The 69223-nt window shown below is 58.2% G+C and overlaps 2 protein-coding genes across 5 annotated transcripts in view; one reads left to right on the top strand and one right to left on the bottom strand.

The window, feature by feature from the left end:
- Positions 1-3375: 3375 nt before the first annotated feature.
- NEK7 (NIMA related kinase 7) lies at positions 3376-55757 on the top strand. 4 transcript variants are annotated; one of them, XM_079763673.1, is made up of 11 exons: positions 3376-3520; positions 6166-6339; positions 25625-25709; positions 30797-30937; positions 31553-31615; positions 33262-33372; positions 39656-39764; positions 41018-41125; positions 45366-45460; positions 49707-49820; positions 52956-55757. In XM_079763673.1, the coding sequence occupies exons 2-11, from the start codon at positions 6296-6298 to the stop codon at positions 53064-53066; spliced, it is 981 nt and encodes a 326-aa protein (XP_079619799.1). In that variant the 5' UTR covers positions 3376-3520; positions 6166-6295; the 3' UTR covers positions 53067-55757. The 4 variants fall into 4 exon arrangements, with proteins under 4 accessions (XP_079619799.1, XP_079619800.1, XP_079619801.1 ...); XM_079763674.1 differs by having other exon boundaries at positions 3385-3520; positions 6258-6339; XM_079763675.1 differs by lacking the exons at positions 3376-3520; positions 6166-6339 and adding an exon at positions 10642-10923.
- Positions 55758-68651: 12894 nt separating this feature from the next.
- ATP6V1G3 (ATPase H+ transporting V1 subunit G3) overlaps positions 68652-69223 on the bottom strand; it is a 12813-nt gene continuing 12241 nt past the window's right edge. Inside the window, exon 3 of the mRNA XM_079763826.1 lies at positions 68652-69223. This exon is cut by the window's right edge and continues 846 nt beyond it. The gene's annotated coding sequence lies outside the window, so the exon portion shown is untranslated.

The raw sequence follows: 69223 nt of genomic DNA on the forward strand, positions 1-69223 counted from the left end.
TTTTTAGAGAGGGAGAGAGAGGGAGGGAAACATTGATGTGAGAGATAGAGAGATTGAGAGAGAGAGAGAGAGAGAGAGAGAGAGAGAGAGAGAGACAGAGAGAAAGGGAAACAGAGAGACAGAGAGAGAGGGAGTGAGAGATCGATGTGAGAGCAATATACCCCCCTGTACCGGGGATCCAGCCTGCAACCCCGGGCATGTGCCCTGACCAGGATTCGAACCAGCGACCTATCGATGTATGGGATGATGCCCGACCCGCTGACCCGCACCCTCCAGGGCTGAACATCCCTTTAAGCGAGGCACCGGGCAAGCCAGTAGAAGTTACTAGAACAGGCGAGGATAACGTTTCAGGGACGGAGTCGACACTGTACACCCTGTTCTTGCAAACTTCCCGTTTTGAGGAAGCTCCCTGAGCTATTTCCAAGAAAGTCCATGGCAACATTTAGTAGCTTTAAACCGGCGACTAATGCGTCACCGTTAATTCTTTCTGCAGTTTCCGGTGGAGCGTGGCCATCCAAGATTCTGCTCAGATGGCTCCGTGTGGGTTTTTATTTTTATTTTTTAATTTTTAAAATGTTTTTATTGATTTCAGAGAGGAAGGAAGAGGGAGAGATAGGAACATCGAGGAAGAAAGAGAATCATTGATTGGCTGCCTCCTGCACACCCCCTACTGGGGATGTGCCCGCAACCACAGTACATGCCCTTGACCGGAATTGAACTTGGGACCCTTGAGTCTGCAGGCCGATGCCCTATCCACTGAGCCAAACCAGACAGGGCTCCGCCTGGGTTTTTAAAAACAAGAGTCACTCATCGGAGTGGCCAACAGGACAAAAAAAACACCCTTTTCCAGTACCATTTTGCTAAAATGATGACAATGATGGCGGATGGGTAGCCACACTTCTTAGCCCATCAAGAGGACACGTCATATTCAAATTCAGGGCCAACGACGGGGACTTCGTACGTGAATATCAAGTTTGTCTATTTACAAACGAGGGCCACATCCCTGTGATATTCCCCCAAGTATCTTTACTCCCAATTACGATGACTCACTCTAACCAGCTCACTTACATGACTGCCCGTCTTCCATCCTAAGACATACCATTTTTAAAAAATGTATTTTATTGATTTTTTACAGAGAGGAAGGGAGAGGGATAGAGAGTTAGAATCATCGATGAGAGAGAAACATCGATCAGCTGCCTCCTGCACACTCCCTACTGGGGATGTGCCCGCAACCAAGGTACATGCCCTTGACCGGAATCGAACCCGGGACCCTTCAGTCCGCAGGCCGACGCTCTATCCACTGAGCCACACCGGCGAGGGCTCTGAATGCTTTTATAGGAAATGGGAATGTGTCAATAAGAAGACTTTCCCCATTCATGTGTACCCTGAGTATCAGCTAGCCGTTCTATATTTCATAACATTATCTCCTATAGACCGTTAATACTGGCTTTCTCGCCCTAACCGGTGTGGCTCAGTGGATAGAGCGTCGGCCTGAGGACTCAAGGGTCCCGGGTTCAATTCCGGTCAAGGGCATGTACCTTGGTGGCGGGCACATCCCCAGTAGGGAGTGTGCAGGAGGCAGCGGATCGATGTTTCTCTCTCTCATCGATGTTTCTAATTGTCTATCTCTCTCCCTTCCTCCCTGTAAAGAATCAATAAAATATATTTTAAATAAAAAAACTGTCTTTCTCGCTCTGTCCCCCAAACGCTGTCTTCACGTCCACCGTGTCCTTCAAGGGCCGGTGGCACGGAATAAAAGAATGCAGGACGTTGAGTGTCTCCATCGAGGAGGAGCTATTGCGCTAAGACGACACGGAACTCTCCCGGCCATAAATCACGGCCGCGCTCTCAGCAGCCCTGAGTGAAAGAATGTTCGTGAATCTTTAGCGAGAGGCCTGCGTGCAGAAGGCTCAGTCGGGCTCAGCTTTAAATGCCAGGGACTTTAGCTGCTGGCACCTCCCCAGAAGCCGCCACAGGCCCCGGGACATGGGTGCTCACCCTTCAATGTCAATGTCAGACTCCTTCCCCGGGGCAAAGCGCCGAATGGGCCGGCGCCGGGGCCCTGTGGGGTTCTGTGGGCCGAACTGGGGGTGCATGGCAAGAAATGAGGGATGAAACGGGGACCGTCGTAAACTCCTTGTCACGCCGTTTTCTTGGCTCGGTCTCCCGCCGCCGGGTAGACGGGCTAATTTGCTGAGCTAGTGAAAGCTGGTAGCCCCGAGGTTTATGGTAGATTATAAATCGGATGGAATGTGGAGAATTAAAACTCACCTCCCCATTGGTGACTCGAGGACTCCTTTAACCACTTTAAAACAGAAAAAAATAAAAAATAAAAAAATAAAAAGTGACGGGAACGCCAACCCGGACAGAGTCTGCTGGCGGAGGACCATGGAGCGTCTCGCATTTCAACACATAAAAAAAAAAAACACACGTTGATTATGTAATATTTTCGTTATGGATTTTAAGCCTCTTTTAATAATAACAGTCAGCCCGGGGTCAGGTACGTTTCTGGTAATTAGTTACCCGCTGGGTGAGGAGTCCAGGTCTCATAAAATATTGCTAAGATGATTTTATGTTTTTTATAACTTAGGGAGGCCGGCGTGGCTCAGGGGTTGAGCGTCGACCTAGGAACCAGGAGGTCACGGTTCGATTCCCGGTCAGGGCACAGGCCCGGGTTGCAGGCTCCATCCCTAGTGTGGGACGTGCAGGAGGCAGCTGATCCCTGATTCTCTCTCATCATGGATGTTTCTCTCTCTCTCTCTCTCTCTCTCTCTCTCCCTTCCTCTCTGAAAATCAATAAAAACGTATTTTTAAAAATTTAAAAATTAAATGGAAGGACGGGGGGCGCCCAGCACCCCATCTTACAACCCCGGGGAATGGGGTGATGACACCTCCAGTTGCTGGCATTCCTTCGTATGGGAGCCATGGGAGGTGACTGGGACTTTCCTGAGCGTTCAAACTCCCTCTGAGTCTAAAAATAAGACTTCTCTTTGGAAGGGCGTGAAAAAAAAAAAAAAAGGCTCAAGGTCATCTGAGGGAGTCATAGCCAAAGCATGTCGCGGAACGGGTCTGATGACAAGGCCTTGGTGCTGTCCGCCCATCACTCCCCGGATCCGCCTCTGGGGCCCCCACCGAGCACAGACTGTGCCGGGGGGCACTCGGTCACAGGACCCCGGAGCCCACCACTGCTCTCGGGACACACCCACAGATGCCCCCGGGGAAGCCTGTCTCTTACCCCTGTTGGGCAAGGTCAAGGGGAAGATGTGAGCACCGCTTGACCTATGAGCTGGACCTGGGTCACCGAGGCTCCGCCCCCTGCCCTGTGCTGGGGAATGAGCCCTCCCCTCGTCTTCCCGGCTCCCAGTCCGAGGACACAGCCCTGGGACTGGGTGCGGGCCCGGCCCAGTTCAGGCGCCCCGGGTACGTGACGGGACCCGCCTGAGGACTCTCTAGAAACTCCCAGGATTCTGCCCGGCGGGCGTGGAGACCTACTCATCCTGCGGCCACCCACGACAAGCCCGTGAGTCCCCTTCCTTATTAGAACTGCCCCTACTCATCCGTCACTCCCCTGCCTTTCTCTTGGGTCCCTCCCCGCCCAGCGCCTGTGGGGCCGAAGCCACCTGTGCACCAAAGATTGGGCTTGGACAGGGAGAGCGGTCGCCAAGGTCAGAGGTCAGCGGGGTTGGCTGGGTCCCCACAACGCCCTTCCTCTGGGGTCCCTCTTGGTGGGTCCCAATTTCCTCTTAAAGGGACCTCCGTCAGGATGGACTAGTCGCCTCCCTGAAGGCCCTATCTCCAAACGCTCCGAGGTGCCGGAGGTTTGGGGGACGGCGTTTACAGTGAAATCTTCACCCCTCGGTCTTCCCGGGATGCTGTGTCCTGGGATGAAACTACCGGCCGGGATTCCTTCGATCACAGCGATCGAAACTCGATTTACGAGGGCGAACCAAAGTCGGACACCGGGGTATCGAGGCGTGTCACCGAGCAGCGCCCCGGAGGCCGGCTTCAGGCACGGCTGCATCCAGGGGCCGGCGTCTCAGCTCTGCCTGCCTGTGCCCTGGCTTCATGTTCTACGGCCGAGAAGGGGATGATGTTCTACCCCTAAGGATCCCAGCAAAAGCCATAGTGAGGCCGACGCTCCTAGAGCGAGCTGGAGTCACGATTATTTGTGACGCACACCTGTCCTGGCACTTACGATTCTTTCTCAATCTCTATGTTGGAAACATGGATGTGGTAGCCAGTCCCAGTCCCTCGTACTTGGCCATCACTTAGATTTATCGTTTTTCCCCCCCACAATGTGCTCTTCCCTGCAATTTAGCCATCGAGCCACGAGGGGGCGATAGGTGCTTTACTTATAACAGCCCATGGTGACCAGGGCTTTTTGCAGGTCTGGTCCAAATTATTTTCCCGTTAACTGTTTTCCCATCACGTATTAAAACACTGTGCCACGTCTACCAGCTTCCTCTGCGAAACAGGAAAACACGCCAAACGACTTAGGTAGAGGTTGCGGGAGGAGGCAGACTTGAGGAAGCCACTCATTTTGCTGAACGTAGAACCCGAAGAAGTAATATTTTTATTCCTCCCTTGTCTTCGGAGAACCATGATAATTATCTCCGAGCGAGCCCATGGCAGATAAAAACAAGACAGGGGTTAAACAGCTGCACATGATGCCGAAACCGGTGTGGCTCAGTGGATAGAGCGTCGGCCTGCGGCCTGAAGGGTCCCAGGTTCGATTCCGGTCAAGGGCATGTACCTTGGTTGCGGGCACATCCCCAGTAGGGGGTGTGCAGGAGGCAGCTGATCGATGTTTCTAGCTCTCTCTCCCTCTCCCTTCCTCTCTAAAAAAATCAATAAAATGTATATACTTTTTAAAAAAGCAAATTTAAATAAATAAATAAATGAACAAACAGCTGCATACGCTGCTTGGCCAAAGGACACGTGATGTGTGTGTATGCGTAGCCTTCGAAAGAATTGATGAACATCATTGACATGTGGATACTTTTAAAAGTAATTTCGACCTCGAAGATAAATGTTTAATAATGAGAAGCTACGTGAGATAATTCTATAGTGTATATACATGATTTAAACATTCTCCAGATTCAATAAGCCGCTCAGTTGCAGAGCGATGCGTCCCAGGGATGGGCAAAAGCGACCATATTTGCCCCGTCGGGACCGCCCGCCGTTGCCACGGTGACAGCCTGCTGTTTGCTCTCTCCCATTCTTCCCAAGGACGGGGTAGCCCCTCCGCCTGTAGTTTAAATATCGACCTGCCTCCTCCAGCTCTCCGATGGCTTAGGGACTCACAGGTTCCCGCCCGGACTCTCAAGGGCGGCCGCTTCCCCCGGCCTTTACACACATCGCTGACCTTTGGCCCCCGAGCCCCCGCTTGAGACGCGACCCTGTCTGTTCCTGCCGAGGGCTGTTCCGGCTGCTCCTCGCCCACAGGACTCTCTCTACCTTTGGCTGGAGAAGTGGGCAGGACAGAGGGAGCAGAGACGCAGGAGGGCCCCGGCCGGTGCGGCTCAGTGGATAGAGCCTCGGCCTGCAGACCGGGGTTCGATTCCCATCAAGGGCACCTGCCTTGGTGGCAGGCTCCTCCCCGGCCCAGGCCCTGGTAGGGGCTCGTGCAGGAGGCAACCCATCGATGTGTTCCTCTCACATCGATGTTTCTCTGTCTTTCCCTCTCTCCTCCACGCTCTCCCTAAAAATCAACGGGAAGATATCCGCGGGGGAGGACTAACAGACAAGAAAAAAAAGAAACAGGGAAACAGGTGGTCTCCGTCATGTGACTTTTAGCCCCAGGGTGAATCGGGTGGCAGAGCAGTGGGGGGCGTGGAGTACCCCAGGGTGAATCAGGCATGGGGTACCCCGGGGTACATGGGGTGGCAGAGCAGTGGAGGGATGGGGTACCCCAGGGTGAATCGGGCATGGGGTACCCCAGGGTGAATCAGGTGGCAGAGCAGTGGGGGGCGTGGGGTACCCCAGGGTGGATCGGGCATGGGGTACCCCAGGGTGAATCGAGTGGCAGAGCAGTGGGGGGCGTGGGGGGCCACTGGGCGGACGTGGCTCGCTGCCCTCCGGCCAGAGCCTGCTCTGGGTCCGTCTCTGGTTTGGGGTGGCGAGACCCTGAGTCTGGTTTCACTCACATCCCGTCCTTCCAGACAGGCTGAACGTTGACGGTGCCGCTGACCTGCTGAGGAAATAACACTGAACGCACTCAGAAATCCTCCTGATCTCCCCCTTTCCTTCCTCGCCAGGAATCGGACAACCGCCTGGGCCGGCCGCCCCGACGGGAATGGCGTTCCCGCATCCCGGGCGGGACGTGAGGAGCCCGCCGAGGTACAGGGGGGCGGGCGTGCGGGAGGCCTCTGCCAGGGGGTCCCGTCCGGCTGTGGGAAGTCACAGGGTGTGGGGGGCACCCCCTTTTCAGGGGAGGTGCGCGCACAGAGAGTGCTCCAGGCGGATCCCAAGGGGGCTCAGTGGTTTGGATGACCTCGTGTCCGGGGGCATGACCCCCGGTTTGGCTCGGCGTCAGGGATGGGGTGCGGGCGTGTGAGAAGGGAAATAGTTTCTGGGTATATTTCCTCCCTTGGTTGGACTTACTGCCCCTTGTCTCGGCTTTCCTGCCGAGAGACAGAAAGCATGAGTTCAGTTGGGTTCTCTGGACCCAAGACAATCGGGACATAAACCTACTCGGCTGGTGGGACGTTCCTTCCTATACCCGTGCAACCGGTATAAAATATTACCTTCCCTACATTTAAAAAATATACGTAGAGCCCTGACCGGTGTGGCTCAGTGGATAGAGCGTCGGTCTGCGGACTGAAGGGTCCCAGGTTCGATTCCGGTCAAGGGCATGGACCTTGGTTGCGGGCACATCCCCAGTGGGGGGCGTGCAGGAGGCAGCTGATCGGTGTTTCTCTCTCATCAATGTTTCTGACTCTCTATCTCTCTCCCTTCCTCTCTGTAAAAAAAAAAAATCAATAAAATATATTTTAAAAAATATATACATAGAATGCATTGAAAACTCCTAAGTTTTCTAACTACTAGAAAAATTGCCAGAAACAGCCACCATTGGGTTGCTACTATATATATATAGTAATTTAAAATATATATTCTTATTGATTTCAGAGAGGAAGGGAGAGGGAGAGAGAGATAGAAACATCAGTGATGAGCCCTAGCCAGTGTGGCTCAGTGGATAGAGCGTCGGCCTGCGGACTAAAGGGTCCCAGGTTCCATTCCAGTCAGGGGCATGTACCTCCGTTGCAGGCTCCTCCCCAGCCCGGGCCAAGTGCAGGAGGCAACCCATCGATGTGTTTCTCTCACATTGATATTTCTCTCTGTCTCTCCCTCTCTCTTCCATTCTCTCTAAAAATCAATGGAAAAATATCCTCGGGTGAGGATTAAAAAAAAAAGAAGAAGAAGAAGAAGAAAGAAGCATCAGTGATGAGAGAGAATCATTGACCGGCTGCCTCCTGTATGCCCCACACTGGGGATCAAGCCCACAACCCGGGCCTGTGCCCTGACCTAGAACAGAACTGTGACCTCCTGGTTCATAGGTTGACGCTCAACCACTGAGCCACACCGGCTAGGAGGGTTGCTATTTTTAAAAATATATATATATTTTATTGATTTCAGAGAGGAAGGGAGAGGGAGAGAGATAGAAACATCAATGATGTGAGAGAATCACTGATTGGCTGCCTCTTGCACGCCCCCTACTGGGGATCGAGCCCACAACCCAGGCATGTGCCCTTGGCCAGAATCGAACCTGGGACCTTTCAGTCCGCAGGCTGACACTCTATCCACTGAGCCAAACCAGCTAGGGCAGGTTGCTACTATTTTTATCCGTAACTAGACGATGCTCAGACCACGGCCAGATCATCGGGACGCGGCTTCGTTGTCTTTCTGGGATTTGGGTTCTGGCGGTTGGACGTGAGGGCCCAGTCCCGGCTGATTTGTTGTCATCGGAAGCGTGTCTGCGGGTGACCCGTTCGCAGTGACCTCTGGCTCCCTAATGCCTTTCCCGGGGGTTCTCGAAGCGGGAGGAAAAGATTTATTTCCTGACGCCGCACGGTGACCACAGCCGGGGCCAGACAGCGGTGACCTCTCCTGGGCCGCTGGCCGTCCCAGATCGGACTTCCCCCTCTTGGCCGGGGCTCCTGCAGACATTTCGACAGCTTGACTAAGCCTCGTCGCCCGCTCGCTGCCAAGCCTGGCGGCTGCCAGCCAGCAGCGCACCAGTAGCTTCTCAAGGGCCCGCGGTGCCAGCACCGTGATGGAGTCTGCTCTCACCCTCCGTGGGGGCGAGGCCCGTTTTCAAAGGGGAAGGATTTTGAATATTACCTCACCGTCCTTCATCGGGAAAAAATGTTCCCAGCGAGCCTCTCTCCTTACAGAGGAGTCGCATTTATACTGAACCAGGGCTGGGTGAGCCGATGGACTTAAAAAAAAAAATGGTTTGGAAAAATCAACACTAACCTCTAATTTTTTTAAAAAAAATTTATTTTTTTAAGATATATTTGTATTGATTTCAGAGAGGAAGAGAGAGAGAGAGAGAGAGAGAGAGAGAGAGAGAGAGAGAGAGAGAGAAATATCCATGATGAGAGAGAATCATGGATCGACTGCCTCCTGCACGCCCCACACTGGGAATGGAGCCCGCAACCCGGACATGTGCCCCGGGAATCGAACCGTGAACTCCTGGTTCATAGGCCATCGCTCAACCACTGAGCCACACCAGCCGGGCTGCAGGCTTATTATTATTCGCATGATTGCCCTTTTTACTACAATGTGAACCCCAGGAGAGCGGGGACTTTGTATCAGTGGTACCCTCGTTCTTTAGAACCGCGTCTAGCACATTGATGGAGCCTGCTTTTTTTTAATTAATTAATTTTTTTATTGTCTAAATACCTATGTCTCCTTTTCCCCCAACTGACTCCCACTACCCCAGCCCTACCATTTGTCTCTGGATCTATTCTTGTTCATCAAATTACGCTGATCATTGTATCCCACCTATGAGTGCGATCCTGTGATGTTTATCTTTCTCCGACTGGCTTATTTCGCTTAGCACCGTGGTCGGCAAACTGCGGCTCTCGAGCCCCATGTGGCTTGTTGGCCCCTTGCGTGTGGCTCTTCCACAAAATACCACGGCCTGGGCGAGACTATGTTGAAGAAGTGGCGTTAGGAGAAGTTTAAGTTTAAAAAGTGTGGCTCTCCAAAGAAATGTCAATCGTTGTGCTGTTGATGTCTGGCTCTGCGGACTGATGAGTTTGCCGACCACTGGCTTAGCATCATGCTCTCCAGTTCCTCGATGGACAGACACTTCTTGAGCCGCTGGGAGCCACATCTCCTCCGGAGACCTTGAATTCTTTTTTCTTTCCGAAAATAAACTTGCTAAATCTTAATCCCGGGCGTAGCCTTCGCATTTGAAATAGGTGAGCTGTCTTCGACTCACGCCTGCCTGGAATCCCCAGGGGTGAGGGAGGTCACACCAGTGACAAGACCCTGAAGGAAGGGGGCCATACCTGTGGAATGAGGACTTCTTATCTCCTCTCATTCTCCCCGCAGGCCTAGCGATAGGTGTCTCTGACTGCCTGCTCTCCTTCTACAAAGGGGCTGGCTCCTCCTTGCCAGAGGGGACCCCACACCTGGCCCCCAGGTCACGGTATTCCTGATCCCTGGGCTGAGATTAGAAATCAGGGTGCGGTGCACTCCACACCGCCTCCTAGCGGTCACCTCCGCCAATGCGCGCCCCCGTATTGAGGCGGGAAGGGGCTGGCGTGGGCCTTCCCAGCGTGGCCTCTGTGCTAGGCTCCTGGGGTGTGTGTGTGCGTGTCATTATATTATAACATACGCATAACCGCCGCCTTCATTGAGATTGCCGTGCAAACCCGATTGTCCACTTTCCCGACCCGTCCCCAGAGCCACTGCCGTCCAGGCTGGGACGCGCCCCGCGCACGGGCTGGGCTCCCCACGATGTGACCCAGAAGGAAGGGACGTCACGCACTCGGCTCACCCCTTGCTGGTGGGGCGCGTTTAAAAATAAGTGAACAGCCGAAACCGGTGTGGCTCAGTGGATAGAGCGTCCGCCTGCGGACTGAAGGGTCCCAGGTTCGATCCCGGTCAAGGGCATGTACCTGGGTTGCGGGCACATCCCCAGTGGGGGGCGTGCAGGAGGCAGCTGATCGATGTTTCTCTCTCACCGATGTTTCTAACTCTTTATCCCTCTCCCTTCCTCCCTGTAAAAAATCAATAAAATATATTTTTAAAAAAAAAGTGAACAAAAAACACACAAGTTGTGTAGCTGGGAGGGAAGTTGCCCCGCACAGCCAGGCCGGGCAGCAGCAGCGATGTGCCGGGAGGGGGGTCCCCCAGGGCGGCCTCGGCCCCGGAGTGAGGCTGCGGGGGTCCCTCCCCTGCACAGGGCGCCCCAGGTGGCCCGCGGGGACCACCGGGGAGTCTGCGCACTGGATGCGCTGCGTGGGGCTCCGGGGAGGAGTGGGCGTGACCAGCGGCGCGGGGGGCGTGGCCACACGCGCGAGGGAGGTCCTGGCCAGCGCTGGGGGCGTGGCCAGGAGCACGGGGGCGTGGCCTCGTCGCCCCGCCCTCTCCTCGGGGATGCCGGGATGTTTACACTCCTGACAGCGGCGTCCGCGGGAGGAGGAGCGGGAGCCGCGGGAGGATGGGCCGCCGCTAGGCTCGCTCTCGGGACGCGCGGGGCCGTGCGAGGCGGGGTGGCCGCGCCTGCAGCGTCCGCGGGGGCGGCGGCGGCGCGGCGCGAGGTGGCGTTCGGCTCCGGGCCCCGCAGTCACAGCCCCCGGCCCAGCGGGCCTTCCCGCGGCGCCGCCTGGCCGGGCCGCCCGCCCGCGCGCCCGCCCGCCCGCCCGGGGCCCCTCGCGGGCAGGAGGACGGACGCCTCCCAACTTCCTGGTGAGTCGCTTGCGGGGCCGCGGGCGCGGGGCCCGGCTGGAATGGCGAGTCGGGGCAGTTCGGGCGGGCCTTGGGCCCCGCGGCCGGCCGGGAGGCGGGGCGGGGCGCGCGGCGCTGCAGCCGGGGGTGGGGTGGGGTCCCGCTCGTGGGCAGTGGCCGAGGCTCCGCGCCCAACGCCGGCTCCGACGGCCGAGGCCGCGGTAACCAAGAACCTGCGCGGCCACGGCGGCGGCGGCGGCGGCGGCGGCGGCGGCGGCAACAGGTCTTGGGTTTCAGGACCCGAGGAACTTGGGCGAAGTCCCGCCTCCTGCCGCCCGGCGCGTGCTGATTGGCCGCGCCGCTTATTTATCCGTCGCTGATTGGCGGGGCCCAGCTGTCAGGATTCGGCCGCGGCCAGGCTCGGCCGAGCGAAGTTCCGCGGCGGAGCGGGGGTGGGGGGTGGGAGTCCCCGGTGGCTGGGGAAGCGCGGGGCGGACCGCCGGCCGGTTGGACGGTGAGCCTTCGTGGGGCGCCGTTAGGGCGAAGAGCGGCCGAGAGGGAGGGATGGCAGGGCCCCAGCGGGCACTGGGGGGCGGGGGGAGGGGGACGGTGTCAGTGGGAAAGAAAGACATTGAACTTCGAGGCCGAAGCCGGGGAGACGAAGGGGAGCCCAAAGGGAAAAGGAGGAAGGTGTGGGGGAACCACGTTGCCCCGGGACAGGGTGTCGGGAAGCGAGCGCAGCCCCGAGGATGCTCCGGGCGGTCGCCCCTGTGCCCCGCAGGCCTCGGGCCAGGACGTGGCCAACCCCGGGACCCGCCATCGCGCGGCTGCAGCCCTTGACCGGGGTACAGAGTGAGGACCCCCTTATCCTACTGTCAGATCTGCCCCCGCCCAACAGCGTTGCACGAACGAAGGGATGTTCTTGCTCCTTGGAGACGAGTGAGTGATCGATCCTAAGGATGCGATCGGAGGAATCGGACGCCCTCGTCCTTAGGGCGCCGTGCACCCGTCACTGTTACAGCCACGGGTGGTGGTTTCGCGTCCCCCCGCCGCCGAGGGATTGTGAGTTTCGGGAAAGTGGGCGCCCTCCCTGCGGGCGACAGCAGGGTCGCCCCGGGGGGGCATTAGGGAACCTCGGACGGAATGTGTGCCGATGGGTCTGTGCTGGGGCGGGGGGGGGGGGGCAGGAGAGCGCCTGAAGGACTTGCACCCCAGGACTCGACCCCGACCAGCACTGACCCCGGTGCGTCCCCCCCAACCAGAGGTGCAGCTTAGCCAACTGCGATGCTTCGTGGCAACTCCCGCCGGATGGGCGCTCGGTGTTCTGGGCCGCATTCCCCATTTGAGTGAGTGTTTATGGGTTTGAGGGGCAGTTATCCTTGGCCGCTGGGGCAGAAAAGACCACAGAGGCTGGTGTGTGTGTGTGTGTGTGTGTGTGTGTGTGTGTGTGTGTGAGAGAGAGAGATATGTTGGACAGCAGGAAATGGGAGTTGCAAAAATATACTTAAATACTGAGTGCGAAATGGCAAAATTAAAATTTCCTTTTCAGCATGCTCGTAATTATTATTTCTTTTCAAAGGCCCGTGCGCGTGAGACGGTTCACATAAAACTTTATAGTCGTTTCGTTTCCCGGGGGAGGAATCCGCCCGCAGCTGGTTCGCTGCGCAAACCGCAGCATCCTCCGCCGGGTCCCGGCCTGGGAGCTGGGCTGGGGGGGCGGTGAGGCTGGAAAACCTCGCTTCCGGGAGGAGCCCAAGGGCAGGAACCACGTGGGACAGCAGTGGAGACGGGCTGTCGAAAGAAAAGGGCGAAGGACCCCCCGGTGGAGGCCGGCGGCGGAGAAACTCTGGCTCGGGGAGCCCGGGCGCCCGGGGGTGCGGGCCTGAGATTCCGCCCCGCCGCGCGAGGCCCCGCCCCCGGGGCATTGACGGCCCCCGCAGCCAATGAGCGGCGAGGACAGCGTGGTTCCCGCTCGGGGGCGGGACTTCCGGTCGCGGGCGGGGCGGGCGGGGGCCGGAGCTCAGCGCAGGGAAGTGCCGGGCGCTGGGACGCGGGGCGCACGTGGAGGGGAGGGCTTGGCGCTCCGCTGCCCTCTCGCCCCTCGTCCGCGTCCGGCCCCGCCGTCCCCGCTGCGACGGGAGCCTCAGGGCCGGCGGGAGACCGAGCTGGTCGGCAAACCCAACTTGGTCGCCGCGACGGGTGGGGTTTTGCCCTGAAGTTTCCCCCAATGTCAGAACCCACGTCCTTAGCGTTTCCCACCGCGGGGACCGCCTCTCCTGCCTTCAGAGGGGTCTCCGGCAGGAGGGGGGGGGGGGCAGATTGTTTTGTGCTTTTAAAACAGGCTTTTATAAAAGACCCTCCCCCATTCAACCAACAAAAAAGACTACTGTGCGGGGTGCGTGCGTGTGTGTTCGTCTGTCCGTCCCTCCGTCCTGCACGCGGGGCGCACACCACCCCCCTCTCCCCTGACCGCCGCCCAGAAGCTGATAAGCCCGGTGCCGGCTCCTGCGCGGTGACCTTGTGGAGTCACTCCGTTTGCTGGGCCCTGGTTTCCCAGCTCGGGGAGTCTGCTCTGAGGAGCAATGAGCATCTTTGTAAAAGGGGGCCCCGAGGTGCGTGTCCGTCCCCCCTGGTTCTCTCTTCCGAGGACCCTCAGCTGTGGGGACCCCCCTGCCGCCCCTGCTCCCTCTGCTCTGTGATTTCCGTATTCATGATGTCCTGGATTCCCCATGTGAATGAGTGTTTATGGGTTTGAGGGGCAGTTATCCTTGGCTGCTGGGGCAGAAAAGACCACAGAGGCTGGTGTGTGTGTGTGTGTGTGTGTGTGTGTGTGAGATATGTTGGACAGCAGGAAATGGGAGTTGCAAAATATCTTTAAATACTGAGTGCAGAATTAAAATTTCCTTTTCAGTATGCTCGTAATTATTTTTTTCAATTGTTAAAATACTTTCCTCATTCTCATATTTACTTGAAAAATTGCTCTAATTTTTGTCGTGGTTGTAACGATATTACTTTATGATTAGGAACATCAAATAGATATGCTTCTGAAAAGTGGTTAAACTTCTACCACGCGAGGCATTGCAAAGCTTCCATTGTCTCCTGTCTGCCTGCGGACGGGTAGTCAAATAATGCATAATGCGGTGTGTTTGCATGCTGTCACCAGACAGGGGGTGGGGGTGGGGTGGGGAGGGAGAGCAGGTCCTTTATCTCAGCAGAGGGCATGCCCTTATTCCGAACAGTTTATTTCTAGGCATAGTTTGTTATTCAACACGTAGAGGTAAATGAAAAGATATTCATTAGACACGAAGAGTGCTCACTGATGGGTTAATTTTGTGGGAAAGAATTCATGTTTTATTCTCAGTTTCTAATAGCAACGTGCAAGTTCACTGCTTTTGTGTTCTCTATAGTCTTCTGTGTTAAAATGGTGTGGTGGCCAGTGTTACCCTTCAGGGTAGAGCGTGGGCAGGTGGGATATTCAGTGAGAACTGGCTTTTACATTTACCTGACATTAACATTTTCCGTGTAGACCTAAAACAACGTTTTGATAAAGTTTACACATTCAGTGAGTATTTTGATCGTTGATGGCATGTTGTTTTAGCTTCACTTTGTCACTCGATGACCTAGAGCAGTGGTCGGCAAACTCATCAGTCAACAGAGCCAGAGATCAACAGTACAACGACTGAAATTTCTTTTGAGAGCCAAATTTTTTAAACTTAAACTTCTTCTAACGCCACTTCTTCAACATAGACTCGCCCAGGCCGTGGTATTTTGTGGAAGAGCCACACTCCAGGGGCCAAAGAGCCGCATGTGGCTCGCGAGCCGCAGTTTGCCGACCACGGACCTAGGGAGTCTGAACCCCACTGATGATGAGTTGTGCCCTATTAGCAGTCCCCCCCTGCTCCTGGGATCCTCCTCTCTTTGGAGCAGGAAGTTGGTGACATGCTGTTTGATGGTTGGCAGGGAGTTGGAGCTGTGCGTTCTGTGATCCGGGAGCCACCAGCCGGGACGCGCAGCCAGGCCCTGGACACAGCCCCCGCAGGGAAGGGGCAGCTATTTTGGGGGCCCCAGACCCGAACCTTGACTGCCGTGGCCCAGGAAGTGGGTGCTGTGGGCCCGGCTCTGAACACCCAGAGAGCTCTCAGATCGGGGTTTGACAGGTGGATGTGTTGGAAACATGCTCAGTGGTTTTATGTGCAGGCCCGGGAGCGACCGGTCTGTGGTGGGACCCGCCTTTACCGTAAGTGGCACAGGTGGTTGTGCTGCAGGCGCTGCCCGGGCCACATGGGGGGATGCCCCTCGGCCTTTTAAAGGAAGACACTAGTATCTCATTGGAAAGCGATTGATTGATTGATTGATTGGTCTGTAGAGTCCATCCTGCTGCTCCCATGATGTCTGGCCAGGAGAGCGCTCGCAGCTTCGTGTGGTTCAGGCCTGAGCGCCCGCCTCTTCCGGCCGTAGCCAGCGCCTCAGCTCAGATGCCTCAGCTCAGATGCCATGCTGCTGGGCACTTGCTCTTTAAATCGCGGCTGTCACGCAGTCAGAACCAGTTGGATGCAGGAGTACAGCTGTTTCATCAGTAACACTGAGGAACAGCAGACGGGGAATCCCACTCCACACAGTGGGAGAAGCAGTGAACCTGAGTGTGCATTTCTGTCCATCCCAGCCCGGGGTGTCCACGCAGTGGGCGCTGCTCTCTCCTTTGGGGCGTCCCTGCAGTGTCTCTCAGCTGGGGGTGCAGGCTCCCCACTTCCCGTGCCCCCGGGCGGTGCAGTCCCACCCCCAGGTCTGCCGGCAGCTCTGGCTCGGGGCCGGCTGCACCCAGCTTTCCGTCCTGCCTCTCGGGCGTGTGGACGGGTTCAGGAACGTCACGATGAGTAACAGGCTCCTTTTTCCATGACCGCCTTCTTTCCGCTGATAACGGCGCGGCCCTCGGCCCCTCCAGCCGCCCTCCTGTCAGGGACCAGACAGGCCTTCGCATGCCAGCCGGCGCCCGGTGCCAGGGAGCTGCCGGCCGCTTCCGATGGCAGTGCTCACTCGCTCGCCTCTCTCATTGACGGGGCGTTTGTTGATGCCCTTCCGAGGCCCACCTTAAATTAAAACAGGGTGGTGAAGAAGAGGCACTAGGGAAAGAAGGTCTCCGCGTCCTGGGTGAAGTCCAGGCTCCCCTTGATGTCTTTTCCACGCCAACCCCAGGTCTGAGTCTCAGGGAGCTGGGCTGGTCCCGGGACTGGGTCCGAGAGGCGAGCGTCTGGCCTGGGAGGGCGTGGCCAGCGGGGAGAGCGCAGCCCGGCGGCAGTGGCCACGGTGTTGGTGGGGAAGGCTGGGACCCCGGCCTCCCACGGGTGGCCCCTGATGCAGCTGTTTTGTTCGTGCGTTGGGTGCTCATCGCCCCACTGAGCCACGGAGGCCTGTTTTCTTCCGTGAGAGCCAGCTGGCGGCACAGTGTCGGGGTTCAGGCTAGTTTCACGTCAAGGTCAGCTTTCTGTGAACTCGGGAGGCAGGCGAGCCTGGACGTTTGGTGGCAGGAGGCTTCCCGCAGCCGTGAGGTTCCTCCCTCTGTGTTCCTCTGTGGCCACCTGGTCCTGTGTGCTCCCCACTTTCCCCGTCCCCCAGGTCACAGGTTGAAGGAGGAAACCTGGGGTTGGTAGGTAGTAAACAGTCTGTGCGAAAATCTCGCTTTGTGCTTCCAGCAATAGTTTGGTGTTTATGAATTGCAGGACGTGGGAGGCGCCAGGCGCACCATGCTGCCTGCCTACCCGGGGCCTGACCCTGACCCTGACCCTGACCCTGACCCTGACCGCCTTTCCAGGCCATTCCCTTGTGCTGCCCTCTGCTTACTCACAGCTGACCCCTCTCCATTTCTTGATCACCGTCCCCTTTCTGCTCCCCCGGCTCACCTTTATGCGCTTTGACGCCTGTTTTCTGTCCTTCGGCCCTTCCCTCGATGACGATCGTCTGCGTCCTCGAAGGCGCGGCTCGGTTGCGCGGGGTGCACCGACGGCCGGCTTTGGCCTCTGCAGCCTCCAGCTCCATAGCCTCGGCCCAGTTGTACTGTCTCCGCGTCCTTCCCGGAACCTGACTCTGGAAGGTGTGAGTCACGCCCTGAGCATCGCTGTGTTTCCTCGCGGCCCTTCTTGTCCGAATTGGCTCCCCGGGTGGCCGTGGCCGTGCCTGCAGCCCAGTGAGACGTGGCAGAAGGTCTGCGTTGGGGGGAAGTGTGTGTGGTCACTGAGGCCGGAGGAGGGGTTCTTAGGGTCCGTGAGGAGCAAGGCTGAGAGGAGGCCGTCTCCTCGGGAAGGGTTTCAGCAGGAGCGTCTCCGTCAGGTTTCCATGTTAGCTAGGTGGCTATGGGGAGAGCATAGGGTAGGAACTAAATGACCAGAGTCAGGAAGAGCAGCTGACAGTTCGAATCACGAGGGCCTGGGTAAGCAGAGAGAGGACTGGGAGGTAGACTAACAGTTGGGGACTTTGTGGAGGTGAGGGTGTGACCTGGGAACCCTCCGGGTGACTGGTGGCAATGCCATGCCCTGGGAAAGGGGTGCAGAGGGGCTCTGAGGTGTGGACCTCGTGGAAGGAGTGGTGGGTGGTCCTGGAGCCCCTGGTTCATAAAGCCCCAGCGTCAGGAGGCAGGCGTGTGCAGGAGGCGGGTGTGTGCAGGAGGCAGGTGTGTGTGTGCAGGAGGCAGGTGTGTGCAGGAGGCAGGTGTGTGCAGGAGGCAGGTGTGTGTGCGCAGGAGGCAGGTGTGTGTGTGCAGGAGGCAGGTGTGTGTGTGCAGGAGGCAGATGTGTGCAGGAGGCAGGTGTGTGCAGGAGGCGGGTGTGTGTGTGCAGGAGGCGGGTGTGTGTGCGCAGGAGGCGGGTGTGTGTGTGCAGGAGGCAGGCGTGCGCAGGAGGCGGGTGTGTGTGTGCAGGAGGCAGGCGTGCGCAGGAGGCGGGCGTGCGCAGGAGGCGGGCGTGCGCAGGAGGCGGGTGTGTGCAGGAGGCGGGTGTGCGCAGGAGGCGGGTGTGTGTGCGCAGGAGGCGGGTGTGTGTGCGCAGGAGGCGGGTGTGTGCAGGAGGCGGGTGTGTGTGCGCAGGAGGCAGGTGTGCGTGCGCAGGAGGCAGGTGTGTTTGTGCAGGAGGCGGGTGCGCGCAGGAGGCAGGTGCGTGCAGGAGGCAGGTGTGCGCAGGAGGCAGGGACTGGCCATTGAACGGAACTCGAGCACGCGAGTCAGCAGAAAGCTCACTGATCGTGGAGCACAAGCTGTTTTGTGTGGCGAGGAAAGCAGGTGAAGCGTCTCCTCTGAGACGGGCTCTTTCTAGCGGGCTCCCGGCTCGCTCAGCTCATCTCACGTCGGCGCTGGGTTAGGAGTGGCAGCTGCACGCAGCCCTTCACCAGGCGTCGGCAAAGCGAGTCGCTGGGAGGTCCTTCGCCCAGGGCAGCGGGGCTCTGTGCCTCTCGGTGCCACAGAATCCCGGGGGCGGGGCTCAGTGACTCGGGGCCCGCAGAGGACAGACAGGCCGTGCACCACACGGCACGCACGGCCAAAGGACCGCTCACGTGTGATGAGCGTGGAACGTGTTTGCAGGTTAAGGGTCAGGGACACGCATCCCACGGGCGCCCTTTAGAAGCCCTGGGAGAGGTGCGGTGGCGAAGGCGGGGCTGGGAGAGGGCCGTGGAGGCCGTTCCTGTCATCCAGCTGCCGCTCTGCCCGAGACTGACGCCGGAGGGGTCAGCTGTTCCTGAACGAAGCGGGGACAGGCTCCCGGCCGGAGGCGTACCCTGGGGAGGACGAAGGGCTCCTGCACGCCGTCGGGTTTGAGGCTGCCCTGCCCTCCGCAGGATGTGGGCAGCTCCGAGCTGCACACACGTCCGGGGTCTGAGGACGCCTCACGGCCCACGCCACCAGCGCCTGGCCTGCGGCCTCCCGGCGGGAGGGAGCCCGTCGGTGCACACGCAGGCCTCTGCATTTCCTAGAATCATCCCATCCCGTTCCAGGAATCGCCCGTTTCCTGGAAGGGGTGCAGTCACGCAGGGCTTGGCATGTATGTGCATGTGTGTGCACACATACCAATAGGCTGGACCTAATACTGATCTACGGACTTCCGAAACCCGAGCTCTCGGATCGTCTCCTTGTGCAAACGTGCCTCTTACGTCCCTCATCTGTGATCCGGAGTGACTCCCACTCCCCGCCGGGTGTGCTGAGGAGACCGGACAGACGTGAGACGTGTGTGGAGCCGGTCGCTGGCATTTGCTGGAAGAGTTCATGGAAACATGGGACTTGGAAACCCTGGAAGTCATGGCCACTGGGAAACCTGCAGCCCCCCCCCCCCCTTTCCGTTCGGGCCTGTAGTTTAACATTGAGCGTGCAGTTTGCAGTTTTAACTGATACTTAAAAGCCTCGGGACGCTGCTCACATGCTGTTCACTGAGGTGATGGGTCCGGATGCCCCTGCAGCTCCCGGGGGACCGCGGAGGGAGCGGACTGAGGGGGGCGCTCTCGTTGGCCCTTCGCTGGAGGAGGGCAGGCTGCCCTCGCTCGCCAGAAGGAGTGACGGGGTCGGGGCCAGGATTCATTGGTCTTGTTACTTAACACTCTGCCCCTTTGGAACCCCGCCCCCCCCCCCCCCCCCCCCCGATAATTCGGACCCTGAAATGACTTCTGATCATCATCATCCTTTAGGAAGGCGTCACGTGGCGTGTGGCTCTGCTCATTGAACTGGAGCCACGGCGAGAGCCCCGATGGAGTTGTTTCCGTAGGGGACGTTATTTTTTTCTTTGAGAGAGCACACCTTCAGGTTTCTTAACCAAGGTGACGTCCACGGAGTCATTGACTAAAAATAGAAGTGTGAATACGTAATGGGCTTGCCACTCACAGGGTTTCCGTGGGGCGTGCAGAGGGGAGAGGAGGTGCGAAAGGCCTGGGGAAAGGGGGCCCCACCGCCACCGGGTGATGCGTTTCTCGCGGGGGGAGAGGCCTGTGGGCACGGTGACGGGAGGCACGTGAGGACATGGAGCGTGTCCCTGTGTCGCCCAGTCCCCCGTTAACTTTAAACGCGGTGGTCCCGTGCTGCGCGGATGGGAATCAGGGCATCGCAGCATCCTTATCGCGTTCGGGACACAGCACCCCAAGCGCCAGCTTTGCTTCTGTGCGGTCAGCGCAGACGCGGGGTCGCTCCGAGCAGACCCAGCCTGGTGCTCCTGGGTGTGGGTCCCCCGTAACCGGTCCTGGGCTGCTTGCAGGGGGTGCTCCTTCCCGGGTGTCCAGGGGTCCGGGAGGGCTTGGTCCTGGTTAGCGCTGGGCTCGCGCTGGGTCGTCACTATGGCAACGGCGCGGGAGCACCCCCTCCCAGCTGGAGCCGCTCCGGGAGCCGGCATGCCAGCGAACCCTGAATTTATGCAGCCGACTTCCCCGCGGACTCATTTCCGAGGAAACGGGAGCGAGTGGGCTTCTGGGCCTGAAGGACTTTGGGGACCGTGCAGCCGGTGCCTGCGTTTGCTGGGTGAGGGCCCGGGGCTCGGCACTGTCGGTCGTTAGGAGGAGATTCTGGGTAAAAGCGGGTTAAGACTCGTGTCCTCTGCTCGTGTTCCACTACTTCCCCCTCAATCAGTGGTCGGCAAACTCATCAGTCAGCAGAGCCAAATGTCAACAGTACGACGATTGAAATTTCTTTTGAGAGCCCATTTTTTAAACGTAAACTATATAGGTAGGTACATTGTTATTAACTTAATTAGGGCACTCCTAAGCTGGCCTTGGCTAAACACTCCAGGGGCCAGAGAGCCACAAGTGGCTCGCGAGCCGCAGTTTGCCCACCACTGCCCTAAATGATTTGTCCGTGGGAATCTCCTCCGCGACATCGATGAGATTACCCACGAAGCAAACAAAGTTCTGACCCGGTGGGGCTGGATCCAGACGCCCCGCTTTCACAGAAGAAATGGCTGCTGGGAAAGTGCACGTAGAAATGGCTGCTGGGAAAGTGCACGCAGAGGGTGGACTAGCCCACCTTTTAACACTGAGCCGCACAAGGCAAACCAGCCCGCCCTGTACAGTGGCCCGAGAGGGTCAGTGCCTGAACCGAAGCAGAGGCCTGGTTAAACCTCCTCAAATGATGAAAAGCAGTTGTTAGGACATTGAGTTTTGTTCTAATACAAAAAAACCGGTAAAAGTGTAATTTTGAAATGCCTTTATGTGCTTGACATTCGCAAACTAAGTGTGGGTAGGTGTTGCTCAGGTTCTCCTGTTGGATGGGAATGAGAGAGCGAAGTAATGAGCAGCTCGGCAGCGGGGAAAGGCTAGGAGCGGCAGACACGGCTCTGAGCAGCTGGCCGCGATGAACTGTTTGACGGACACTAAATCCCAGGGCGTTAGAGCCGGGCGTGGTCTGACGGTCAGCTGTCGGCAAGAGGGGCTCTCGGATGTTTCTCTTGTTGAAGGTTAATCATATATTAAATACGTAGTCTCTCTAGCCCCTGCTGCTCAGTGGACAGGGTGTGTGTGTGTGTGTGTGTGTGTGTGTGTGTGGAGAGAGAGAGAGAGAGAGAGAGAGGGAGAGAGGGAGAGAGGGAGAGAGGGAGAGGGGAAGAGGGGGAGGGGGGGAGGTTGGTTTGAGAGTATGCCTGCTCTCTCATTACTGCCCAAGGTTATGGTCATGAATTAAGACTTGAGGTTAGTGTTCTGGTTGGTGTTCTTGCTGCCCGGCCGCCGGGGACTTTAAAGCTCCGTGAGATGAAGCCCAGCTGATAACCAGGTCCCTCCTGGTGCCTGTGAGGCAGAGCGGAGGCCTTGCTGATGGGCCGGGCGGTCGGACTCTGCAGCCTCTGTCCTCAGGGCCGGGGGGGGGGGGGGGGGGGGCGGGCTGTGGTGCATTGCAGCCCAGGAAGGCCTGGGGCCCCCGCGCATGGTGCGGGCTGCGGGGGCACAGGAGGGCACGCCCGGGGCAGGGGATCTGTGCCGGCCAGGGAAGCACTGGGCCGGGGGAACTGGGCTGTCTAACGCTCAGAAATGGGCCGGTTTGGCAGAAAGAGGCGGCCATGAGGCTGTGAGTCACTCCTGTCCTGCCCCGTGGTCTGTGAATGCGGCTCCGGCCGGAGCAGCCGCTGCAGCGCGGGGACCGGCCTGAAACTCGAGCCGCTCCTGGCTGGCCGTGGCCGCTCCTGGCTGGCTGTGGCCGCTCCTGGCTGGCCGTGGCCGCTCCTGGCTGGCTGTGGCCGCTCCTGGCTGGCCGTGGCCGCTCCTGGCTGGCCGTGGCCGCTCCTGGCTGGCTGTGGCCGCTCCTGGCTGGCCGTGGCCGCTCCTGGCTGTCTGTGGCCGCTCCTGGCTGGCCGTGGCCGCTCCTGGCTGGCCGTGGCCGCTCCTGGCCGTGGCTCCGGACACTCCCCACGCGCCGGTGAGCGCTCCGATGCCAGGCCCTTCGCTGTTCCTCCCTGCCTCCCGGGCTGCCCTCTTCCTGGAAGGAATCCGTGCATTTCTGTGGCGTGAATTCCAGGCCCGGGAATTCGGACTTGATCCTGACCAGAGCACTGAAGGTCACCTTCAGGGTCAGTTCCCAGCGGAGCCCTGACCAGTCCGGTGGGTTGGAGACATAAACTGTGGCTCAAAGCCCCGGAATCGGGGAGCCCTTTGTCGGCAAAGGCTGTAATAGACGGGGGTCCGGGGCGCACCGAGCTGGCGTTTCCTGTGCGGACCGGTCAGTGCAGCCGTTCACGCCGGGCCCGCCGCCGACGCCGTTTGGCTGGACCTGCAGTCAGAGGTGCGCGGCCAGGCCGTCTCCGAACCAGAAATAACTCCGCGGCCTCAGCCCCCGAGCCCACGTTCGCTCCGGCCCGGGCGTCCGTCCTCATCGCAGCCAGGCTGGCTGCTGGGGGGCGTCAGGAGGAGGGAGACGTGCGGCTGTGCGCGCAGGGAGGATGGACAGGGCCGCTGATCCCTGCCCGGGACCTGTCAGTCACAGACCAGCTCGCCCGCCCACACCACCCCGTGTGGGCGCTCACTGCGGGGAGGGGTGATTTGGGGGCTGTGTGCACAGCCAGCAGGCGCTCGGGGCTCCCTGGTCTTCCCCCCCATTCCCACGAGGCTCTCAGCGGGGCTGCTGGGCCTGCTGAACCCCCGGGCCAGGAGGGCGCGGCCAGGCCGGGAGATGGGAAGAGAAGCAAGCACTGCCGGGCCCTGCCGCGGCCGGTTGGTACGGTCCCCTCACCGGAAGGCCGCCGGGGAGATGCTCAGTCAGGGCATAGGCCTGGTCACAGGTTCCATTCCTGGTAAGGGGCTGGCAGGAGGCAGCGGGTCAATCTCTCTCTCCCCTCCTCTCCCTTATAGTGGGCTTCATTTTCCAGTGACAGTATGGCATTCACATTCTTCCCACGTGCAGTGAGCTATTTGTTCTAGACCGTTCTTGTTCACTGAATGGTCAGGGGAAGGTGATGTCTGCTTTCCTACAAACGGGAAGGTTCATTACCTTCCTCAGTTTCTCGTGATGTCACTGGAAATGCCAGCTTTCCCTTCCCCCTCCTCCCGCGATGACTTGGCAGAAATACAAGTCCAGGAGCAGAAGTGACATGCAGTCTTTTGGGGTAACCTCGGCCGAGCAGTGAGAGTGAGAGAGAGTGAGGAGATCGTGAGAGGCCTCAGGGGAGGGTGGGGGTCCGGGACGATCCGAGCTACTTCCATCCTATTTCTTGTCGGGCCAAGTAAGGACCTGCTTTCCACGCGTCCTTCACGGTGGAATCGAGTTCTTCCGCAGCCCATTGCTCGCCATCTGCTCAGGGGAGGCCAGGACTTGTGTCCGTGTTTACAGGGGCTTTGTCTGTCATTGCCCAAACGAGCCATGGCAGTGAACTGCAGGTGGAGGGTGGGCGACAGGCAGGGGCGTCCATACAGCTAGTTCATCCGTGTCTCCTCGTGTGCACCAGGCTTTGCGAGTTCGGCAGGAACAGCCTCGTGTTTGTGTCCAGGTGCATCCTGTTTAGAGGCCCCTGGCGTCTCTTTCACTTGATCTTGTGGCTCGGAGGGCTGCCAAGTTCTCGCTTTAAGATCACCGTCTCCCTTCGGAATTGGTTAAGAATGTGTGTGGGGGGGAGATGCTTTGGGACGCCGTAAACAATGTTCTCCACTAGTTTACCCTCCACGGTGATTCTTGCCTGAATCAATCATTTCCTTGAAGACTGGCAAATAGTGATTTTTTTAAAACCCACGCTCCTTTCTTTATAAGGTGACATTATCTTGTAAGAACAGCCCCCCGCGTCCGCTGTGAACTGGTGCGTGTCTGTCTGCCTCCGGGTGCTGTGGGAGTTGGTGGGTTCAGTGTTCCTCTAGAATTGTCCGAGGTGGCCTTTCAGCAGGCCCTGGACACACCCTTGGGTGTCGGGGGTTCCGGCTCGGTGCCCTCCCAGCCCCGGCCCGCTCGGCAGTCACTTCCCATGGAGCCCGGCTCCTGGGGGGGAGAAGGCACTTGGAAACGCTGGGCGCTCGATGAGCTTCCTGGTTTTCACTGGCAGCGCCGCCTCCCAACATCAATCACCACTTCACGGAGCGATGGTTATCTCAGCCGCGGGCCTGACTCATAGCGACTCGGAAACGTGTGAATGAACTATTGATGCCCGGCCTCTGCTCAGCCGCCTTTGTCTTGTTCGATGATGGGAACGCTGGGTGACTCAGTGGAACAGAGACCCGGTGAGGTCAGAAGGAGTCCTGCCCAGGGGGGAGCTTGGGCCAAGAAAAGCACTTAGCTCTGGATTTGAGGGTGTAGACGCTGCCAAGTCCCATCGCCCTGAAATCGCCACGGCGCCCTCTTCAGTGTCGAGGTGTCGGACGCACATGGAGGTAAAAGCCGGGACTTCCTTTTGGGCGAGAACGGTGGTGCCGTGTTACCGCGGCCCATGCTCTGCCCTGCTGTTCGTCAGTTGTGGCTGTTCTGATCAGTGAAATGGAACTTGTCAGCACTTCCTCACGGGCTCTGTGGATGCTACTTATAGCTCGAGATCCTGATGCAAGGGCACCTTAATTTAACGAAAAGGAAACGGCTCCCCAACGTGGAGCTCAGCGAGTATGCGTCCGCTCTTCAGGGTTCTAAAACATCAAGAGAGGAAAACTTCGCCAACGGTTCATCCCAAATCTCTCTTCAGACCGGTCTGTGCATAGTGTCATGTTTAAGGTCGCACATCGTGTCGAGAATCGGCTATAGAGAAACTGGACAGCAGCATGGAATCATCAATGTGTGCGTGAGAGCAGGAAGTGCTTTGAAACGAATAGAATGTATACATGCCCTTTGTTAGCCAAATCGCATTTACTCTAAGCTTAGTTAGAAGTCAAATTTAAAAGATTGTAAGCTTTATCACTAATTTTTGTTGTGATGGGACGGTGACGCTCCGTGTGGGGTAGACAGAACTTGTGCTGGGCAACTGGCTGATGCGAGAGGGTGGCTTCTTAATGGTTTTTTAAAAAAAATATATATTTTTTATTGATTTCAGAGAGGAAGGGAGAGGGAGAAAGAGATAGAAACACCAATGATGAGAGAGAATCACGGATCGGCTGCCTCCTGCACGCCCCACACTGGGGACTGAGCCCACAACCCGGGCCTGTGCCCTGACCGGGAATCGAACCCTGACCTCCTGGTTCACAGGTGGACGCTCCAGCCCTGAGCCTGCGGCCGGGCCTCCTGGCCCCTCGGACGCGTTGGGCCGCCCGGTGGTTGGTGCTGAGCGTGGTGCGTGGCGACGCCCCCTGACATCTCGTCTTTGCCTTGCAGAGCCCTGACGGTCCTCTTCCTGCGGACGATGGAGGAGCAGTCCCAAGGCCTGCAGGGGCCCCCTGCCCCCCAGTTCCAGCCTCAGGTAAGGCGGCTCCGGTGGCTCACCCCCTGCACCTCAGACGGCGCTGGCAGCTCCTCGGGGACGGAGGCCGCCCGCCGCTGACGGGAACGGCCGGTGTGGGCACACTGTGTGTGTTTTCATGTCCAGTACGTCGTTCTCATGGACAGACGTGGACAAAGGCCGCGGCGTTGGTTTTTAACGGTCTCCCAGCCTCGGCGGCTTGGGTCCCGGTGCGCCTCCATCCTCTTGGGCTCCTGAGACCTGCCCGGCCTCAGAGCGCATCGAACCCGCGTCTGCCCCGGGGAGAGCCCCCACTTTCCACGGTCACCTCTCTTCTCGGAAGCTGACGGCACTTTCTCCGTGTCCCTCCTGGGTTTCCGCGCCTGCGTGTCGTGTCCTGTGGGCGTGTTCCTGATCTTTCCCGCGGAGGCCCCGGCCTCGCGTGGACAGGGGCCGCGTGGACAGGGGCCGTGTGGACGGGCTGCGTGGACAGGGGCTGTGTGGACAGGGGCTCCCAATCTAAAATACCAACTCCCTACCTGAAATAACCCATTCCCAATCTACAATACCAACCCCCAATCTACAATACCAACCCCAATCTACAGTACCAACCCCAATCTACAGTACCAACCCCAATCTACAGTACCAACCCCCAATCTACAGTACCAACCCCCAATCTACAGTACCAAACCCCAATCTACAGTACCAACCCCCAATCTACAGTGCCAACCCCAATCTACAGTGCCAACCCCAATCTACAGTACCAACCCCCAATCTACAGTACCAACCCCAATCTACAGTACCAGCCCCAGTCTACAGTACCAACCCCAATCTACAGTACCAACCCCAGTCTACAGTACCAACCCCCAATCTACAGTACCAACCCCAATCTACAGTACCAACCCCAACCTACAATACCAACTCCCAGTCTACAATACCAACCCCAATCTACAGTACCAACCCCAATCTACAATACCAACCCCAATCTACAGTACCAACCCCCAATCTACAGTGCCAACCCCAATCTACAGTACCAACCCCAATCTACAGTACCAACCCCCAATCTACAGTACCAACCCCAATCTACAGTACCAACCTCAATCTACAGTACCAACCCCAGTCTACAGTACCAACCCCAGTCTACAGTACCAACCCCCAATCTACAGTACCAACCCCCAATCTACAGTACCAACCCCAATCTACAGTACCAACCCCAGTCTACAGTACCAACCCCCAACCTACAGTACCAACCCCAATCTACAGTACCAACCCCCAATCTACAGTACCAACCCCAATCTACAGTACCAACCCCAATCTACAGTACCAACCCCCAATCTACAGTACCAACCCCCAATCTACAATACCAACTCCAATCTACAGTACCAACCCCCAACCTGAAATCAATACCCAGCTGAAATGCACTCTCCCCCGCAGAGCTCTGAGTCTGCGGAGGAGCGGTGGATACTCTGTATGGGACCGTTGTCCCTCTCCTGTTTTCGCACATGTCTGTGTGTGTTGAACCCCTCCCCCGTTAGCATTTTGGAATAAAGGGATCCATCTTAGAAAACCTGTCCCTCTCACCCCCCGTCCCGTCTCTGTCTCTGTGCGTCTCGGAGAGGCGCTGTCTCGCCAGGGGTAATGTTACCGGGTCCCCGAGCCCGTGGTGCTCGTGGGAGCCCCGAGTCCGTCAGCGGGGCCGGGCGGTCAGTGTTACTGGCTCCGTGAGGGACGGAGGGGAAGGCGGCCTCGCTGCGGGGGGGGCGGGGGGCGCTGATGATGACGCAGGGACACGGCCCCCAGCGGCCTCGGAGTGTAACGAGGTAATTGCTGGGTCCGGTCCCTCGTTTCTCTTCGGCGGCAGATTGCCTCTGTTTGATAGAAGCCAGTTGTGATGATCGGTGCTGCGTGTCCCCACGGGGGTACCTCGCCAACACGTATGTAGGAACAGGTTACTTCTGGAATATTCCAGGAGATTTCAGGGAGGTGATTTTTCCAACGGGAAGGAGCACCATTGGTGAGACTGGTTGGCACCCGTGGCGTTGGCGTGTGCACGTGTGCGGCTGTGCTCTCGGCTCACAGTGGGGCTTGTGGAAAACACGGGCAGAGCTGTGTCATGTTGTCACGGTACATCCTGACGGGTGTCGCTTGGAGGTGAGCAACGTCTCCTTCAAGGTCACCGATGAGTTTTATGACGTAAAAGGAAAGGCGTTTTGTTACTTTTAAATTCCGTTACAATGCAGCCACATTAGCATTGTCACAGAAAGCGGTTTGTCAGTCTGCGTGAGTGGCCGTAAGAAAATCAGTCAGAGACGCGGCAGCAGCAATGAAGCCCCATTAACGATGCTGAGCATAGCGAGTGCGGGCTGTGTCTTCGATCACTGATAACAGTCCCCCTGGGACTCCCCGGGACACGATGCTCTCCCCGGGGAGCCCGTGGCGTCCACGCTGCAACTCGTGTAATTTCCCCCGAGAGCCATCATCGCCGCGTTGCCCCGCATTACCCATTGCTCAGCGCGTGTCTTCGCTCCCAGTTGTGAGCAAATTAATTAACGGAGTCCTAGCGACCAGCATTGTTCCGGGAGGCGGGGGGAGGCAGAGCGGGAGGTGCGGGAGGCAAGGCGGCGAGCGGACCGCTAGGTACCAGTCGATCCCACCGAGTGAGCAGATTTGCTCCTAGGACGCGGACACGCAGCTTCCTCTGCTCGGGGCTGGTTTCTCCTTGTCTGGTGCACTTGTGACCAGTTGTCTCGTGTCTGAGATCTCAAGATGCTTTTCTGACATAACCGGCTCGTATAGAGATGCCGATCTCCTGAGATTAGACATGATAATTTACCCCAAAGCGGGACAGAAATGCTCCCCAATCAGTTCCAGTTATGCCCTTGAGGTGGGGCCTTGTCGGGGTCTCAGGTCCCCAAGAAGTAAAATCACATGGAAAACAGCCTATCGGCCGCATGACCCCTGCGCGCTGGTTAGGTTTGGGGACTTCCTCCGAAGAGGAGCGCGTGGAGAGGCGCCGTGGGGCGCGGTCTCCGTGCGGTGCGTTAGGAGAGCTGTGTGCGGACCAGCCTGGCTCAGGAGCGAGCGTGTCCGACCCGGGTGCCTGGGCGTGGAGCCGGTGTCCTCCCGGGTGCCTGGGCGTGGAGCCGGTGTCCTCCCGGGTGCCTGGGCGTGGAGCCGGTGTCCTCCCGGGTGCCTGGGACCTCAGCTCCTCGGCCTGCTCCGGCCAGGCACCCACTCCCATCCACGGGGCTCTCTGTGGGATGCTCGCCCTCCCCCAGGAGGTGAGAGGCCTTTGGGGAATAACCTTGGTTCGGTGCCTGCATTGCCCCCGCCGCCCACCAGGGGGCCGTCTGCATCCCTGAGTCGGGAGCGGGTCCGCAGGGAAGCCGGGTGTCCCGCTGGAGGCAGAGCCCAGGTCGGGGTCCTTAGGCCTCCTGGTCCGGGCTGTGGGCATGGGGAGGCGGAGGGACAGGTGAGGCTCCGCCTCCGGGGCCCCGGAGAAGGCCCGAGGGAAGGCTGGGTGGCAGCTCAGCACCACGATCTGGGGGCCAGGGGACCTGGAGCAGACGGGCACCGGCACGAGGGCGGGGAGGGGTGTCCCGCAGCGCCGTCCTGGGCGCTTGCCTTCCCCACCCACTCACTCAGCCCGGGGGGCCTCCCGCTCACAGAAGTGGGGACCAGCTCAGAGGGTCCTGGGCCCAGAACTGGGCTCCGGCCCCCATTCCAGAGCCGGGCCTGGTCTCGGCGGCGGGGACTCCATGGGGCTGTTTTATTCCCGGGATAACTCCAGGGCTAAGCAAACAACGGAGGAACGGGACACCATTCAAAGGAGAGACCAGGCTTTTCTAAAAATAACTCCCTCGCGTGGCCTCCCGGCGGCCCCGGCTCTTCGTGTGAGGACGGACAGCGCTGCCTGCAGTGGGCAAGCTGCCCAGACGTGGGCGCCGGGGAGCCCGGGGTTCACGGCCGGATGCGGGGTCACCCTGAGTAGCCTCCTAACGAGCCGTGTTACCAGAGTGCAGGGCGATGGGCTGGAGACGCGGGTCCCTGTGTCCGCCCCGTCTGCGCGGGGAGGACGGCGAGGAGACGGCTGTCACTCAGCCCCTGCCCTGGGAAGGGAGTGTGTGGGTGGCGCCAGTGGGCCGTGGGGTTCTCACGCGGCCCGCTCAGCAGATGACGGGGAATGAAGTGTCTGATGCTCCGGCCGCTCAGCCTAATCCTGGGTGGCAGCCGTCCCTCAGCTGCCAAGCGCGCCGCCCTCCGGCCGCCCGCCCGTGCGGGAGGCGCCGGCTTAATAAGCCCAGACAGTGTGCGATCTGACATGCAAATGTAGGTCATTGCATATGTAAATGCGTGATTACAGGCCTGCATGCCAGAGCACATTAGTGAGCCCGGCCCAGCGGGCGGCTGTCACAGGCCTCGGCCGGTCACGCTAATGCCTGCCAGTCACCCGCCGGCGGGGGTGGGTTCCCGCCTCACCGACGCTGCACCTGCTGACGGCCAGGTCGCCCCGCAGGCCGCGGGCCTGTCCCCGGGAGGAGGCAGAGCCTGGTTCGCGATGCTGCAGACGCTTTAGAAGTCCGCGCGTTCCTTAGAAGGCACAGGCATGAACGAAGCCTCCGCTCTGAAATAACGCTTCTGTTTAAAGTCAAGAAGCTGGAAAAGCTGCCGACGGCCACGGAGCCGTCTGAGAAGCGGCACCTTGTGCGTTGGCTCATGACCCGGGCGCCGCGCTGTCCCGGGGACGTGGTGCGGGATTTCAGCCTCCTCGTCACGGTGTGCGTGCTCAGTCTCCTTTCTAACACGCGTGTCTGTGCCCGGGTCTGTTTGCTCATCGGGACCGGAGATGGAAACTGGATTCTCTCGGAGGGTCGCAGGGCCGGCCACAGTGCGGGCCTTGCTCAGTGGTGGGAGGCACGCAGGGACTGTGCGTGGGAGGGCTTGTGACTCGACCTGGCGGGACACCGGGACGACGTAGGTGCGGGCCTGTGCGGCTCCCTCCTGGCCCGGGATGAGCGGTGTCTCAGCGCACAGGCGCACCGCTGGTGTGACAGCAGCCGGTGGCAGGTGCGTCATGTGGCTGAGAACCTCTGATCTTTCGCTTCCAGAAGGCCTTGCGGCCGGATATGGGCTACAACACTCTGGCCAACTTCCGGATCGAGAAGAAGATCGGCCGCGGGCAGTTCAGCGAGGTGTACCGGGCGGCCTGCCTGCTGGACGGCGTCCCGGTGGCTCTGAAGAAGGTGCAGGTAGGCGCTCCCGTCCTGTCCGGGGCGGGGCTCGGGCCTCGCTGCCCTGTCACTCACACGGAGGCCTTCCCTCCGTTACCAGCGGACGGGCTGTGGGCTCGATGCCGCAGAGCAGTGTCTCCCTGTGTTTGTCCTCACGGCCCTGCCATCCTGTTCTTCCCTTTGCTGTGTGTCCCTTCCGTTCTGTCCCGTTCTGAAATCCTAGCATCGACACCTCCCTGGGGCGAGAGGGTGGGCGTCAGACTCACGGAGAAAAGGGAGTCACTCTCCCACGCACGACGGCACCTCGTCCTTTTCCGTGACTTGAACGAAGTGGGAGGGCCCCCAGCCATCCATGTATCTCTCCTTCTAAGCCATTGACTAGGATAGGAGCCGACACATGTTTTCCAAGTCTTAGTAACGTGCGTGTTTAGTGCTGGCGGCCTGTGGAGGGGACACAGAAGCTCCAGGGCTGACGTCAAGTAACATCCCTACAGATTCCGCAGCCCCACAGGCTGATGGGAAAGGCACATGCTCAGTGTGTGTGCAGTTATCTGTAGAAAAGTCCTAAGGAATGGGTGTGCCAGGCAGCTCGAACAGGTGGCTAACTTATGTAATTCTGGACTCTGCTTTTAGATATTTGACTTAATGGATGCCAAAGCCCGTGCTGACTGCATCAAAGAAATAGACCTGCTCAAGGTAGGTGACCGGCCGCCATCTGCCGCCTGTGGGGGGCACAGCTGCATGTGCTGAGGAGCAGCTTACTGCAACATTACACTCACAGCTGCATATGCAGATGAGCAACTTACTGCAATATTACACTCACAGCTGCATATGCAGATGAGCAGCTTACTGCAATATTACACTCACAGCTGCATATGCAGATGAGTGACTTACTACAACATTACACTCACAGCTGCATATGCAGATGAGCGACTTACTACAACATTACACTCACAGCTGCATATGCAGATGAGCGACTTACTACAACATTACACTCACAGCTGCATATGCAGATGAGCGACTTACTACAACATTACACTCACAGCTGCCTATGCAGATGAGCAGCTTACTGCAATATTACACTCACAGCTGCATATGCAGATGAGCGACTTACTGCAATATTACACTCACAGCTGCATATGCAGATGAGTGACTTACTACAACATCACACTCACAGCTGCATATGCAGATGAGTGACTTACTACAACATCACACTCACAGCTGCATATGCAGATGAGTGACTTACTACAACATCACACTCACAGCTGCATATGCAGATGAGTGACTTACTACAACATTACACTCACAGCTGCATATGCAGATGAGTGACTTACTACAACATCACACTCACAGCTGCATATGCAGATGAGTGACTTACTACAAAATTACACTCACAGCTGCATATGCTGAGGAGCAGCTTACTACAACATTACACTCACAGCTGCATATGCAGATGAGTGACTTACTACAACATTACACTCACAGCTGCATATGCAGATGAGTGACTTACTACAAGATTACACTCACAGCTGCATATGCTGAGGAGCAGCTTACTACAACATTACACTCACAGCTGCATATGCAGATGAGTGACTTACTACAACATCACACTCACAGCTGCATATGCAGATGAGCGACTTACTGCACTATCACACTCACAAGCAAAAGGAGTGTTAGGGCAACTGAGGCCACTCTAATGTCACAGAACTCTGTGCGTTTGAGTCTCAGTGTACTGAAGAGTCCAGTCACCTTGGGAATCCTTGTGAAATAATTAACTGGAACGCTGGGTAGGATTACCTTTCCCCCTCATTTCAAACTAGGAAATAGAGAAAGGCAGTATTTCAATGCAATATAACAGATGACAGTTGTTAACGTTTTTTTTTGTTTCTTTGTTCTGTCTTTTAACCACTGGACGTAGCTATGCTAGGGTCAGCCCGAACTTCAAAGTGGGAGTAAAAAGAAGAAGGTGATTACCATTGAGCGCCCTGACATGGCAGATCTCAGTTTGAAGGAAATAATTTTTAGCAGCTGATGAGTCCATCATGTCATTCATTTGTAGGCATGGATAGATTACTAGACAGAACATACTTTTTAAAACTTTAAGTGCCTAGTATACTCTATTATTTCTAATAAAGAATATTAAAATAAAATTAATGTATACCCAGTTTTACTTTCAATTATTACACTTCCTTTAAAATTCACAAGAGTAAAGAAAAATACACTGTCATGTGAAGTGTCTGTAACTTAAAGATGAAATGCAGTAGCTAAATGTATTCTTAAGCTATGAAACTATTGGGAATTTATAAGAAGAAAACGTTTCCTTGCCTGTTTTTTCTCCGCAGCAACTCAACCATCCAAACGTGATTAAATATTACGCGTCATTCATTGAAGATAACGAACTCAACATCGTTTTGGAATTAGCCGATGCTGGCGACCTATCCAGGATGATAAAGGTGAGGTTTGTTCTTGCTGCTCGGCTGTCCGGTGGACACACAGGTGTGTCAGGTACCTTACACTGACCTGGGTGCCTGTGGAGTGCACGGCCTGCCCGCGGTCATGGCTGTGGCTGACCTGACTCACCTGGTGAAGGTCACGCCGGCACTTGGTGCGTGCACGCTCCGAGGCCCGCCTGGGAACACGCAGAGCCGTGTCGCTGGGACTGGAGCTGGAGCCTGCGGCTGGGCTGCTCCGAGGGTCACTGCGTCCCCGGTCCCTGCCCTCAGCCGCCGGGGCAGAGGGGCTGTCTAGCGGCCCGAGCATCCCGGGCGACTCACCGGAGAGGAGCGTGGGCTCTGCGTTCAGACGCTGCGCCTCAGGCCCGATCCGGCCCCTTAGCAGTGACTTCACTTCCTTCCCAGCAGGCGTGTGGCTTGGGTCGAAGTTCAGCTACGAGCCATAGAAACCCCCACGTCACAGCAGATCGGTGTTTACCAAGAGCTTAGCGCCGCCACCCCCCCCCCACCAGAAAGCACGTGTTGCCTGAGTGCGGCCACTGCTGTGTTCTGGTTGCGTGTGCTTCTCTGTTACATAAAACGGGCTGACGTGGCAGCTCTGAGCTCTCCGGTGCCCAGAGCCCAGGCCGGTCCAGAGCTGACGTCACCCCCGCCTGAAGGGACAGGGCGCTCGCTGGCTGCGTCCTTTCAGCGCCGTCCCGGGGGCCTGAGTTCAGGCGTGAACGCGTCTAGCTGCAAGGGAGGCTGGGACGTCCTGTCCGCGTGTGGCTGGCCACGTGCTCAGTGTTAAATGAATGAGAAAAGAAGGCCATTTATTCTGAGCTGCTGACAGCAGAAGGCAGTGCTGCACGGAGGTCTCGGCGGAGGTCACGGGGGCGGGGGTGGGAATCTTTCCAGCGGGCGGTGGGCGGCCCGGGTCCCGGCCGTCGGAGGAGCTGATGGAAGCCGGCGCCTCCTGTGATGGGCGAGAGGGCGTGTGGGCCTGTCCCTGGTTGGCCCTGAGCTGGCAGCAGGGACAGACGTGGGAAATGCTCCGTGTGCTAAGTAAGCCCTGGCCACGTGGCGCCGATGTGGCCGAGGCTGTGCAGCCGCCTGGAGGGCCGGAGGGGGCACGTGGTCCCTGCTGGTCTGCCCCGGCGGCTGCTCTGGGTGTTGGTTGGAGAGAAGAGGTGGGTTTCCGGTCGGGCTGCGGAGGCTCAGCTGTCACCTGTGGTCTGGCCGAGGTCTGGGCGAACATCCATGTCGGTGATCCGGGCCCAGCAGGGATCCACCCGGGGGTCCTGGGGAGGAGGGTCAGAGGCAGCGCCGGGGGCTTCGTACGCGGGACCGTCAGCCTGCCCCGGACTCTCGGGGGGTGCGGGGGGGCGCGGGCTGGCCCTTCGCGAAGAGGAGTCTCCGCTCTGCCTCTGACGGGTCTGGCGAATGCACAGCCTCGTGTCCCCTTGACTGGCGCTCGGAGCCGGGTCCCAGGACCCTCTGGAGATCGGACAGCCTGCGACTTGCGTTCCATTCCAGAGCCGCCCGGGGTCCCGGGTGAGGCGTGGGCAGGCCGGGCGTAGCTACCCCCTGCTCTGGGGTGAGAGGTCAGCGCCGGCCCTCCCGGCTTGGCACCCTCTCCTGGGGTCAGAGCCCCGTCCGCGAGGTGCCGACGGCTCTGCGTTGCCCTCTGACCCCGTTCGCCTGCAGGAAGGAAGGCGATCTCGCTGTCAGGATGCCATCGGAGTCCCGTGGTGAGTGACTCACCGAGATCTTGTCTGATTCCCGGGTTCAGGGACTTCCCGCCCAGCACACAGCTCGCCCGCAGGCTCAGCAGCAGCAGCAGTGCGGACGCTCAGACCAGAACCGTGCACGGCAGCGTCCGTGTGAGGCAGCAGGGAGGCGGGACTGAGGTGGTCTGTGCGCAGCCTGGGCCTGGGGGTCGATCCCGGGGAGGCGCGAGGTGACCCGTGTTGGGAAGCGCCTGCTGAAGGCCTGGAGGACAGACCGCCCCGCGGTAGACCTGCCGGCGGGCGAGGAGGGGGTGACCGGCGTTGAGTTTCTTGGCTCAGTTTTCTTTGGGCTCCGGCGCGTGGGCCCCGGGCCCTGGACGGGCCTGCCGGCCTGCTCCGGCGTCGGTGCGACGTCTCGGCCACACGCGCTGGAGCGTTTGTCTGTTTCGTTCCGTCCCACTCACGTCCTTCCCCAGGGAGGACCTTTCCCCCAGACACTGTCTTAGCTCCTGCTCCTGGAACCGGCTCCTTCCACGGCTCAGCCACCAGCCTCAGCCACGCAGCCTCAGCCACGTAACTTCAGCCATATAACTTCAGCCACCAGCCTCAGCCACCAGCCTCAGCCACCAGCCTCAGCCACGCAGCCTTAGCACAGCCTCAGCCACCAGCCTCAGCACAGCCTCAGCCACACAGTCTCGGCCACGCAACCTCGGCCACCAGCCTCAGCCACCAGCCTCAGCCACGCAGCCTCCGCCACCAGCCTCAGCCACCAGCCTCAGCCATGGCCTCAGCTACCAGCCTCAGCCACCAGCCTCAGCGCAGTGGCCGCCTTTCCGTGGTGCCTGTTTCCCTGAGGCCCAGCTTCCCGCCGGACGTGCGCTCACGGACTGCAGGGCCGGTCGCTTGCTCGCCAGGCCGCGTGGGCCGGGCCCGGCTGGTGGCGGGGGTGTGTGCAAGGCGCCCGTTTCACGCCTGCCGGCACTTCTCCAGGGGCCGGGCTGGCCACGTGGCCGTCGGACAGGGCAGTGTCCTGCTGGTTCACGCTCCGCCCCACGGGCGCTGGCGGGAGAGGACGCGGCTCTGAGAGGGGAGGTGGCTTCTCGGCCTGAGAACTTCCCGAGTGCTTTCTGAGCGCGCGTCGGTCGTGGCTGCCCTCGATGGAGGCGGCGGAGGGCGGCGGAGACAGTGTTTTATGGAGGCCGCGCGGTGCTGGCGTGAGGGACGCTCCCCGCCGCGAGGAGCGTGTAAATCATGTGCATCGCGGAATGGCCGTGTCTCGGGCTCGGCCTAATTGGGGAGAAGAGGAAATATCGCTCCCGGTCTGATTCCAGAGCGAAGCCGGCGCCTCGCATCAAAGACCCCGCGATGAATAATTAACGCGGGGGCGGCTGACACGTGGCATTCGCATGTGTAGCCGAGACACTCAGTGTTTCTCTAATGAGGGCCGTGGGGGACCCGAGGCTGCGGTCAGAGGCGGCTTCCCCGACGAGGTTCAGGATGGAAGGGAGCCGGTTTCTCATCGCCGGTCCTTTGTCGCCGGCCAGCACAGCTCTAACGGCAGGTGGGCGCATCCCGGTGCGGTGTGTGCTGTGGACTCTCCGTGCTGTGCGCTGGGCTGGACCGACGTGTTCCCGGGGCCACGTGCCCCGTCATCTCACTCCTCAGTGTCCGCACACACATGCACGCGGGGGTGGGGACTCACACGGAGGCGACGGGGCCCAGCTCAGAGCTGTACCAGCCAGAGCTCGTGTCCACCCGGCCAGGGCCCGCCCCATGGCAGCTGTTCCCCCCCCCCCCCCCGCGTGCCCTCTGTGCCGCGTGAGATGACATCACGGGAGGCCGCTGCTCTCCTGGCCGCGGCGGCTCCGCCAGGGGAGGGGACTTGACCCCGGGCGTGGGAATTGGGGGTGAGGGCGGAGACTTCTCTTACCACAGACTTTGGAAAATTAGGTAAAGTACCAACAGTGTTTTGGAGAGAAGGATGATCCGCAAACGCCCTAACGTGTGAATCCTGCTGGCCTTCTCGGTGCGGCGGGGGCTCACGTCTGCAGACACGTCTTTATTTGCACTTGCTCAAGTGCAGAGGCCGGGAAATAGAGCCACTTCGGGATATCTCTCAGGCTCTTGACCTTGGACCCTGAAAGCAGTAAGCGCTCCCAGCAGTGCCATCTGTCTCCGTGCCTCTGCCCTGTGGTTCACCCGGACCCTCCACTGTCCGGCGGCCCCGGTCAAGCGGACAACCGGGCAGACCCGTGAGCACGGCCAGGGAGCCCACAGGGTCTGCTCACGGGGCTGCTGTCGGCCTCAGCGTCCCCCCAGGATGGTGCCGGAGTCCTGGGTCACACGTGGTGGCGCCGTCTGAAACACACTGCACTTTATTCGCAGGAGTCCCCCACCCCCCGGAGGCCCGGGCCCTGCCGTCGAGTCCCACACCAGGGGCTCGGCACACCGGCGGCAGGTGCTGGCACCGCTCGGCCTGATGCGGGAGAGGAGGAGCGCGGCACCGCCAGGCGGTCTCAGCTCGGCCCCACGGCCTCTCCCAGGGACTGTCCGTCCTCGCCCCGCTGTCCTTTGTCAGAGAAAGGGGCTGAGCAGGAATGCCCTTTGACTAGCGCGTGAGCGTTCAGAAGGCACGGACGTTAGACTACGTTTCAGGCAAAGGTGGTTCTTCTCCTTTTCTTTAAATACTGGGGCCTGTGCAGGTCCTGCCTGGGAGTGGCAGTATCAGTCTCTCCAGCGTGAGAAGGATCCAGCTCTTCCCGCCTTGTTCCTGCTCGTCCTCTCTCATCAGAGGCAGCCGCGGTGCCCCCCTCGGCACAGACAGCTTTTCTCATCGGCAGTGTGGCTTTTCTCAAAAGAAGTCTTCCTACACGGAAAGGATAGTTTAAAAAACAAGCATGCGTTTAAAGGAGCGCAGACATAATAGCGGGAGAGACAGTGACATAATGAAACGGCCCTTGCTGTATTCACGATCAAATCAGACTCATCAGATCCTTCCTCACAAGCCTGTTCCTGACCCGATACTCACACGTTCCCGGGTCACATCACTCGGACGCCGGGTTCTTCGTCCTCTTAGATTTGTGCTCAAACAGAACGTCCCGAGAAGAACCTAGAAACACGAGAAGCCAGACCGCCCGGGTCCGGGAGCGGCTTCCGCAGTGCGCGTCGGCAGGCGGTTTTCACGCGTTCTGCCTTTTCCTGTAGGCGGTTCATTTCTTCAGGGACGGGGACGTTCTCAGCGAGCCGCCGGCTGGATGGGGATGAGGACGGTTTGAGTCTGTTGGAGCATCCGCTGCTCTGTCGTGGGCATTCGTTTGGGGATGAGGGACGCCTGGTCCCATCTTCCTGTTGAGTCCAGTCTTCTGACAGCTAATTCGTATCCGGAGGCGCCGGCAGGCTGGGTCTGGGCTCGTTCCGGGTCTGGGAGGAAATGGTGTGGAGAAGAGGTGCTCGGAATGCAAACGGATGCTGACAACAGTCCCCAGTCAAAGACACGATACGGGAGGTTTTGGCCCTCTTAGCAATGCCCTGATTTGCTTCTTAATCGCCTGGTCATCTGATTGTTTTAGCTGCTGATGTAATAGCCATGCACGTTGCTGGTAAGTTCATTGCCACAGTGTGTGTTATAACAATGATTAACCCAACGTTCCTAGCTCTAGATCCTGTTACGTGGCAAACCCATGGCAGTTTTGTTTTCGAATGGGCGTATTTCTAGTGTATTCTCCCAGCCGGTGTCACGTGGGAGACGGACAGGTACCTGGACCTGTGGTTTGCAGCTCATTTCATGCGTGCGCCCCCCACCCCCCACATCCCGATTGGTGCTCAGCGTCGGCCCCGCCTTCCATCCCCTTTTTCACTGAGTTTGGTTTCATTCATTCAAAGGGAACTGCAAGACTGGCTTGTAATGTGCAATAGAAATATTTATGAAAGCTTTTAACCGAAACCCCTTTAATGTTTAATAATCGAAGTCGGATTTCAGTCACCAAGGTGGCTCAGCATTTACTTAAAAGGGTTCTGCAGTGACACCTCTCTCAGCACAAGAATCTCTCTCTCTTTTTAAAAAAAATATTTTTATTGATTACAGATGGGAAGGAGAGGGAGAGGGAGAGAGAGATACATCAGTGATGAGACAGAATCATTGATCGGCTGCCTCTTGCATGCCCCCTACTGAGGATCGAGCCCGCAACCCAGGCATGTGCCCTTGACTGGAATCGAACCAGGGACCTTTCAGTCCGCAGGCCAGCACTCTATCCACTGAGCAACACCAGTTAGGGCACAAGAATCTCTTAACAAACATCATCACCTCCAGGTTCTCGATTCTTATTCTGGCTTTTCCTCAAGTGAAACCCGACGTCTTCCTTTCAGGAGAGGAACTCAGTCTGTGCAGATGCTGTTGCTTGAACAGGTGGACAGCGAGCGCAGAGGCAGGGTGCCGGCTGTGCGGACTGAGCTGCGGGTGAAACCCTGGCTCCCCCGCCCCCCGGCGGCCCCCGGCTTTTCGTGGGCCCGAGGGGCGTCAGCAGGCCAGAATCCGGCCGGAGGCCTTCAGCCCTCACCCTTCTCTCCTCCCGCAGCACTTTAAGAAGCAGAAGAGGCTGATCCCGGAGAGGACCGTGTGGAAGTACTTCGTGCAGCTGTGCAGCGCCCTGGAGCACATGCATTCCCGCCGCGTCATGCACCGAGGTAGGCGCCCCGGCCCCCGGACGCCCCGCCATTTAGGAGTCAGTGCGCCCGGCACGGCACAGGGGCTGCCCCCGCAGGAACTTACCTGCCAGTCACAGTTCCCGAGGATGAGGCGCCCGTACGGGAGGCCCGATTGGGGACTGGTTCTTTTCTGCGGCTCTTCTGGGCAGCTCACCGACTGGGTGGTTGAAGGAAACAAGGCAGGTGCAGGGGGCTCATAAAGAGGGGTTTCCCCGATGCTCATAAAGAGGGGTCTCCCCCATGCTCATAAAGAGGGGTCTCCCCGATGCTCATAAAGAGGGGTCTCCCCCATGCTCATAAAGAGGGGTCTCCCCCATGCTCATAAAGAGGGGGTCTCCCCGATGTGCATAAAGAGGGGTCTCCCCGATGCTCATAAAGAGGGGTCTCCCCGATGCGCGGAGACTGATGGCCGCCCAGGGCTCACAGGCGCAGCGCCAGCTCCCTGGCGTCCTGGCCGGGAGTGACGTGGTCGGGCGTAACGTGGAGGCTCCATCACGAAAGAACCGACCCCTTGATGGGCGTGAAAAGGGTCAGTGATGCGCATCTGAGTTAAGGTTTCTAAGGACCCTACGTAAGTTATGTGTATAGAGAGCTGTGATTTATATTCTACGTAAATATGTCAATAAGTAGTCAGATATTTTATTTAAAATTGTCGTGAAGGGACACACTTGTGTATGCTTTGTATTTCACAAGCGTTTATTTGGAAAGGGGAAAATGTGTTTGTTTTTTTTTTTTAATTTAGGGAGGAGTGGAAACACTCTTTTTTTTTTTTTAATATATTTTATTGATTTTTTCACAGAGAGGAAGAGAGAGGGATAGAGAGTTAGAAACATCGATGAGAGAGAAACATTGATCAGCTGCCTCTTGCACAACCCCTACTGGGGATGTGCCCGCAACCAAGGTACATGCCCTTGACCGGAATCGAACATGGGACCTTTCAGTCCGCAGGCCGACGCTCTATCCACTGAGCCAAACCGGTTTCGGCGGAAAATGTGTTTTAAATGAAAATTATTCGTGTCCTGAATCACGCTGCCTTAATTATATTTGCCGCAGAGGACTGAGGACACAGAAACGTAAGGATGTATAAAAACTGCTCAGAATAAAGCAGCCGGCCCAGGGTTCAGACAGACTGGCTGTGTAGGGTGCACTTTAAATTGAACCAGGAAATGGGATTTTTGATCCTTGAAAGCCGCTCCGCTGGCCTCACCTCCCCCGCCTGCCTCTGTCCGCAGATATCAAACCGGCCAACGTGTTCATCACGGCCACGGGCGTGGTCAAGCTCGGGGACCTGGGCCTCGGCCGCTTCTTCAGCTCCAAGACCACCGCGGCGCACTCTTTAGGTGAGAGCCGGGGGGTGCCGGCCGGTGCAGCCCTCCTGGGGGGGGGTAGGCGGGGGGGGGGGGACTCGCCAGGTGCTGCCCGCACGCAGCTCCTCCTCCCAGTCAGACAGGTGACGCTCCGGGGTCCCGGGTGGACCCCACTCCCTGCACTCTCGCGGCTCTTGGTAGAGGGGAGCCAGTGAGCAGACTCGTAGCTGTTGCCACGGAATCCTCCTTCGATTGTACATTACTCTCCGCTGACAGAATACGTGTTGTTCCTTAACCTTCACGGAACGAAGAGTGTGATAACCCGGCGAGTGACCTGACAGCGTAACGTGTGTGGACGTGTTGTCTGAACACCGGCGTGTGCTGTGCGGACGGGAGGCCGCTGTGTAGCGTGACGGTCGTGGTGGTGCCAGGAATGTGGTCTCAGCAGACGGCCCTCGTCTTCCCGGGCGTCGCGCCTGCTGGGACGGTTCACCTTGTTTTTCTTGTCTGATCGCTGTGGCTGGGACTTCTAACACTCCGAGTGCACGTGGCCACGGGGGCATCCTGGTCTTTCCCTGATCTTGGGGGGGGGGGGCATCTGGTCTTTCCCTGATCTTGGGGGGGGCATCCTGGTCTTTCCCTGATCTTGGGGGGCGCATCCTGGTCTTTCCCTGCTCTTGGGGGGGGGGGCGGGATCCTGGTCTTCCCTGATCTTGTGGGGGGGGCGGGATCCTGGTCTTTCCCTGATCTTGGGGGGGCATCCTGATCTTGGGGGAAAGCTGTCAACCTTGCACCGCGGGGGATGACGTGAGCTGCAGGCCTGTCCTCTGTGATGGCCTCTGTTGAGTTGAGTGCGTTTCCTTTGTGCCCACTTTGCTGAGAGTTTTTGCCAGAAATTGGTGTTGAGTTTTGTGAAATGTTTTTTTTTGTTTGTTTTTTGGCATCTATTAAAGTGCTGTATGGATTTTAATTCCGTGTTTTGTTGCTGTGGTGGGTCAAGCTGTGGATGTTCAAACATCCTTACAGCCCTGGAATGAATCCCACTTGGTCGTGATTATGATTTTCCAATGTATTTTCGAATTTGATGAGCTGACATTTTGTGGGAGATTTTTGCACCCCTGTTTTTCAGGAATTGGGGCCTGTCTGTATGTCTGTCTGTCTGTGTTTCCGTGTCTTTGGTGTCAGGGTACTGCTGGCCCCGCAGGACGAGTTTGGAAGCTCGTTTATCTGGAATTTTGGGGGATAATTTGGAGGACACTTAATCCTTCTTTAAATGTTTGGTAGAAGTCACGTGTGAAGCGATCTGGACCTGATGTTTGTTTGTTGGGAGTTTTATTTTATTACTGATCTAATTTCATTATTAATGAGTCTACTCGGGATTTCTTCATGAGTTCATCTTGGAAGATGGCATGGGTCTAGGAGTTGATTCATTTCTTAGATTGTCCTGACGATGGCACATGACTGTTCCTGGTGACCTTATGACGCGTCGTGTTTCTGTGGTGTCCGCTGCAATTCCCCGTTTCATTTCTGGCTTTCTTTATTTTGGCCTCCTCTCTCTTTGTTTCTTGGCAAGTCTGGCTAAAGGTTTATCCATCTTGCTTTTCTTTTTAAAAAAAAATATATTTTATTGATTTTTTTTTTTTACAGAGGGGAAGGGAGAGGGATAGAGAGTTAGAAACATCGATGAGAGAGAAACATCGATCAGCTGCCTCCTGCACACCCCCCACTGGGGATGTGCCCGCAACCAAGGTACATGCCCTTGACCGGAATCGAACCCGGGACCTTTCAGTCTGCCGGCCGACGCTCCATCCACTGAGCCAGACCAGTTAGGGCCAATCTTGCTTTTCTTCTCAAAGAACCGGCTCTTACTTCCATGGACACTTTTCCTGTGTTTTTGGCCTGCAACCTGTCTCCTCTGTGGTCTTTATGCTCCCGTTCTTCTGCTGACTCCGGGCCTCTCCTGGCTCCTTTGGATGGAAGGTGGGTGCTCGCTGGAGGTTTCCTTGTTTCCCGAGGTGAGGCTGCATCGCGATGGGCTTCCCTCTTGGAACTGATGCCGCTTTGGACCAAGGAGGCGGGTGCTGGCTGCACGGTCTCGGGCACATCGCGATTTCCTCTTTGTTCTCTGCGCGGTCGCCACGTGTTGGCGTTCTCCCGTTTTCCTCTTGTCACTGATCGCCCAGGCCGGAGCCAGAGTCTCCCCCGGGCCTCACGGTTCCCGGTGTGTCTGCCTCCGGCTCCAGCTGGGAAGGCCGGGCTCTGAACAGGCAGCAGAGCAGCTTCATCCTGGGCGCCGGGCGCCGCCTGCGGCCACTCCCCCGCCTCCCACCCCAGCTCCTCCCGTGGCGACCGTGGGGTCCCAGCCGCGAAGGAGGCGGACGTGCAGTCTGACCTGTGGCCCCGCTCAGTGGCTTGTTTTGAACTCGCGTCCTTTCTGGAGGGGAACGGCGGCGCTGGGCGGAGGTGTCTGATTCGCACTGTGCGTGACCCTTTACGGCGGGAGGGGGGTGGACACCGCTGCTGAGCGGGCAGATCGGGGCCACGGACCCGGGGCCTGTCCTGGCTCCCAGGCGCCGACTCCGGAGGAAGGACGCGGTTTCTCAGCCGCGTGTCGAGGGCCAGGGCCTGAGACGCTGTGTTCAGTGCCAGGCTCAGAGCGACCTGTGTGCCCTCCGGCCCACACTGGACTAGCTGTCACCTCTGACCCCCTCCCCGCCTGCCCAGCGCCCCCTCTCTCAGAAAGGAGCAGAGGTGACTCTCAGGAAGCTGCTCGAGCCCCGCCCCCCAGCCGGGAGCAGGTGTGGGACGTGTTCTGCTAACACGGAGCCGTGTGGTCACGCAGTCCACGCAGCGGCGAGCTGGCGGGTGTTTGGTCTCCCCAGCGTTCTGTAGACCTTAAGGCGGTCTCCGTTGTGGGGAGGGTACACCTCAGAGCGCCTTTATTGCCGTGAGCGGATGTATACCACGGAGCTGGAATAAGTCAGTGCATGTCATGAACATTTAAAAAATATTTGGATAAGTGTCTCAGTGTAATTAAAAAAAAAAGATAGCATCGTCTGTTGTTAGCAATTTCCCTTTATCGTTAGCCTTCCTCTGTTTTTTATGATGACGTTTACGTCCTCTTTTACTCCTGTCGGGAGGTTAAAGGACACAGGTACCTGCTACAGATAGTAGAATGGACCCCACGTTACCTCCAGCCACGAATCCCCGCCCTCGGGTGGAGGCTGCCTCCGCGGCCTCAGGCCCCTCCCACACGCTGGGTCTGATCCGGGCGCTGCCCAGCCGCCCCGCCCGGCCCTGGGCCAGCTGTCCCCAGAAGTCACAGCATCCTGCAGGCCGTGGCAGTAACACACAGCTGCCACGCGGTGTAGGGAGAGGGCTCAGGGAAGAATTCGGTGTCCATTCATTTGACGTGCGGGGGGCACATCGCTACGGGGGATGTACTTCGGGTTTCCTGAGCGTTGAGGCTTTGCGGCCTCTGCCGGGCGGCGAGAGGGAAGGGTGGACCTGTTAGGAGAGGAGGCCCCGCTCCCGGCGCCCACGAGAGCCCTGGGCCGCACAGCCCGGTCCCGCCCGCAGGCGCACTCGGAGAGCGAGAGGGCGCAGGACCCCCAGGCCGGTGCCCAGCAGTTAGCTTTGAATTCATCCAGTTAGTGACCGACCTTCCCCTCCCGCTTCTCCCGAGGTGACGGGACGTGTGTCCCTCAGCAGTGAGTAGCCCACTTAGTTTACACGTGAACACGTATGTGAGATGTGTGTAACTTAAATGTTAAGAGAAAGCATGCGTGTTTTGTAAAAAATATGTTTAACGAAGGCTTCCGTGTCATGTGGACGTTGGTTGTGGTAACATGATCTGAACCGGCCATAGAAAGAGAAAGGCATCAGCACGTCGGAGCAGACAGAGCCATCGGCACCTGGGCCTCCCGGTCCCCCAGCGTCTCCGTGGCGTGACGCCGCAGTTCCCGGGGCCGGGGCCTTGCACAGGCGTGGCCCTCACCCCGTCTTTCCAAAGTGGGCGCCAGGCAGGCGGTGAGGGGGACCCGTGGGCCCCATCGTGTTCTCAGGGTGTTTCTCTATGAGCTGATGAGTCCGATTGACTCTGCTGTTCACGGGTCTGGGAGGAGAGAGGGTTGGAAAGGGTCCCGTGTTCTCAGAAACGGGGTTCTGACTGTAGTGCGAGGTTTGGTGACGTGTTTGATGCAGAAACGTGAGTGTGGTTTCTAACCGGCCGCACCCTCACCTGCGCCCTGCTGTCTCGTCTGGTGTTTTGCAGTGGGCACCCCGTACTACATGTCTCCCGAGAGAATACACGAGAACGGCTACAACTTCAAGTCGGACATCTGGTCTCTGGGCTGCCTCCTGTACGAGGTAGGTCCTGCTCCGCTCGTGCGCCCGTGTCTTCCTCGCTGTCCTGCGTCCCCTGTCCTCACAGGGGGCACCGGTGGTGGCCCGGGTGCTGAGTAAGAATTAACGTTTAATCATGAATCCCTGGGCGTGGTCACTGCTTTTATAATGGAATTTGGTGACTGTTCCTGCACATTCACTTCTTTAACACGTTTTTAGATTACTTTCCTTTTGGTGAGAATTTTATTTTTTTAATGTTTTTTTTATGTTGATACGATGTTTTCAGCACATCTTATTTATGAAAATATACTTTTGTCATCTGTGACAAAGCTGGCTGATCCGTGCATTGCAGGAGAGGGGTAATGGGATGGGTTTAAGGTACAGAAGCAACAGGAGAGACCTTTACCCCGTTATTTTCTCCCTTTACGTGGAGTCATTGGGCTCTAAGGACAGCAGGCGACAGGCCCTTCCCGGTTCCACTTCCACGAGGAGCCATTTGTATTGTCCGCTCGGCGTGGTGCTCTGTGCCGGGCGGCCGCTGACCGCTCCCCACGGGGACACGGAGTCCTGCGGGCGATCCTCCCGCACCCTCTGCCGGGCGGGCGGAACCCAGGCGGGCGGCGCGGGGGGTGAGCCCACCTGCCTCCCCCCGAGCCGGGCGCCGGAGTGGGCTTCAGCCGGCGCTGCAGAGGCGTCTCCCGGGTTAAAGGCTTCGCGCCAGCGCCGTCATTTCCAAACGAGCCCACGGCCAAGCGACTCCTGCAGTAAAGTAAGACGAGGGGTGAGCCACGGAGGCCCCTCCTGTGTCAGCATCTCCCGAGGAAGGCGGAGTGGGCGCGTGGAGGCCGGGCACTTCCTCCCTGTCCTGTCCCTCGGCCTCTTACGCCGGGATGGGATGTGCGCACGGCAAGGCGTCGGCTCATTGTCGGCCCCGTAACGGGAGTCCTGACCTTCAGCTGCTGTTTCACTGCGTGCGGGTCACATCCCCGTGTCAAAGAGGCTATTGGTTCTGAGACGACTTATTTTCTTCCCCCTCCTAAGTGACTAATGATGACTTAAAAAGAAGGGACTTTTCAATGTTCTCAGCTGTATCCCGGATAACGTGTATCACGAACAATTACAGTCGGGGACATAACAGTATTGTATGGTGCAGGTGACGTTACTCACACTCGGGGCATTTTGTTCAGGCTGGCTCAGTGTTAAAGAGCCGGCTTGGTTATGAGGTGACCGATCGGTCGCTGCCGTGCGAATGCCGTTACTGCCCGTTTCGACCTCAGACTCCTCCCGCAGCCTCGGACGTCACAGCAGCACCGGCCTTTCAGCCCGAAAAGGAGCCTCAGAGCGAGTCCCCGAGGGGCCCCAGCGAAAAGGGAAAGTTCGCCTGGAGTCGGAGGAGTCTGGGGGGGAGTTGGCAGGATTCTTTAGGGTCAGGACCGGGCCGTCCTCCGCACCCGGGTCAGCCCGGGGGGCGTGTCCTCTGTGTCCCGCAGGGTCCCCACCGAATGCTGACTTTGGTGGCCACTCCTCCGCCCGCTGGCTTCCGGCCGTGGCGATTTTGAAATGAGGTGTGTGTCCCGTGGTCATTAGCTTCCATGTCGGTGCGTTTGCGAGCGGGTCGTTCGGGGGAGCTGGAATTCTTCTAGAGAGTTCCTGCACATTTGTGTCGCATCTGCTCCCAGTTAGGGTCCAGCAGCGCGTTCTGGAGACCCCGGGCAGTGCGCCTTTAAAACCGGCCGTGCGATGGCTCGGGTCTCACACGGTGTCCCGCTCAGGATGCCCCGGAGCCTTTGCTCAAAATGTCTCTGAAACTCAGAAAATTAGACTTTCAAATGTTCCCGAGACCTCAAAGAAAAAAATAAAATAAATAAACCCACACACCTCGCAGCACCGTTTTAATTGATATGCAACCAAGTAGACGACTAATTAAAACCAAGATGCCGCCGTGGCTACAGGGACCTTTACACGGAAAAGGAGGTTTTACACGCTCCTGCATTGTTCCGCTCAGCGGCTGCCTCCGCCGGGTGGTAGGTCGGTGGCTTCCAGTTCAAAAAGGAGAGAGCTGCCACCGGCCCAGACAGACAGCGGCCCGCGGCCCCACGACGGCCCCGGAATACTAATCAGGGGCGCCGGACCCCGGAGGTCAGGGAGCACGTCAATCACCCCCGCGGCCGGCTCCGCGCCGAGGATCAAATTAGCCTGAAAAATTCAGCTGCCGGGAGGAGAGGGCGCGCAGCTGTCAGGGCTGCGCCGAGCGGCACTAATGAGCCAGATGAATAGTGCACGAGCTGGAAAATAAAAACAGGACAGTTGACATTTTTCATCTGTCAGAGCAGGAGATGCGTGAGAACACGCCGTCCCTGTTAACCCCTGAGGGCCCGCGCTTCGTCCTGCGAGGAGCCCCTGGCGCGGGCGTGGGGGCCCTGCCCGTGGACGGAGCCGTTTGCACACTCAGCCCAGTCTGCAGTGTCCTGTTTTACCAGGCAGTGTCCTGGCGTTTATTGTAAATATCTTTTTATTGATCTCAGAGAGGAAGGGAGAGGGAGAGAGAGAAAGAGAGAGAGAGACATCAATGATGAGAGAGAATCATGGATCGGCTGCCTCCTGCATGCCCCCCACTGGGGATCGAGCCCGCAACCTAGGCCTGTGCCCTGACCGGAATCGAACCTGGGTCCCTTCTGTCTGCAGGCCGACGCTCTATCCACTGAGCCACACCAGCTGGGGCTGTCCTTGTGATTTGAACACAAAAACACGTGATTATGATTGGAGCTCCTCTTTTAGAAATTTCCTTCCCATGGAGTGTTTGTCCTCCGTGATCGGGGACGGGGACATTGGGATTTTCCTCTCCCCTCTCCCTGGGGCGCTGTTCCGAGGTGTTCTGTGCAGGACCGTGGGATCTTATATAAGATGCAGGCTGGGCCTCCGGGCCGGCCCTCCTGGCCGAGGCACCGAAGGGGTTAAAGCCGGGCCCCCGCAGACAGACGAGAGCGTTCCGCGTGGCCGTCCCCCCGACGCTCCTGAGTAGCACAGCGCGGACCAGCGTGTTTCACACGCACCCCTGTCGGGGGAGTGTACACATTGTCCCCACGCTCCGGCGGATCAGCACATGCGGAAAGGGGTGACTGGCTCGGGCGGCCCCGCTCGCCCGCACCCTCGCTGCTGCGCCTCGAGCCGCCACGGCGTGGAACGGGACGCCAACATTCGAAACCGAGTTTGAGTTTGTAACCTGCGTACCGCGTCCTCGCGTGCACTTGAAATGCCCACCTGGAGCCCTGCCTGGGAATCGGTTTGAATTCAGTAACGCCTTTTTAAGAGCTGCTCATTCCTTGGGTCATTTTTTCCTTTTTCCTGCATTAAAAACCTCACGTGGGCGCCTTGACGTAGTGGCTGTGAGGTGTGGAGCTTTGGGGCGTATTTAATGGTTTTCTGAGACGCTTTCAAAGGGAAAGAAAGTTCCAGGTCACTGCAGATCAGGTGCTGGACTTGGGTGGGACCCTTTTCCCACAGGACGGGGATGCGAGAGCCGTGCGCCCATCATCCTCCCTGAGCCACTGCTGTGACCGTTCAGCTTTAGCCACGGCGCTGTTAGTTCTGTTCCGGCCGTTATGTGTTCAATGTACACGGAGTGGCCAGATGATGATCTCTGAACGCATAATAATCTGGCCGCTCGGTGCCTATTCTATAGAATAAAAGGCTAATATGCAAATTGTCCCCTCCACCAGGAGTTCGACCAGCAGGCAGGCCGGCCAACCGCCCATGTCCCCTCCCTCTGGACAGGCTGGCTGGACCCCAGCCATGCACAAATTCATGCACCGGGCCTCTAATATACGTGTGTGTGTGTGTGTGTGTGTGTGTGTGTGTACACACACACACACACACTGAGTGGCCAGGTTATTATGCATTCAGAGATCATCATAATCTGCCCACTCTGTGTAGACCGTCGGGTCTGGTTAGTCATGAGGTAATACTAGTTGCTTTGATGGCAACTAGTTACAACGAATCTCAATTACTTTATGTCCTTTGTCTCAATGTTGTGTTGCACATGTACATAAATATATGATAACCATTTCTCCCTTTCAGGGGATTTTAAATGTGGAAAACTAACAACCAAACACGGAAGTAAGGTTTTTGGAGGTTCCCAGATAATGGCAGGAGGGGTATCGGTGAAAGCCAGCGGCCCGCGCAGTGTGAGGGTCTGTCGCTGTGTCCGGCCCGGGGAGCGGGGGTCCCGGGCGGCGCCCTCTGACCACCTGGTGTCTCGGGCCTTTTGCAGATGGCCGCCCTGCAGAGCCCCTTCTACGGCGACAAGATGAACCTGTACTCGCTGTGCAAGAAGATCGAGCAGTGCGACTACCCGCCGCTGCCTTCCGACCATTACTCGGAGGAGGTGAGCGCTCAGCCCTCGTGGCGTCCGTCTGTCCGTCCGTCCGTCTGTTCGCGCCGACTGAGGGTGCTCCCCTCCCCCAGCACGGGGCTGCAGTGCGGGCGGCGGGGCAGCCCTTCTCCCCGCTCCGTTCCCTGGCGGCTCCGTGGATGGAGTGGTGTAGACGCGGCCACTGGGGCTGCGACGGGACCCGCCAGGGGCAGTCAGGGCTCAGCCCCGGCTCAGGCCCAGGCTGCTGGTCCCGTGTCCGCGTGTCCGCGTGTCCCCGTGTCCCCAGGGCCCTCTTCATGGGGCAGCTCCGCCCTCCTCACCCTCCGAGCTACAGGCAGCCAGCACGTCCCTCTTGGCAGAACCCGCTCCTGTCCGTGTCTTCCCAGAACGAAATGGGCGTCTCTCGGCCACACGTCCCCAGCCTCATGCTGTCGGCTCCCCCCTCCCTCTCTGCCCCCGTCCTGTCCCGCCTCCTGCCGCTCGCGGGCTCCCATGGCGGGTCTCGCTCCCGCTGTGGCCCTGGGAGACGTGCACGGGGCTGGGGGGCCTGTGGAAGGCTCTACCTCCCGGACCTCGAGCCTGAGCCTGGGGAGCCCGTTGGCATGAGCCGTCCGGGCGCCTCAGCTCTCCCGTGTCGGCCTCAGACATGGCCATTTAGCCGTTCCCTCCTGACGTCAGCGCCCGGCGTGATGTCACCGGCGCAGGAGACACGCGGAGCAGCGGCCTCCGTCAGCCTGGCGTGGGGCCTGTTCCCGTCCCCCGGGAGCTGGGGGGCGCCGAGGACGCGGTGAGGGCCCCTCAGGAGCGGGTCCTGTGTGCCGGAGGGGGACGGAGCGGAGGGGCAGCATAAAGCGCTGGTGCTCGCTGGGGGTGGGCCGCCCGCGTCCTGTTCGCACGCAGGGCCCCGTCCCGTTCCTGTCGATGCGGGAACTGGAGCCCCGCGCTTGCACAGCGAACCCCAGAGGGCTTGTGCCGTCTGCGAGCCCCCGGCCTCTTTCTGGGGGTGATGGAGCCCCCGGGCCGCCGGCTCCGTGTCCACAGCGTCTGCGTTCGGGTCGTTCGCGTGGACACGCGTGCGGCCGTGAGGCCGGTTTGGAAGAGTCCTCTCTGTCGGACGGTGTGCGGCCCGGGAGCCGCTCCGAATGGCTGTCGGGGCCGGGGTAGAGGAAACGGCCCTGCACAGCGCATCGGCGCGGCGCCGCGTGTCGGGCCGGCCCTTTGTTGTGTCACTCACGCCGCCTCCCTCCGCCGCATGAATATTTCACGCGCCTGCCTCCTCCGCGGCTCCCGGCTCCCGCACTAATTTCCACGCCCGCATTTGCATTTCACACGCTGCTGATGAGGAGGTGCGGGCGCAGCGGGCGGTTGCCATGGTGACCTCCAGCAGGATTTAATGATGGAGCCGGTGGGGGGAGCGGGCCGTTCTGGCCGCCGAGTGTGAGGTCGGCCGCGCGCCCAGCCCCCGGGCAGACACCAGAGTCCGCGGGGCCGCCCCGTAGAAGGTCCCGGTCGGAAGGAACGGCCTCCTCCTCGCTCCACGGTGGTTCCCACGGGCAGCACCTTCCTCCCGCGGTCCCGTGGGTCCTGGGCCCGGTGAGCAGGAGGCTGTGCTGCCCGGTCACACGGAGGCCAGCTCCTTCCAGAGGAACGCGGCACGAGAGGTGCGACTGACGAGGACGCGGCCCGGGGCGGGGGCTGGGCGAGCAGGTGGCCAGCGGGTGTCCCCTCCTGTGGGCTCCCCACGCGGCCTGTGCAACCGTCACTCCGTGTTCCTGTGGGAGAAGCCACGCCGGTCCCGCGGCCACGCTCAGGGCGTCAACGACGGCTCTGCTGGCAGACAGGGCTCTCGGTCGTTCCAGTCCACGTCGGGGTAGTTCCCAGTGTGGGTCACACCGGGCACGGTGAAAATGAGCTTGTAACCGAGACCAGGCCCGTAGCCGTCAGCTTTATGGCCAAACGGTAACGGGCTCTGTAGCTCCTCCCCCCCTCCCAATTCTCCTAGGGTTTCAGTGGGTCTCGTGTTTTTAGGGCACCGTGGCCTCTTTCTGAAACGCCCTCTCCCCGTCTTTACCAGGCCGGCGGGGTCTCTTCAGAACCAGACTTGGGCGTGTGTCCTGCCCTGCCCCTGCCTGCCCCCTGCCTGCCCCCGCCTGCCCCCGCCTGCCCCCTGCCTGCCTGCCCACTGGCCCCTCCTCCTGGGCGCTCCCTCCAGCCGCTGGCCCTGCTCCTGGTGGTCACTGCTGGCCATCGGCCTGGCCGCCCGCCCGTGGGCCTGCAGGGCCTGGGCACCGAGGCTCAGGGGAGACTGAGGAAGGGGGGGAGAGAGGGGGTGACCGTGGAGAAAAGATAGGGTTCCTAGCGCTGTCCTCTGCTCTGTCGCAGGAGCATCCATGGGCATCATAGCCCCTCTCAGAGGGAGACTCGATGACTGTGACGAGATCATGGTGATTTCACAAGCGCTGGTACACTGACCAGAGAGAGTTATTGCAGGTTTTCGAAAAATCTGAATTATTCCTAAAGGCTTATGTACAAGGCAGAGGAATCTGGCTGCTGATGGTGGACACGGCCTCTTTTAAAATTCAATGTATTGGGTGACGCTGGTTAGTAAGGCCACTTGGTTTCCAGTGTGCAATGCCATGTCATCTGCCTATCGCACTGCGTGCCCACCCCCCAAAGTCAGGTCTCCTTCCGTCACCAGTGATTTCACCCCCTTTACCCTCCACTGCCCCCATCCTCCCCCCCTCTGTAACCAGCACACTGTGGTCTGTGTGAGTTTTTGTTTGTTTTTCTTCTTCGTTCAGTTGTAGTTTTCAGTTTTGTGTCCCCCCTCTGAGGGGAACCACACGCTTCCTGACTCTCTCTGTCCGACCTCTCGCTCGGCGTGACGTCCTCCAGGTCCGTCCGTGTGGCCGCAGGGGGCGGCATCTCCCGTGGAAAGTGCCCTTTGCCTGCCCCGGACGCTCACCTGTGCGGACTCCCCGGGCCCTCCACCGGGAGGGGATGAAGTCCTCCATGAGTCACGTGTGTCTCGGGTCAGAGGAGCACGCAGCCAGGACACGCGCTGGCTTCCCTCCGCGTCCCGCCGCGCCGGCCCGTCCGTCTCGGTGAGGGGCCCCGGTTCTCAGTGTCCTGCCTTTGTCCCCGCAGCTCCGGCAGCTGGTGAACATGTGCATCAACCCCGACCCCGAGAAGCGGCCGGACATCACCTACGTGTACGACGTGGCCAAGAGGATGCACGCGTGCACCGCGAGCAGCTGAGCGCCGGGGCGTGGACAGCCCGCGCTCCGGAGTGTTTCCTGCGGCTCGGACCTCCCGGCGTCCTCTCGTCTGGGGGCGAAGTGACTCAGAGCTCCTGCGCTTGGCCCCTTCCCCAGTTCTCAGATAAGCTTCATTTGTCCCCACGCCAGCCGCCTTCTCGCCAAACCCGGTGACCGCGGGATAATCAGATTGCATGTTGGGAGAGGAGACGGGACAGGCTGGTTCTCGTGGCTGAAGACCGGAGCCTCACGGAGAGGTCTCTCCGGAGGAGCCTTGTTGGCCCTCGCGGGGGAGACGCCGCCAGCGCGGGCGTCCGGGGCTCGCGGACATCGACGTGAACACGATGGTGAACTCGGGGGGTCGTTTTCTCTCTAAAAGTTGGAATATGTGTTTCCGTCCTTAGCGCTGTGGCTTTTGCAGTACAATTGGGAAGAGAAATGTCGACATCGGCCGTGGGAGAAACAGTTAACACGCTTCGCGTACACGTTCAAAAGGCAACTCTGATTGTGAGAACGTTTGGGGACAAAACGCGAGTCAGACACTGAAGAGTTCCCGCCCCGTTTGGTTTTGTGTCCCACCTTTGGCGTCCTCGCTGCATTAAAACGGTGACCACGACCCCGTTGGCTGTGGTTAAGGAGTGGCGTGGCTGGCGTGGCGGCAACCTCGGAGGGGGCGCGTTCCGAGGGTTCTCTGTGTTTTTGTCATTGTTTGTACATTTGAAAATATCCTTTAAATAATCTCGCAGTGCTGTCTTTCGGTTCCTTTGTCACCTGAAGGCTTAACCCGCAGCCGTGCTCTGGAGCGTAAGCCACGCTTTTATTCACGGATCTGATGGGCACTTCGTCGGTCCCCTTCAGAAAACCGTTCACACTCTCCGGTTCCTTTCTTATTTATGTCCGACGTGCATCTTCCCCCCGAGTGTCACAGCCTGCCCGCCTGGCCCCCCCCCCCCCCCCCCGAAGAGGGTTTGGTGTCCCAGCACTGGCCTGGGATGGAGGACCGTTCCCTAACCTCGCCCAGCCGGCCGTCTGCACGTGTGTGTGTCGGTTGTTGGAGGGGAGGGAGGGAGGTGTGTGCGGTTCTGTGCGGGCGGCGAGGCGGTAACTCAGCATGTGCGTGAAGGAGGGAGAGCCAGCGTGGGACGGATTTGGGGAGGCGGACATTTCTGTGGCGAAGCTCCGAGCACGTGCCGCATCCAGGCGTGAGGAGGGCGAGGGCGGCGCTTCGTGGATGCTGTGCGGGCACGTCTGTTCCCCGCGCGCGCCCCGTGTGAGCGGTGACCAGAGTGGCCGTCACCGCCAGGGGACGCGGTGCCACCCTGCGACCTTGCTGCAACCTTGGGATCCTCCCTCCTGCCCGCGTCTTGGGAGAACAGCGCCCTCTAGCGGATGGGCGCTGTGCTTTCCTGTAAGTATTTCTCTTGCGGCCACTGGCATACATTCAAGTCACGTGTTCACTTTAACGGTGCAAAGGGCGCCCCCCACGTACGCACCCCGCCTCTCCCCGGTGCGTCCAGCCCCCGCATCCTCATCGGTGCGTCTTCGTCGGGGACGGCGCCCGGGAACGAGGGGGCCGATCTGGGGAGAGGCCCGCGGGCTGACTGCCTGCTTCCCCAGGTCCCAGTGCCCGACTGACAGCTGACACGCGCCCTGGGCGCCCACACACTCGCCCGCCCCCGGCCCCCGGCCCCGGGGAGGGTGGGTTCTGTCGCCCGGGGGCCGGTGTTCACTTGAAGGCGACGGGGTTGGCGAGATGAGGTGTCCTTGGCTGGGAAACCTGTACCCTCCCTTCTCTTGCAATCTCTAAAAATCCCCGATCTGAAACGCATCGGCCGCACCCCTCTCGGTGCTTAAAGCTCCTGAGCGGAGGTGTGAGCTGCTCTTTTCAGCGACTCGGGGAGAGGTGGGGGGGGGGGGGCATCGAACGGTCAGGGAAGCCCACGGTCATTTTCTACACGAGGAAACTTCCCGTCACGCCCGTACTTCTGAAGAGACCACGTGTGAAGAAAACAGTTTGATTTCGAGCGGGATCATCGCGAAGGCCATCGGGAGTTTCCGGCGTCATAACCGCCCGTCCGATGTCGCCTTCACGTACTTACTTCTGTGTCTGGGGGAGCTGCGTGCCGATTAGGCCAAACGTTGGACTTGATCCGAGGGCGGGAAAAGGAAAGGCGCCCCCGGTTCTAAGCCCGATGGAGACCCCGGGGCCCTGGGTGACGCGGGTGACGCCGGTGTGTGCGCCGACGGCCGGGGTGGTGGCCGAGGGGTGTCCCTGTGGAAACGAAGCGCCCCCCCCCCCGCGTGCAATGTGTGTGAATTCAGGGGTGCCCCCGCGCTTCCCGCGTGTCCCCCCCTCCCTCCCCGGGGACCCCGTTCCCGTGCCCATGTGCTCCAGGCGAGGCTGCTCATGTGAACACGATATTTATTTTAGCCAAAATGTTACTCACATGCAATGTTTTCCCCCTCGACAGTGAATGTATTATGTGTATCACCCGCAAGTGCCTAATCCCCCCCCCCCCCCCGGCCCCGCCGCTCTGTGCCTCGTGTGCCCATAGACGGTCACACGGACTTCTTTTGTGAAAAACTTTTGTTTTGTTGTAAAGCTTCCGATCCACAGACGGAGAAAACTCGGATGCTAGCGTGGAACATTGTACCCTGTCCTCACATCAATAAAAACACCGTTAAAAACCGAGCACCGTGAACTGGGTGTGAGTCTGATTCCCCCCCTCACGCCTGCCATCACTTACCCCGCCCATCTCTCCGGAGACAGGCCTTCCCCGTGCCCGCCCCTCGACGGTCTGGGAGCCGCCCCGACGGGCTGTGCGGGCGGTGGGAGCCCGGCCGACCCTGAACGGAGGCACATCCTCGCACCCCTCGTCTCTCCAGCTCGACACCCTGTGGACCCTCCAGCGCACGCCAGGCACGGCATTTGGGGGGCCCTGCTGAGTCCCCCCAGAATAACGAGGTGGGAATGGGATCAGCTTGGTGGGATTTTTTTTTTTCCGGCTTCTATGGATTTTTTTGAAAACACTTTGTCACAGAAGCTCACGCGGGGAAACAGCGTTCTCCCGGGACCAGGGCGCCTGGGGCGGGAGCCCGTGGCCTGACGACACAGCCGGGAGCAGGGCCAGGGCGGCGGCGAACCAGACGGCTGGGCCCAGGCCCTCCCCGGCCGGCCGGCCGGCCTGCGCGGCGCCGCCAGGCGGGTTGGAAGCCGGCTCTCGTGGTCACAGAAGCCGGATGTGGGTCTTTGTACCACGGGACGGGCCGTCGTCTCGTCTTCCACGGGTTCCGCTTCCTGCCTGTCGGCACCAGCGCTGCCCACTGGGTCGGCCCGGCGCGGTCCCCGGTCCCCGCGGCGGCTCGTTAACGAGGCCCCGCTGTCCTGACCTTGGATCCACACCGTGTCCTCCCTCCGCTCCTCGCCGCTCTCCGGGGCGGCCAGTCACGGGAACGACCCTCCGCCGGGTCCTGGGAGGCGGAGAGCGGTTTGATGTCCGTTGCCAACTGTCCACGGGCGCGGGGAATCGGATGTCACTTTCCTGAGGGCAAAGGGGACACACAGCTTGCGTGTGTGCGTGCCCGTGCATGTGTGTGTATGCATGTGAGCATGTGCGGTGCACATGCTTGTGTGCATAGGCATGTGTGTGTGCAAGGGTGTGCAGTACCCCCATGTGTGCATGTGTATGTGTGCAAGGGTGTGCAGTATGCATGTGTGCGTGGAGGCATGTGTGTGCGTGTGAATGTGCGTGTGTATGTGTGCGTGTTTATGCGCACTGTACTCCTCAGACCCAGTTTTCCCGTAGGTTAAACCACAGGAATTCGCCCGCTGAGTTAAAGCGAGGAATTGAAAAAGCGCCCCCCCCCCTTTAGAAGTGGGAGCAGTGTTTTCAGGCGGAGCATCAGCCCCTGAAACAGGAGATCGTGGCCTCATGCCAGCGATGTCACGTGCAGGAGCTGAGATTGGCCACGCCCTCACGGAACACCCTTCCCGTCTGGTGTGTGTGGTGTGTGTGTGTGTGTGTGTGTGTGTGTGTGCGCGCGTGTGCGTGTGGTGGCGAAGGGGGAGGAGGCTTTTTTTAAACACGTATTTTTGCCGAGTCATCCGTCTGGGGCGTGGATTTCTTTCAGTAAAACTCCCGATAAAAGCCGTTTCCCCAAATGCATGCCAACGAGAGACTCCAGGCATGATCGGCCTGGGCACCACCGTCTCGAGTTGAGTGTCGACCTAGGAACCAGGAGGTCACGGTTCGATTCCCGGTCAGGGCACATGCCCGGTTTGTGGGCTCCATCCCCAGTGTGGAGCGTGCAGGAGGGCAGCCGATCCATGATTCTCTCTCATCATGGATGCTTCTCTCTCTCCCTCTCCCTTCCTCTCTGACATCAATAAAATATATTTAAAAAAAAAAGAAACACCAATGATAGAATCATGGACCGGCTGCCTCCTGCACGCCCCACCCTGGGGATCGAGCCCGCAACCCAGGCATGCGCCCTTGACCGAGAATCAAACCCGGGACCCTTCCGTCCGCAGGCCGACGCTCTACCCACTGAGCCACACCGGCCAGGGCAGGACCCCTTTTATTCGGAGCTGCGACCCTTTGCCAGAGACTCGGCTTCGCTGACACGGAGAGGATTCTGCGGGACCGGCTCCCCGAGGCGGACTCTTGGCCTTCACACACGGAATCTGATTGCGGGGGGCACGGCCCTCGGGTGGCAGGGCGGGGAGCACTGTCCACTCTCGGGGCCCGAGCCCACGTCCTGGCCAATGGTTCCCGGAAGCGGCTGGCCCCCCGGAACCGCGGGGTCGCCCGTGGCGCGCTGCAGGAGGCTCAATTATCGCCCCCGCGTCTCCTGCGGGAGGCCGTCGGAGCTGAAATGCAATATTTCATCCCTGACACCCGATCAATGCGGGTGGCCGTGGAGATCTATTAGGCCTTTAAGGTAATTTATGGACGTCCTCGGGGTGTGCGAAGCCGGCGGGGCTGTCGGGACGTGTTGGGGTGTATGCATAGGTTCCCGGGGCCCGCTGGCGTGCGGGGTTCGTGGGCGTTCCTGCAGGCCACGAGGAGAAGCCAGCGCGTCACTCCAACCGTTAGGGAAACTCCACACCGCCGGCCCCCGTGGCTCCGTGAGGAGCGTCGACCTAGGAACCAGGAGGTCAGGGTTCGATTCCCAGGTCAGGGCACAGGCCCGGGTTGTGGGGCTCCATCCCCAGGGTGGGGCGTGCAGGAGGCAGCTGATCCAGGAGTCTCTCATCATGGATGTCTCTCTCTCTCCCTCTCCCTTCCTCTCTGAAATCAATAAAATATATTTTAAATCCTGAGCTGAGAGGATTTAATCCAGGGGTCCTCAACCTTTTTAAACAGGGGCCAGTTCACTGTCCCTAAGACCGCTGGAGGGCCGGACTATAGTTTAAAAAAACTATGAACAAATTCCTATGCACACTGCACATATCTCATTTTGAAGTAAAAAAACAAAACGGCAAAAACACCCGCCTGTGGCCCGCGGGCCGTGGTCGGAGGACGCCTGAATAAGATGATATACAAAGAGCACGTAGCACGGGCCAGACACGGCCCCTTTTCCGGAACACACCGGCCAGCGATGCCGTTTTACCGACAAGAAAACAGGTCACCACGGCGGCCGGACCTCAGGCCTGCTCACACGGGCCCCGCCGTGTCGCGTGCGTGCCACCCTGAACGCGGGGGCGACAGGAGTCCCGTGTTCCCCGTCCCCGAGCCCGTCCACCACGTCCGTGTGGTTTGGCTGTAAAAACGGGGCTAACCCCCTTTCCGGCCTCCGAGTGGCGTCTGTGATCCCGCTGGCAAATCAGCCCCGGCCGGCCAGGCCCCTCGCTCCATCAGAGCGTCGGGGGGGGGGGGGGGGGGGGGCGTACGGCCCGCGCCCCTCGGGGACGGCATCTGTGCGGGTGACTCCTCGCTGAGTGATGGGCTCGTAGGCCGCGGCGTCGGACAAAGGAGCACACAAACGTGCCGATTCTCCGTAAGACAGCCGTGGCCGGAGAGGAACTCAGACTCCGTGGGGGTGGGGGTCGGGGTGGGGGCGTCCAGCTTCTTTTTTTCTTTAAAAAAAAAATACATTTTTATTGATTTCAGAGAATGAGGGAGAGGGAGAGAAAGAGAGAAACATCCATGATGAGAGAGAATCATCATCGATCAGCTGCCTCCTGCACACCCCACACTGGAGATCGGGCCCCCAACCCGGGCATGTGCCCCGACCAGGAATCGAACCGTGACCTCCTGGTTCATAGGTCGACGCTCGACCACTGAGCCACGCCGGCCGGGACCCAAATTGATTTTAAGAAAAGCCCGCCCCACCTCGGAGTATGACATTGTAGTTGGGTCCGTTTGAACCATTTCAAGAGGACAAAGAAGCCCACAGCGACCTCAGCTCGTTGCTAGAAAAGCGGATCTCCTTCTTGACATGATAGAGCATTCATGAGATTCGGCCACACTCCGCTCTGTCACGTCCTCCTGCATTTCCCCTTCACGGGGGATCCCCTCTGTGGCTGCGGTCCTTCGATGTCCCCTCATTTCTCTCTCCTCCTCCTCCTTTAGGTCCGTTCCATCTTCTCTCTTCCTCCCCTTCCCCGTCTCCTCCGCTCTCCTCTTTGCTGTTCTCTCCCCCGCATAACCCGCCTCGTTCCCCCAAGGCCGAGCCAGCTACCCGAGCGAGCAGCCCTTTGTCAGCACAACGCACCCGCAGAATGCATATTTATGAACCTTTGAGCTTTTACGGCTCCACGGGGCCAGTAAAAAACATGAAAAGTAGCAATATAGCGTTTCAAAGGTCCCTCCAGGAAAACAAACGTCGCTGCAAATAAATTTTGGGGGAAAAGGGCTCTTCGGTAGGAACAGAACCTCGACGAGGCACGCGCAGGAGGCGGGAGAGGAGACACCACGTGGCTCTCCGCCCTGCGCGAAGATGTGGGACATTTTAAACTTTTTAATGGGTCCAGGCGCTTAACGTCTGGAACAGGAAAAGCATGTTTAAGGAGGATGGAACATCAATGTGTACTCTCCAGAGAACCTTAAAACAGCATCTTGCATTTGGCCATAATAATAATGTTTCTGAAAAGGCAAGGAGAGGGCGTAAATGGAAAAGCCCGTCTTAGGCCCGGCCGGTGCGGCTCAGGGGTTGAGCATCGACTTATGAACCAGGAGGTCCCGGGTTCGATTCCTGGTCAGGGTCGACGATGCCCGGGTTGGGGGCTCCATCCCCAGTAGGGGGTGTGCAGGAGGCAGCCGATCCACGATTCTCTCTCATCACTGATGTTTCTCTCTCTCTCTCCCTCTCCCTTCCTCTCTGAAATCAATCTCTCTATATAAAAGCCTAAGGGACTGGTCGACCAGTCGCTATGACGATGCATTGACCACCACGGGGCAGACGCTCAATGCAGGAGCTGCCCCCTGGTGGTCAGTGCGCACCCATAGCCAACCTCCCATGGTCCCGATCGCCCCGATCGCCGGCCAGGCCGAGGGACCCCACCCATGCACAAATTCGTGCACTTGGCCTCTAGCAAAAATATACTGGGGAAAAAAAGGAAAGAAAAAGGAACACACACGTCTTGGAAAGTAAGGCTCAGAGACGCCGCCCCGCAGTGACTGGTGGTCGTTCTGGGAACTCAACCCATTGCCTTCGACCCGAAGTGTCTCATTTGCAATCGGCCAGGTGTCATTGGATGCTACCATGAGGCCATTCTAAGGGGACCCTCGCAGGTCAGACGCCCTTGCCCTGACCTTCACGGTGATGCGGAGTCTACGGCGTGTGGGTCCGTTCCTGGCCCCCCTCGCCCTCCCCCCGCCCCCGCCACAGCCCCCCACGTATTTGTTGAATGAATAAACAAACGGGCACATTCTTCCAGGATTTGGAGGTCCCAAACGAGGTGCACATGTTGAAAAAGGCTGGGCCACCCAGTCCGGTAATCCTTCCCCCTCTCCTTGGTGTTCGCGTTGGACGGTTCCCGGTCTAGACGCGCCGCCGGGCGCACTGACTTTGACGGGCGTCTAGGAGTAACGGGAAACGTTGTTATTCTAACCGGCTTAGCCGCGCGCGAGAGGTGACTTACTTTTTCCTTCCGAGAGGCCATTAGGACCCGCTTAGGCAACCTGTGGAGAGAGCCCGGCGTTTGAGAAGAAAAGAAACAAATGAGCCCTGGACGGCGTGGCTCCGTGGATGGAGCGCCGGCCTGCGGACGGGAGGGTCCCGGGTTCGATTCCGGGCAAGGACACAGGCCCGGGTTTCAGCCTCCATCCCCAGTGGGGGGCGTGTGGGAGGCAGCCCACCCATGATTCTCTCTCATCATGGATGTTTCTATCTCTCTCTCCCTCTCCCTTCCTCTCTGAAATCAATAAAAAATATATATATATATTAAAGAAGAAACAAATGAAGGAAAAAGCTAGCCCGCACGGTAGCTGCTACATTCCAGGTTGTTGTGCTTCTTGCCACAACTCTGTCCTTTGGAGACCTTACACGCATTTTGTAGACGAGAAAACCCAATTTCAGAACGTCAGGGTCATGAGGTTATTAAGTCAAAGAGCTAGGATTTAAGCCCTAACTGGTTTGGCTCAGTGGATAGAGCGTCGGCCTGCGGACTGAAGGGTTCCAGGTTCGATTCCGGTCAAGGGCATGTACCTTGGTTTCGGGCACATCCCCAGTGGGGGGCGTGCAGGAGGCAGCTGACCGATGTTTCTCTCTCATCAATGTTTCTAACTCTCTATCCCTCCCCCTTCCTCTCTGTAAAAAATCAATGAAAAATATTTTTTAAAAAAGAGCCAGGATTTAAATGCAAACAGTTTTACGCCAAACCTATGCTTTTCCTGCTGTTCTGTGCTTTGATAAAACTGCCAGCCACAATCTCCTAGTTTCTCTTGCCGTGGTTAATCCTCATTCGAGGATATTTTCCCATTGATTTTTTAGAGACAGTGGGAGAGACAGAGAGAAAACATCCATGTGAGAGAGACGCATCGATGGGTTGCCTCCTGCACATGCCCGGACCGGGGCCGGGGACCAAGCCTGCAACTGAGAGGTACGTGCCTTTGACTGGAATCGACCCCAGGACCCTTCGGTCCGCGGGCTGACGCTCTACCCACTGAGCCACACTGGCCAAGGCCTCTCGTTTCTCCATCACGCAGGCGCACACACCTGAAAACCCATCCCCTTTAGCGTTCTGCCCGTTCCTATCAGCACGTGGGCGGCAGTGTCTGTCACGTGGGCCGCCTCCTGCGCTGGGCCCCCTGCTCCGGCCGGGTGGTGAGGGGGGGCTCCCCGAGGAGGTGACCTTCGAGCCGAGGCCGGAAGGAGGAAGCGAGGAAGGTCGGGGAGAATGAGCAGGTGTGGGGCTTTAAGCAGGGCCGGGTGGGGATGCTCCTAACCTAAAAGGCCACGGGGAGGATCAGGCCTCGGGGGGAGCAGGAGGGGAGCAGGGCCTGCTGGGAGCCCGGCCCAGGAGCTCCGGACGGGGGACGGGGTTCCAGCCGCGGAGACGGTTGGGGCTCAGCTTCAGGGTGAGTGGGGTGTGTGTGTGTGTGGGGGGGGGGTGAGCCGAGCTGGGTGGGGAGGAGGGGAGTGGGGGTGGGGGGGACAGAGAGAGCTGCAGGAGGCCCCGAGGGTTGCATCCGGAGAATGGGGGGATGATGGATGATGACCGAGGAGGTGGTGCTTTCTGCGTAGGTTGTTCTCAATGCACATTTAATAAAACAACTGCAAAGGCCGGTGGGAGATTTGTAGTCTCGGTGAAGATGTCCCCATTTAAAAAAAAAAAAAAGTTATAATTTAGAGCAGGCGTCCTCAAACTACGGCCCGCGGGCCACATGCAGGTGTTTTTGCCGTTTTGTGTTTTTACTTCAAAATAAGATATATGCAGTGTGCATAGGAATTTGTTCCTAGTTTTTTTTAAACTATAGTCCGGCCCTCCCACGGTCTGAGGGACAGTGAACTGGCCCCTGTTTAAAAAGTTTGAGGACCCCTGATTTAGAGTGAAATGTGGCTACTATACGAAGCTAAAAACGTAACAAAAACACCAGAGCCATAAATGGTTATTTATGTATATGATGACATATTTATATATATATATATATATATAATCACTTATCACTCTCTATATCTTATTCTACATATCTTATTGTCCTATATATCTTATTATATATATTGTATATTTCTATATCACTGCATTATTCAAGAAGCAACCTACAGTCAGAAAAGAAGTAATGAGGCGGCTGTGAAATTCTTGTCTGCGGGTCACTAGGCGAGGGTTCTAGGAAATTAAAAAAAAAAAAGGCAACAGTGAAAAGCCTGTCAATCAAATGGGCCCTTGGCCACACCCCCTTCCCACCTGGGAAGCAGGGAGTCCCCCCTCCTCCAGCCTGCCCGCTGGGGGATGGGGTGAGGCAGGGGACCAGGCCTCCCCACGCCTGTCACTCTCTCTCGCGCTCTGAGGGGAGGACGTGTCCACATGGAACGTGAGCTTCGGTAAGAACACGCTGATTTGGCAGCGTCCTGTTTACAGAGAGAGAGAGGGAGGGGGGGGAATTGTGTGGATCAGGGCATTTTCTTGCCTCCCAGCGATGGCTTTCATGACGTTTATTAGACAACGTGGGTCAGGTTTTAACCCGTTTACGAGGCACGAGCGTCCACACACAGGATGCTGCTCAGCCACCCAGGTGGCCAGACGGTACGTTTGCTCTGAACCGGGTCCGAGGCCTGTTGCCGGATGAATCACCGAGAACGTTCCCCCGGGCCTGAGGCGTCCCCCTGTCCGGGGCCGGTCCCACAGCTGCTCCTCGTCTCGGCCCCGGACCGACCTACGAGGCGGCGCTCTCTCTCTCTCCCCGAAAACCTAAATATTTAGCTTCCGCCGCTTTCGTTTTGTTAACACTTTGCTGGGGCGCTTTCGTCATGTGCTTTTTTTTTTTTTAAAACCTGTTTTCAAGTCTCAAATCTTTTCCAGAAGTGACTTTGGGGCAGGGAGGGGAAGGAAGAGAGAATTATACACGGAGTGGCCAGATTGTTATGATCTCTGAACGCATAATAATCTGGCCACTCAGTGTATATCTATCTATCATCTATCTATCTATCTATCTATCTATCTATCTATCTATCTATATCATCTATCTATCTATCTATCTATCATCTATCTATCTATCTATCTATCATCTATCTATCTATCTTAGAGGTCCGGTGCATGAATTCGTGCATGGGTGGGGTCCGGCCAGCCTGGCCAGGGGGAGGGGACATGGGCGGTTGGCCGGCCTGCCTGCTGGTCAAACTCCTGGTGGAGGGGGCAATTTGCATATTAGCTTTTTATTCTATAGGATAGACACTGAGTGGCCAGATGATTATGTGTCCAGAGATCATCATCATCTGGCCACTCGGTGAACGGTCGGAGTGAAGGTGGATAAATGCCTCTTTCACGTGCTCACTCTCTGTTTTTAGTGACTCATAGGTTGAGGCCTCAAGGTGGGTGATAGGAACCCTCGAGTTCATGTCATTTCTTCTTCGTCTTCTTTTTTTTTTCTTTTTAAATATTTTTTTATTGATGTCAGAGAGGAAGGGAGAGGGAGAGAGAGAGAGAAACATCCATGATGAGAGAGAATCATGGATCGGCTGCCTCCCGCACGTCCCACAATGGGGATCGAGCCCGCAACCCGGGCACGTGCCCTGACCGGGAATCGAACCGTGACCTCCTGGGTCCTAGGTCCGCTCTCCACCACTGAGCCACGCCGGCCGGGCTTAATTATTATTTTAAAAAATAATCTTCCACGGGGGGCTGTGGGAGACGTCTCCCTAATTTACACCCCCGGGGAAACCCGGCCTGGCCGCGTGCATGGGTTATGTGGTTGGCGAGAGAAGGAATAATCAGTTCAGCCGATCACATTCTTTCCTGTTTGAGGCATCTACTGCTTCAGAGGCTGAAGGGACTTTTTAAAATTTTTTTTATTTACAAACAGAAGATAAGCCGCCTTGCAAAACATCCGGCTACGCGGAGAGTCGCCGTTGCTCCGGCGTCTGCGTGTCGTCGAACGATGTCACTCACCCGGGCGCTTCCCAGCTCCCCCGGCTTCAGAGGGTTGTTTATGACTCTGATGCCAGGACAACAATATTTTTAAGAGTACGGTTAGCGGTTCGCTCTGCGCTACAACCTTGGGACTTTGACGTCCACGGAGAACATACACTATACACCCACACCTTTGCATGAGAAAATACAGAAATATCTCTCTCTGTAAAAGCCTAATATGCAAATTGTCCCCTTGGGAGTCCGACCGGGGGACCTGGAGTTCGCTCGCTCGCTATGACACGCGCTGACCACCAGGGGGCGGCGTGGAACGAAGGAAGACCCCCGGCCAGCAGCCGGAAGGCCCCGGTCGGCCCTGATTGCCGGCCAGGCCTAGGGACCCTGCCCGTGCCCTAATCTCGTGCACCGGGCCTCTAGTCTTAACATAGAGCCCCCGGTCAATGATTCTCTCTCATCATTGATATTTCTCTCTCTCTCTGAAATCAATACAAATGTATTTTTAAAGAGCCATCCTGGATGTGCACGCTGGTCACGAAGATCAGCTGGTACCGCTCTTTAAGATAAACTATCATGCCCCTCAAAAATAAAATAAAAAAGCCATCCTGGAGAATTTTAATCCATCTTGGATACGCGCCCCGCTCGGCAACTGTTCATCACGCGCCGGGTTACGAACCTTGAGGGGGGGTCACCGTGACGGTCTGAGTTCTGTGTCATTTGCTTTCTCGCCGCTGGTGCTGATGTTGCCTCTTTCATTGGTTTGCAGCTTCCTGGGGTTGGAAGGCTCTGGGGCGCCCCCCCGCCCCCCAATGTCACCCCCGGTGGCTCCTCCCGCGTGCCTTCCAGGAACAGAATTCAGGTGAGTCTTTTTCATTTACGATTTGATGCTTTTCTACCGGCTCACGCTCGGTTTCATTGAAATGTATTTGCGAAGGTAGGATACAGCGTGTTGCTGAAACTGGAGTGTTTCACACACGTTCAAGGCTAGATATGTAAGCCCTGGCCGGTGTGGCTCAGCGGATGGAGCGTTGGCCTGCAGACTGAAGGGTCCCGGGTTCGATTCTGGCTTGTGGGCTTGATCCCCAGGAGGGGGCGTGCAAGAGGCAGCCGATCCATGATTCTCTCTCGTCACTGATGTTTCTATCGCTCCCCCTCCCTTCCTGTCTGAAATCCATAAAAATATATTAAAAAAAAAAAAGATTAGATATGTAAGGAACACACACACGAGACCAAAGGCTGGAGATCCTGTTTGTATGAGAAAAACAACTTAATGTCCGACGAAAACTGAAGTCCTATTCAAGCAGGTGGGTAGATGTTTAGGAAATAGGACACCAATATATATTCTTTAATATAACACGATTAAAGAATAGACACATAGGAAAAGATTCGGGCCACTCACTAATAAACCTCACTCACAGAATTATTTCTGCTTCCGTGTCAAATCTTAGGTTGTCTCCGTCTCTTAATGGAGAAACATTTTGTTGTTAATCCCCACCGGAGGACATTTTTTCCATTGATTTTTAGAGAGAGTGGAAGGAAGGGAGGGGGAAGGAAAGAGAGAGAGAGAGAGAGAGAGAGAGAGAGAGAGAGAGAGAAACGTTGAGGTGAGAGAGGCACATCAATCGGTTGCCTTGTGCACAACTTGTCTGACTTCGTCTGACTCTAGACCAGCGGTCGGCAAACTCATGAGTCCACGGAGCCAAATATCAACAGCACAGCGATGGAAATTTCTTTGGAGAGCCACATTTTTTAAAACTGAAACTATATAGGTAGGTACATTGTGATGAACTTAATCAGGGTCCTCCTAAGCTGGCCTTTGCTAAACACTCAAGGGGCCAAAGAGCCGCATGTGGCTCTCGAGCCGCGGTTTGCCGACCACGGCTCTAGACCCCAAATCCCAGGTGCAGGGAATGCTCCCCAAATTCTCAGACACCTCCCCGTCCTCCCACACGACCGCCCCTGAAGGCCTGTGTCCACGTCTCGCCGTCGGATGCCTGTCAATCCTTTGGGATCTGGCTCGAATGATCGCCTGGGGGTCAGACCTGCTTCTCGTGTCCGTGGCGGTTGGTGTCTAGGTCGGGGACGTTCTGTGCTACGTGATCCAGTATCCGTTTGCCTGTGGATCGTCCTCGCGAGACTGGGGAGCCCCCATACCGGCCCTCCCCGAGGCCCTTATCCCCGGGGATCCAGCTCCCCACCTGGCATATCCCATAGAGCCGTGGTCGGCAAACCGCGGCTCGCGAGCCCCACGCGGCTCTTGGGCCCCTTGAGTGTGGCTCTTCCACGAAATACCACGGCCTGGGCGAGTCTATGTTGAAGACGTGGCGTTAGAAGAAGTTTACGTTTAAAAAATGTAGCTCTCCAAAGAAATGTCAATCGTGGTGCTGTTGATGTTTGGCTCTGTTGACTAATGAGTTTGCCGACCACTGCGATAGATGAACAATATACCGGAATAAGCAGACAGGAACGGGACTGGGCCGGTCGGCCGCGCTGGCTCTACAAACGCTCTTTCCCGGAGAGCGACCGTGTGCACCGGCCGTTCGCAGGAGACCCGTTGGCGTGGTTCGCACCTTCTCGTTTATTCCGACCGCGGGCCGTCCCCGGGCGCGGGAGTCTTTGAAGACCCGGCGTTGGCGTGTGGGAGGGGCTGGTCAAAGTCAAGGTCGCCGCCGAGCCCAGGAGCGCGTTGGGCTCTGTGAGCGGCACGCACCTTCCTTCCGGGCAGGAATGGAATCGGGGCGACCTTGGCCTCATTAGCACCTGCCCTGCGCGCCCGACTCCCCCGCCGGACGACAAAGCCGCCAGCCAGCTCAGACGTCGCCTTTGTCACATAAAACCTGTGGCCGACACACACACACACACACACACACACACACACACACACACACATGCTATCCGGGCCATCAGGTAGCCAAGGAGATCCTCGTCTGTCTAAAACCAGGCAAGCCCGCCAGCCAGGGTGTCTGACTTCTTCTCTCTCTGAACAGCAGCCTTCCAGTGCTAATGGGATGGTTTTGAAAGGCTCATCCGAATTTCTCTCCGCAATCCCAAGTCAAGGATGCGTTCCCCACCCCCCCGCCCCCACTCCCAAAACTTAATGAAACAACGGTGACATCATTCACGTGCCTTTCCTTAAGGATCTGTGTCGGGCCAGCAAATCCACGAAGGACAATTCGCCTCTTCTCTGTTTTTTCTCTTTTTTTCAAATGCTGGGCGGGGCTGGGTGGGTTCCAAGTTAAGCGAGTGCGCAGCGCCACCTAGTGTTTGGAGACGGAATGACCGGCGCCCGTGGGGGGAGCCCTAAGCTTGAACAGGGCTGGCTGCTGGGCTGCCTCTGGCCAGCATTTCCTGGTTTTAGGGTTTTTGTTCCCAGGTATTGGGGAGCGACGTCTTTGCACACTGCCTGGCCTGGGACATCGCCCCTTCAAGTTCAGCTTGGAAAAGGGTCCCCTGGACGGAGGCAGGGACACACAGGTCCCTCTGCTTTTCTGAGGATTAGCGTGCAATGAACCCACAAATAGCAACGAGACGGCAGGGCCCAAGAGAGAGGGTGGGCACCCCAACTTTATTATTTATTTATTTAGTTATTTTAAATTTTTCTTATTAGTTAATCCTCACCAGAGGATATTTTCTTCCACTGATTTTGAGAGAGAGAGAGAGAGAGAGAGAGAGAGAGAGAGAGAGAGGAAGGGGGAGACACACCCAGAGAGAAACATGGGTGTGAGAGAGACACATCATTTGGCTTCGTTAACTGCCACTGTTCTTTATTATTATCGTCATTTATTTATGGGTTCATCCTCCCCCGAGGACCTTTTCCCATTGATTGTTAGGGAGAGTGGAAGAGAGAGGGAGAGACAGAGAGAAACATCGATGTGAGAGACACACATGGATGGGTTGCCTCCCGCACGCGCCCCGACCAGGGCCCCAGGCCGGGGAGGAGCCTGCAACCGAGGTACGTGCCCTGGACCGGAATCGAACCCGGGACCCTCTGGTCCTCAGGCCGGCGCTCTATCCACTGAGCCACACTGGCCAAGGCTACCACTATTCTTCAAAACTCATCCATCGCTCACGAGGGGCCGGGTAACCTTCTGAGCGTTTGATGGGTATCTCGTTGTCTGTTGCTTTACAGT

This window comes from Cnephaeus nilssonii (genome assembly GCF_951640355.1).
Source record: "Cnephaeus nilssonii genome assembly, chromosome: 23".
NCBI classification, from domain to species: domain Eukaryota; kingdom Metazoa; phylum Chordata; class Mammalia; order Chiroptera; family Vespertilionidae; genus Cnephaeus; species Cnephaeus nilssonii.

What these genes read in the sequence shown, in the direction of transcription:
- NEK7 (XM_079763673.1), top strand. Translation starts at nt 6,296, where the DNA reads ATGGCGTTCCCGCATCCCGGGCGGGACGTGAGGAGCCCGCCGAG. An exon ending in TGGCTCTGAAGAAGGTGCAG is followed by an intron (nt 30,938 to 31,552) that starts GTAGGCGCTCCC and finishes CTCTGCTTTTAG; the next exon opens with ATATTTGACTTAATGGATGC. An exon ending in TGGGCTGCCTCCTGTACGAG is followed by an intron (nt 45,461 to 49,706) that starts GTAGGTCCTGCT and finishes GGCCTTTTGCAG; the next exon opens with ATGGCCGCCCTGCAGAGCCC.